The sequence below is a fragment of the Dasypus novemcinctus genome, chromosome 4, assembly GCF_030445035.2.
Source record: "Dasypus novemcinctus isolate mDasNov1 chromosome 4, mDasNov1.1.hap2, whole genome shotgun sequence".
Lineage (NCBI taxonomy): Eukaryota > Metazoa > Chordata > Mammalia > Cingulata > Dasypodidae > Dasypus > Dasypus novemcinctus.
In genome coordinates this window covers 18,457,275-18,529,363 of record NC_080676.1, presented here as the reverse complement: position 1 = coordinate 18,529,363, position 72,089 = coordinate 18,457,275, and the positions used below count along the sequence as shown (strand labels likewise).

General features: G+C 40.8%; 1 long non-coding RNA gene across 1 annotated transcript; it reads left to right on the top strand.

The window, feature by feature from the left end:
- Positions 1-18,126: 18,126 nt before the first annotated feature.
- LOC139438862 (uncharacterized) lies at positions 18,127-67,487 on the top strand. Its single transcript, XR_011648574.1, has 4 exons — positions 18,127-18,334; positions 25,204-25,313; positions 66,753-66,843; positions 67,169-67,487. It is a non-coding gene; the product is annotated as an uncharacterized lncRNA (long non-coding RNA).
- The last annotated feature ends 4,602 nt before the right edge of the window (positions 67,488-72,089 follow it).

Below are 72,089 nucleotides of genomic sequence, written 5' to 3'. Positions count from 1 at the left end.
TCCAAGACTGAAACAAATTTTTACTTTAGCCTCTTGTTGGAAACCTTTATATTTGTGAATGAGAGTTTATATTTTCTCCAGAACAATGCAGCCTTTATAAACCTTGTCTATGTTTTTATTGGCACCCACATGAGATTTCTCTGTGGGCGAAATATTTCTGTTGCCCAGAGTTTGGCAGTGGTATCCTAGATTGAAGAAACTTATCTTCTTACTCTCATTTTTATGTCTCTTCACGTTTACCTAAAGCATCACCTATGGATGCCCACAAAATATATACATTTGTTTTTAGCTTGGTTCTGTCATGTTGATACTATTTTCCTAGAGAGTTTGTTGTTATATACACTCAATACTTAACATAAATATATTAGATATTTCCGATTACTTAGTCACTGAATACAGATGGTTAACAAAATAAGATTTTTGTGACCATCCTTCTCAGCTTACCATCTCTCCTACTGAGGGGAAGATGACCTCGCACTGAATAGCCCCTTTACGCTGCAGAAAAGGAAGTCTTCAAAGATGTAATATGATCATTTATTTCATTTTTCTCACCCAATTCAATACCTGGCAACCCAGAAGTCTTTCTTTGTTAATATTTATTGTCCACACATTATATAAATTATGATATGTACATCGATGGCTATCAGGTGGTACCAAGGATGTATAAGACATGGTTACTCTCCTCAAGGATTTAGTGTAACTGATGAGCTAGAACTGAAGAAGGGAGCAGTGGGCTTCATTCGACTGCCGTGTATTAGGCATGGATTTTGGTATGCATGCCTAAGTGTTCCAGGTGTTCAGGAAAGGAGGCAGTTTGTTTTGAGCTGGGCCAGAGAAGGCGAAGGCGAGTCTTAGGCTGGGCTTTAAGGGATGGGAGTGATGAGGCAGAGTATGACATACTAGGAGGCCCCTGGAGTTGGGAAGGTGGGATTGGAGGGTCATGAGCTTTGGGCCAGATTGAGGTGGGGCAGTGGGGACAGGTACAGCCCAGGAAGCTTCAGCTGAATCCTACAGATAATGCTAGGCTATTTTTGTGCAGGGGAGGGAAAGCTGTGATAAAAGCAGTGCTCTGGGAAGATTAACCTGGAAGCTTAGAATAGGTGATTAGGGCAAGAGAAATGCTAGAGTCCGGAAGCTCTTGAATAATCTAGGCATGAAGTGAATGGAGCCAGAATTAAGGTGGGAGAGGAGGGAGTAGCAGGGAAGGGGTGGTTGTAGAGAATCATCCCTTAGGAAAAGATAACCGAATATGGCTGGATTAAGGAGAGGGTGAAAAGAATAAAAGATAACTGATTCTAAACCTGCAGTTTCCTGCCTGGAGGGAAGAAAGAACTGAGAGCGGTGCCCTGGACCTTATCCCACCGCGCTTACTCTTCTCCTTGCTGCTCCGTGAATGAGGCACGCTTATACAAGGCCACCTGGAGGCCTTTGCAGTGACTGCTTTCTCTGTCTTGAATGTTCTTTCCACAGGTATCTACCTGGTTTGGTTCTCCACTCTAGACTCCACATGGCTCTCGATTTATTTATGGGATTTCTGTAAACATTGGAGTTATCAGCCAATGCGCAACATATTAAAATATTATGACTTATAACACAGCCTTTCCCAAAAGGATTCACAGAGATGGAGAACTTAATCTTTAGAGATGGTTAAAATGTACCCCCATCAGATAGGCCTCCCCTGACTACTCTCTCTTGTTCTTTCTCCTTATCCTGCTTGGTTTTTCTGCACAGCATGCTTTCTCAACTGACAATGTATTATATATTTAGTTATTATAGGATATATTTGGTTATTTTCTGTGTCTTTTTTTTTCCTTACCAGAAGGTAAGGGCATATGGACAGGGACTTTGTCTCCTGTTTTCTGTTATGTCTTCAGTATCAATACTGTGCTTGGCACATAGTAGCTTCTCAATAACTATATGTTAATTAAATGAATTAAATAGGAAATTTCCAAAAGGAGGCTAATTTGGGGAGAGGAGGAGGAAGATTATGCGTTAGCTTTAGTCATGGTTCATTCCAGAAAAAAACAATGTTTTAGATGATGATTGGCAAGAAGTCAAGGCTAGGGATGTAGCTTTGTGTCTTCGTAGGTCTAACTTCTTTATATGCATCAGAACAGCCCATTCTGGGATGGTCCCCTTCTTTGGGCATTATCTCAGTATTCTTTATCTTACTTTAGGAGTCCATTTCTTTCCATGTGTGACTCATCTTTTCCCTGGTAGAGAGGAGGGGAGAACAGCTTTGGTACAACAAACCACTGAGTTTCTGAGAGGACAACTTAGCAATCATACTTTCTCCCTTTAGCCATCCACAAATCTCCTACAGTAAATATCTAGTACTTTCTAGAAAGTCTAAATCTGTTTGTTGATCTAGTTTAAAGAACTCTTCCTCTACTACAAACTTTTTGAAATGTATTTGACTTACCCTGTAATGATCCAGATGAGTCCAAAAGCAAAAACAAGGCACACCTGTAACTCATTTGTTTCCACGGTTTCAATTTCTCTAATTCCCCTTTTGCCAGGAGCATATTAGGATTACCTGCCAAACTGATTGATGATTTAATGAAGTGTCTCATGTACATTTATCTGGTTCTCCAAAATAATCCCTTTAAGAAAACACATTTTTCCTTTTAAAATGCAGGTCAGACTTTCCTTGATATAAGGCAATTTTACCATTACTACTAACTGTATTGAAATGAATGAATACATTATAAAGCACTTTATCTTTATTGCTGCCTGAAGTGGATCGGTAGGGAAGATAATTGTCAGCTGTATATCCTCGGCATATAATTCCATTACCAGTTTCTTATGGAGCTATCAGTCCCGTGGACGGTCCTTTGCTCGACAGGCCAGCCATCGAATTCCAGACCTGACTTAATGGCAGGTGCCATCTCCAGGTCAGGTCACCCCAGGCTGAATCCAGCAGGTGTTACTAGAAGCCTGGAGTACTGGGGCTATTCTTAGAGTCTGCTCACAAAGCCAGTCATGCCTCTGATGAACCAAGGTCACAGTTTCTGGTTAAAGGGTCCTTCTGAAGGAAGTTGACCTACGTTTCCTTGGACAGCTATAAAAATCCTTAACAGGTGGTAAGCCTAATGTTGATTCTCTTGTTTGTGTTCGGGGTGAAGGTCAACAGCCATTCAGAAGTGGGGTGGTAAGGACATTGATACTGTTTTGGGCTTTGTGTGTGGGCTGAGGGGGACTAAGTTTCCCTGGATAGTTTTTACATGTCACAGTCTACCAACTAGAGATTAGTTGGGGGTGATCAAAAAAACTTTTACTCTTCTGCCAGCAGGCAAGTATACTCTGGGTTCACGCTTTGCTGTGAATTTTTGTGGAATCCCAGGATTTTAGAGGTAAGACTTTAGATTTTAGAGATCTTGTTCGGGGCTCTCATTTTACAGATGAGGGGTAAGAACACACATTTCCTGAGGCCTCCGAAGTGCTGAGCGCAGTTAGGAGCTTTCCATTCACTCTCTCCCTTGGATGATGAGGAAACTGAGGGTCATTTGGTCCTAGCACATAAAGAATATCACAGGCCCAAAGGAAAAAGAGTTTTGGTTGAAGAGGAGAGGGTGAGAGTAGGAAGAACTTCGAGGCACGGCAGAAGACAGTACAGGGTTGGGTTTGTTGGAAGGAGGAAGAGGAATTCAGAGACCAGGTGGTGGGTGGGCAAGACGGAGAGGAGCGGGAGGTTGCTGTGGAAACCTCCGTGGAAGACAGTGGAAGTACAATCCCTGAGCCAATTTCTGGGATGCCTTTGCTACAGTTTTCCAGGTTGCTGATGTCTGCTTTCAAGGTTAGTTTGTTTGATTGGAATCTAGAGAGGTGTGTTGAAGAGGCTATAAGGGGTGAAAGTATTACCATTATTTAAATAAAATTTACCACTTGTCAAAAGCTTACTCTGTCCTAAACATTACTATGTGTATTATATATCTTATGTAATTTACTGTTTATGAAAACCTCGGGATGTTGGTATTATTATCCTTATTTTATTTTATTTTTATCCCTGTTTTAGAGATAAATGGCATTCTTGCCTAGGTTCTCCCAACAAATGTCAGAGCTGGGATTTGAACTCAGGATTGCCTGGCTCCAAAGTTTACGAGACAGAATCCTAAATAAGAAATTTAATCTCTATTCATAGAACATGGATTCAATGTCTCTCATCCCCCCATTTTTATGCTATTCAAGCTGGTCCAGAGCATAACAACACTGAAACTAACAGCGCCAGAAGAAAGAATAACAATAAGCTGCGCTTCAGCTCTTTCCAAATTCATAGTCTCAATTAAGTCTTCTTCACATTTGCCAGTCTTCCTAATTCCTGGGATGCTTATTCCTGAGTCCAGATGTCCAGTAACAATTTCTGATCTATAATTAAATGGAATACCCTCTCCCTTGTCATACCCTTTAGATATAATCCTATCACATGAAACAAAATGCTTCTCTTTGATTTAATGCTGATAATCACACTTGTTCTTTTTAATAACTAATCACATTAAAATAAGATACTGAGGCTCTTTAAAAGTCCAACAAAAAGAAAAACATAATTGGGCAATGTAAGGGCAAAGAAATTAATCTTGGAAAATGGTGAAAAGGGGAGGAGAGAGGAGAAGAAGATTGAGTAAATACCAAAAAAATAACTTGGCAGGAACAGATTTTACCTGCAGGAAGAGGAGGTGCTAGGGAATTGTATTAGTCAGAGGTCTCTAGGGGAACAGAAATGACAGGAGATACCTGTAAATAGCATGAGATTTCATAAAATTGTCTCTTGCAACCATGGGCATGCACAAGTCCAAATTCCATAGGGTAGGCTGCAAACCAGGGGCTCTGATGAAGGTCCCCAGGAGACGCTGGTTGTGTGGAGTAGAGATGGGAAGTCTCTCTCTGAAGGTTGAAATCAATTCCTCTTTTATGGCCTTCAATGGATAGGATGAAACGTCACTCATTGCTGGCGGCAATCTTCTCAGTTGATTATAGATGTAACCAGCCATCTATGTGATCAACTGACTGATGATTAAAGTCTTTGAAATGCCCTTGTCTTGCAGTTAGCCCAGTGCTTGCTTGACCAAACAGTTGGGCACCATTACTGGCCAAGTTGACAGGTAAGCTGAACTATCACAGGCACGTTTATCTGAAACCCAGCTGCTTCAGTCCAAACCCTCCAGATTCATTCCCATCAGTTATGTGCCCATGGGTGTTCTTAAAAGGAGGAATAAGGCCGCATTACTTTGGATCATATTCCTAAAAGAGTGAGGAAACAGCACAGGCTGGTTGTTGGGTCTGGTTAGCTGTGCCTGATGTCTCCTTCTCCCTCTGATAAGGAGGGATTGATGTTGGTGGAGGTATCCAGGAATAGGAGGACTTTGGGAGCTGAGAGAGGAGAGAGTGCACAGAGGAAATGTTCAAGGCTTATTTAATGTCACCATTTTGCCTAGGGTTTCCTTGGAGGCAGGTCAAACGTAGCTCCAGGGTGGTGGTGGTGGTGGTGGTGGAGCTTCCAAAGATAAAAGCTCACTCTTGATATTCTTTCAACTTGGAAAATTAGGAAAATGCAAGTCACTAAAGAGGCCCCTGGACAATGGCCAGCCATTCTCTGAGGGCAGCTAACCTCTGACCTGGGAAGACTGTGACTCTGTACTTCCTAAGAAACAGGTTGTTTATCTATCTATCTATCTATCTATCTATCTATCTATCTATCTATCTATCTATCTATCATCTATCTACCTACCTATCTATCTTCTGTCTATCATATAAATCTAGGGGAGCAGATGTAGCTCAGTGGTTGAGTACTTGCTTCCCATGTACGAGGTCCTGGGTTCAATCCCTGGTACCTCCTAAAGAAAAAAAATTAAGTGTAATCATAGATCTACCCATCTTTTCATTTATTATATCTTCCTTACTCCTCATATACTGGAGAAACCCCAGCTTTCTTGGTATCTAACTGCAAAGAGTGTGATGGGGAAAATATGGCTATTTATAGTCCCATATTACCTCAAACGTGTTATAAAAATAATTTGAGTTTTAGTTGCTTTCTATATGAAGAGGCTCTCATAGGTAAATATGGAAATATTACCTTCTTCATTGAGCAACATCACACCAACATCTTTTTATGAAGATACAAGTTTTTCTTTTACTTTATGGTCCATTCTTTTATTAACAACCTTTGGATGTTCTTAGAATCACAGAATGTTATACCCAGGAGGGAGACAATGAATTAAAAAAAGATTTTTTTCCAGTGTAAAAGTCCGTACAAAAGTTCTTACAAATACCTATTTAGGGAAAGAAACATCCAAATCCCCATGCAGCATTCAGAGCCTGTTTTCTGTTTGTTCTGTTCTCAGTAGGGAGAACAGCTCATTACTGTCCTTGCATGAGTTTATGTAAAAAACTTGATATATAAACTTGAAAACCATTGCCAGCTAACCTTCTCTCCTCTAAACAGAATTACCTTGGTTCCTTTAACCTTTCCTGATCTTTACTTTTCAGACCTCTAATCACTCCGGCAGTTTTCTTCTGAACTGACTCTAGTTTCTCTTCTCCATTGATTGCAAAATCCAGAACTGAACCCAGCACCCGGGGAGCATCTTTCCAGGCTTGTGTGTGTGAGTGTGCGTGTGAAGTAGGAATGGGGAGGCAGGCAGTGACTGCAGTAACTTGTTAGTGGAGGAACAAGAGGCAGTCTTTGTATAAAAGATAGAAGTCGAACTTTCCCTCCCACTTCATTGTCATTTCAACATTTCTCAAAAACAGTACATACACCAGTGAACCATTTTGTTACCAAGAATTTAGCAAGGCCCCTTGCCATGTGTCCCCTGCTTCCATTAAAGTTCAGAGACCGAAAACTCTTGTTCCCCAGGATGAATCCTGCCTGCGGGCATGGTTTGATTTGTGAAAAATATTTTTAAATTAAAATTTTAAATTATAATTAAGATTTTAACATTGCGAGATTTCACCAGAGAATCATCCAGAACTTCCACCTTCTTTCGAATTCTGGAGGGTTGGGATTATTAAGTTCATATGTCAAGCCTAGGGCAATGTGCTAAAGCTGAGTGGATCCCCTCGTGGACGGGGAACTGCCCCTTTCCTCCCAAGGCCCTCCAGGCCCCCCTTGCCCATGCACTTCTCTTATTTTCTGTGGTCCTTTGCATTTGAGATCTCTGATCTACGTTCTTGGGAGTTAAACCTTTACTTTGTCTACGGGCTGAGAAAATTGAATAGAGAAATAATTTGTAACACAGGACATTGTAGTAGAGAAGTACAAACTGTTATTGAAGAACATTGGTGTTATCTACTGGGATGAGGGGAACAGAGACATCTTCATGGTAGGGAGAGAGCATGTCAGATGGGTTTTGAGAGATGAGGAGGATTTCAACAAATGGAGATGGAAAGGAAGACAGAAGGCATGGAAGCATGAAAACAGTTGACTGGAGGTTTGCCTGGAGTTCAGGTACATTGCAAGAGACAGAAAATAAGACCAGAAGAGGAGGAGGGGTCAGATCATGGGAGCCCTGAATTCTATGCCATAGAATTTGGTTTGATTTTGGGGTGAATAAAGAGTACCTGAGGGGATAGAGGAGAAGACTGAATTAATGAAAGGTATGTTTTCATTCAATCATTCATCAAATATTTATTAGGAACATCCTATGTGCTGGGTGGACAAGTAGAACTAGGCCTCTGTCCCATGGAACTGATATTCAAATAACAAACTATCAGATCTATAATATAAAGTCAGGGAGAGATGAATACTATGAAGAAATATAAAGCAGTTTAAGGGGATAGATAGTAATATGGAGGGAGTTATTTTAGATGGGCATGACCAGGGAGGTGATGATATTTGGGTAGAACCCTGAGTTAGTGAGAGAGTGAACCACATGGAGATCTGGGAGAAGACAATTTCAGACATGGAAAACAGCAAGTTCAAAGGCCCTGCTGTGGGAACAGCATAGAGACCAGACTGGTTGTAGCAACTGATGGGAAGAGTGGTGGGCAGAGAGGTCAGAGTAGCCAGGGATCAGATCTCTTTTTCAGGAAGAGAATTCCAGTGCAGTATGAAGGATGGACTGGGGCCCAGACTGGAGCAGGGATACCCCTGGGATTCAGTAGGAACGATGGGGACCTGAGCCATCCAGCGGAGTGGGAATTAGAGTCACACACAGCCTAGAAGAATGGCACATTTGGAACCAGTACAAAAATGAAGGCCCCAGGCAGCGCCATGGGGAGAACACTGGGTAGGGCGGGATTCCTACCTCCCAATCTTCAGACCGAGCAGGTGAGAGGGCAGCCCTTGAGGAGGAACAGAAACAGACATTCTCTCTCCTGGAATCCAGACCATCGGTATAACTGTTCCAAGGAAAGGACAAGGCAGGGACAGGGTTTATCTGCTTCCACAGTCCAGGAGTCAAGAGAGTGGCCATGGGGTGTCACGGAGAACTCAAAGAACAGCCCTGTCACCTTGACACTGAGAACTTCAGGCAAATGTCCCTAAACTTCCTTCTGGTTTGGTCTGAGTCTAGAACGACCTGACTTGTTGCAGTAAGTGAAAATATAGGGTGGAAAGGCAAGGCGAGGGGTGGGGGATGAGGGCAGGCCAGATGTGGGTTGGCGTGGATAGAGTTCCTCGTTGGCATTTTGTATTTTTAGCTCTAGTGAGATCGTGAAGAGCTCTTTGAGAGCCACAGAAAGGTCTGCCTCAAGGGCGTGATGGTGGGGGAGCCTGGTGTGGCCCTTTGGCACGTCTTCTCTACTAGTTTTCACCGGTGTTTTTCTTTTTCCTTCTTGCCTGGCTGGGAGAGTTATTAGCAAATCGGGAAAGAATGTGCCACTTTCACTTCTGGCCAAGGGGCAAACCTCAAACTCCCAGCCAAAAAAAAAGTTGACTCTAAATATCTGTGGTAAGACTGCCCTCTTCTGGGAGAGCCCATTTGTCTTCAGCTGCGATTTCCTGGCAATGCTGTGGTTTTTAGGCCTAGCTCTTTTCTTTTTTTTTAATTAACTGGAGAAAGAAGAAGTTGTTGAGGAGAAATTAATGTCACTCAGAGTTTCTTCTACAGCTCTAATCCTCACTTGGCCTTGGTCACCAAATCTTCCCAGCCTTCCTTAGGCGTTTGCGGTTAACCCTTTCTAACCCAGAACAAAAGGTAAAAAAGGCAGCTTGGAAGGGTGCTGCTGCACTCCATCTGGTCTCTTTCCGGCTTCCATTTCTATACCATTTTTTGGGTGCCTACTAGACACCAAGTGTTGTCCTAAGTTCTTCAGAATCCAAAATGAATAAGATAAGGTCCTTGCCGTTGCTGAGCTTGGAGTGCTGTGGGGAAGATGGGTGAGTAAAAAGGAAATTATAATCCCAGGCACAAAAACGCTGTAATCAAGAGCTCAACAGTGAAGAAGGCAGTCAGAGGAGGAAGAGAATGAACTTCTTTGGTTATTCCAATGCAAAAGTTAAAAAAAAAAGGTCCCCCATCCTAATTATCCTCCTGACAGTCACATCTCTCTATGTACTAGACCTAAAGATCCTATGAGCAAAGCATGATGGCATTCTATGTTACTAGTCCCACAGAATGATTTTAGATCTGAAAGGGATACAAAAACATTTATTTCATTTTTTTCGCTTAATGTTTTCTTTCACGTCCAAGGGAAAAATAATTATGGCTTGAAAATTTTGGGAAACTCTATGCTTCAATTCATTAAAAATTGCTTTTAGTTGCAGAATGCCAATGTACAGTTGACATGGTTATGTGTGGGTTTTGCTTGAAATCACAGTGTTGATAGAGATTGTTTTCCTTCTGTCTCAAGGGAGAGTGATATTTAATGAGAATGCCTAAAAAATCGTTCTTCACAAGGAAGAGGCTCTGCCCCAACCTCCATTCCTTGTGACATTTACTCTTGGCTCATGATCTTTACATATGTCACTCCAAATGTTATCCAGTGTTGCAATGATTCTTAACATTTTGTTTTATCTTGGAAAAATTAGTAATGCAGTTTTAGAGTCTTTTCCATGACCTGGATCTTCTGCATTGAAAGAGAGAGAGAGAGATGGTAGATGGAGAAACAAGAAAGTGAGTTGTGAGCTACAATATTTTCCTTGTATCCATCTCTTGGCTATGTATTCAGATAGACCATGTTGCTGATATTTTGGGATATACTTCTTTTCACCAGGCACATGTGGTATTATTATCCTGTTTTATTTTATTATTTTTTAAATATTTATTTTATTTATTTCTCTCCCCTTGCCCCCTGTTGTCTGCTCTCTGTGTCCAAGTGCTGTGTGTTCTTCTGTGTCTGCTTTCACTCTTGACATGCGGCACCAGGAATCTGTGTCTGTTTTTGTTGCGTCATCTTGCTGCATCAGCTCTCCGTGTGTGCAGCACTGCTCCTGGGTGGGCTGCGCTTCTTTCTCAAGGGGCGGCTCTCCTTGCGGGGTGCACTCATAGCATGTGGGGCTCCCGTACATGGCCGGCACCCATGCGTGGCAAGGCACTCCATGTGTGCGGCAGCACTGTGTGTGGGTCAGCTCACCACATGGGTCAGGAGGCCCTGGGTATTGAAGCCTGGACCTCCTATATGGTAGGCAGATGCTCTATCAGTTGAGCCACATCTGCTTCCCTATGATCTTATTTTTAACTGCTTAGGATTGTTTTGGCATCTGGATAAATTTGAGTATTTTTTTCATTTCTTTTTCTGATATTGGTTTTAACTCTCAATTGTACACTAAAGCGGAACCAATCCTTTAAAGCTGAACCAAAAACCTTTCTTATAGGGCAGCTATCTAGGTTCCCAGGTTTAGTTCATTTTACCTCTGTTGCTCACACTACACCTTGTCCAAAAATATCTTCTAAATGCAAGAACTCCTGAGAGGACCTTGGAGAGGAATCAATGAAGTCCTTAGAGTACACCCTAAAAACACGGATTTAGGCATTGTTTTACTGATTCAAGTAAAAACCTCCAGTGGGCTTGGAGGAATGTAGTTTCTCTCTAGCTTTGAACTGGTTCAGTCCTGAGCTCATCTTGGGGACCTGCTATGGTGGAGGCACAGGCTTACACAGGGGGTGGGCAGCTGATCCCTTCGGTTCTGCTTCTCATGGTTTGATCAGCTCAGAGGTCCTCAGTCAGGCATATACGTAAAGCAGAGTTCTTGAAATGGCAGTGAGGAGGAAAACAGAGATGAGGTGGCAGCAAGGCTGAGGGGACAGAGTGAGGGAACCCAAGTTCCATTGGCTCTGTCACTCACGAGCAGTGTGTTCTGGAGTAAGCTTATGTATGTGCTCTGTGCTTGGTTTCCCTAAGTCTTAGTATTGTAGGGCTGTCATAAAAAGTACCACAAACCAGATGATTTAAATCAGCAGAAATGTACTGTCTCACAGTTCTTGAAGATAGAAGTCCAAAATCAAGCTGTGAGCAGGGCTATGCTCCCTGCTGAATCCTTCCTTGACTCTTCTAGCTTCTGGTGTCACAGCATTCCTTGGCTTGGAGATGCATCACTCTACCTTCTCCATCTTCACATGTCCAATTCTCTCCCTCCTAGGAGGACAGCAGCCATAGTGGCTTTGCCTTAACTAATTGCATCTTCAAAGATTCTATTTCCAAATAGGATCGTATTTACGGGACCAGGGATTAGGACTTGGACACAATTCAGCCCCTAACACCATATCTCTAAAGGGGTCAGTAGGGAGTTCCTTGGAGCTTTGGAGTTTCCAGAAGGTGCCTCAGGGAGGATGAGAAAGGGGGAAGGGAAGCAAATTATTTGAAGCCAGGGTGTCCCATTCCTGTTTCAACTTTAAGGGCTCCATTTTAATCTATTTTATGGACTGGATTTTGCTGTAAGATTTTGTTTTAAGAAAGGGTTTCCCAGTGAAACAAAACAACAGCAGCAATAGCTTTTGGAAATTGTTAGACTAGAAGATTTCTAAATTTCCTACTAGTTCTAGAATTCTCTGGGAGACAGAATAGGGATATTGCTCATCTGTCCAGTGTCCATTATGCCTTCCTTCTGATTTTCCTGCAGCCATCTTGTAGAAAATTTGACAAAGCTTACATCTGCCAGAGGCCATCAAGCATTGCTTAGGGATCAAGTCAGTTTAAAGGTAGCTGAGCAGAGGCAGGCTCTGGTGACAGACTTTAATTTCAGAAATGAACCTCACCTGTGGCCATCCCGTCTCACAGGGTTTTCAGTTACATGAGCCAATAAATTTTTTTTCTTTTTTTGCTTGAGCCAATTAGAGGTGAGCTTTTTGTCATTTGCACCCAAAAGATTTCTAATCTAATCAAGTAGTCATAAATGGTGTTTAAGAGATAACCAACACCTGCTTATTAAGATTTTATGGAGTACAAAATAGAATATTAAATGCTTAAGATAAAAATCAAGGAGTTTTTCTGTCAGTAAAGAGCTTACCTTTCATATGTTTTGCATATGGAAATGACTGTCCTGGTTTACTATCAGTAGAACATTCCCTTTGACTTGTTTACTTCACTGGTGATAAAAACTCTTACCTCTTGAAGCTATTAAATTTGCAGTCTTGGTCTCACATCATGTTTGGACCATCTGGACTCACAAGGAGGTAGAAACATCTGCCAAATACAAAATCAATAAATACAGGTAATTGCAAAATTATAAAGAACCCTGAAGGAAATAGGGCTAAAATCACTCTCCTATATTGGAGTGCTTGGTGAGAGTGTACATTGGAACAACACTTTTTAGGGCAATTTGACAGTATGTAACAAAATCTTTATAATTATGAATCCACTTTGACTTAGCAATTTCACCTCTAGAAATTTGTCCTAAGGAAATAACTAAGATACACACAAAATCTTACATACAGAGATATTCATTATAGCATTGATTATAAAAGCATTCTTGGGCATGTGTGTGCACACACAAAGGAAATCATTCCAAATGTCCAACCAGAAGGGTCTAGTTAAACAAGTTATGGTTCATCCACATAGGACAACCCATTCATTCATTTAAAGAGAGGTAGATGAATACTGTCATGGAAGTTTATTGATCATTAGGTAAAAGAGATTATCAAACAGTATGTATAATATAATCATATGTTTGTAAAAATATGTATATGTACACATACGTGATAGGTATTTATTAGCTTAGTTTAAGAGATGATGCATTAAGTTGTTTGGGAAAGTAAAAAACGGCACTTCTGTCAGCCAGATCATGAAGTTTCCAAGTGAACATTAAGTTGTCACAGAATATATAAACAATGTCCAGATGAGTTTACTCTGTAACCAGGTTTGAAACAAGATAAAGAAAAGGCCATTTACACCTACAAAAATGACCAAATATCCTTCTCTTCTGACTCACGCAAGTATACAAGTGACTGTTACTCTCCTTTTTTTAAAAAAAATTGACAATTTTCACCCTGCTTGTATTAGCCAGAGTTCTTCAGAGAAACAGAACTGACATCATATGTATATATTATGAGAAATTTTTGTAGGAATTGGCTCACGTAACCATGGAAATTGGCAAGTCCGAATTCCGTAGGGCAGGTCACAAGTCGGGAACTCTAATGAAGGTTTTGATGAGTTCTCAGAGACGCTGATTGGCTGAAGTAGAGATAGAAATTCTTCCTCTGACTGCTGAAACCATCAGTTCTCCCTTTAAGGCCTTCAATTGATTAGATGTGACTTCTCATTGTTGAAGGCAATCTCTTTTGTTGACTGTAGATGTATTCAGCCAAGAAGCAATCAACTGATTAAGGATTTACATCCACCAAATGTACTCACAGTAACAATCAGCCCAGTGCTTGCTTGATCAAACAATTGGACACCATAACCTAGCCAAGTTGACAATGAACATAAACTTCACTGCTTTATTTCTTTTCCTTGCTAGATAAAAATGATTAAGATACTCCTTACCAAATTGCCCTTCTTCCTGACAGAATTCAATCCAGCTTTGATCCTGACTTACCTAGTTTTTCCTTAAAAACATCCAGAAAAAGCCCAAATCCTTTAAGAAGATCACCCAGCCCCCTTTTATTATTTTTATTTTTAAAGATTTATTTATTTATTTATTTCTCTCCCCTTCCCGCCCCTGCCCCCACCCCCCCCACCCCCCCCACCCCCCCCACCCCAGTTGTCTGTTCTCTGTGTCTATTTGCTGCGTCTTCTTCTTCTTTGTCCGCTTCTGTTGCAGTCAGTGGCATGGGAATCTGTGTTTCTTCTTGTTGTGTCATCTTGCTGCTTCAGCTCTCTGTGTGTGGGGCACCATTCCTGGGCAGGCTGCACTTTCTTTCGCGCTGGGCGGCTCTCCTTACAAGTTGCGCTCCTTGCGCGTGGGGCTCCCCTACGTGCGGGACACCCCCTGATGGCAGGGCACTCCTTGCGCGCATCAGCACTGCGCATGGGCCAGCTCCACACGGGTCAAGGAGGCCCGGGGTTTGAACCGCAGACCTCCCATGTGGTAGGCGGACGCCCTAACCACTGGGCCAAGTCCGCTTTCCCCAACCCCCTTTTAAAGAGATACCCCACAGAAGTTTTTCTGGTGATTTTCAGTGAATGGCCTTTAACCATTCAAAATTAGATAAATTTGGTCACTTCCTACCCACCAAAACTGACTGGAAATTCCATCACAGTCAGGTTTTAGGAGGCTTTTCTTGATTTATAAAGTTGTGAAAAAGTCCAGGGCTTTACATGTGCACAGAAACAGGAGGGGTTATAAGTGTTCACGCCTCTGTGGGTACCACTGAGGTGCTCATTGTCCTTTCTCAGAGCATGGCTTCATTTCCTCTGCCGGCTGAGCTCAAGGATCTTTTGCCAAAGGACAAGACTGGAAATCTTGGTTTCAGTTCTCCTTATCCAGTGGCCAGGTTGCTACTCAATGGATGTCTGGGAGTGGGCCATGGGTCTTCACCATTCCTGGAACCCATTGCCACTAACCTATTCTGAGGGAAGCTTCTGTCCTCTTGGTTCGGGCTCCATTCCCAGCACCAGCCTCCTTCTGGGTGGATGGGATGTTAGCCTCCTAAATTCTGTTTCTGTCTTAATGAAAAGATTAAGTTGCTGCTGAGGCTGGGAAGCTCAGACTTAGAACACAACGTCTGCTTGAGATGAGGGAGAAAAAAAATACCACTCATTCTTCTACAGCAACGAGTTTAGCACACATCTAAATAATATACTGGCACACAATCTAGAAGGAGCCTTAGGCATTCATTCCTTCTTATTGCTGAATAATATTCCATTGACTATATACCCCATTTTGGCAATTGTGATTACTACCACTATGACCGTCAGTGTGCACCTATCAAGTTTTCCCAGCACAATTTGCTGAAGACACTTTTCTCTCTCCATTGAGATATCTCAGCCCCATTATAAAAAATCAATTTGCCATAGATGTGAGGGTTTATTTCTGAACTCTCAAAATGCTTTTATTGGCCTATTTGTCTGTCCTTGTTCCAGGATTACTATGTTTTATTATTGTAGCTTTGTAGTAAACTTTGAATTTGGGAAGGGGTGGGTCTTCCAACTTCATTCTTCTTTTCAAGATAGTTTTGACTACTTGACATTCCTTGCAATTCCATATCAGTTTGTAGGTTATCTTTGTCATTTCTACAAATAAGGCTGTTGGAATTTTGATTGGGATTGCATTGCATCTGTAAATAACTTTGGGTAAAATTAACATCTTAACAATATTTAGTCTTCCAATCCATGAACATGGGATATCTTTATATTTATTTAAATCTTCTTTAATTTCTTTCCTTCCTTCTTGCCTTCCTGCCTTCCACCTATCTATCTAGTTTCTAAATATTTGAGAGTTGGTTGCATATATCATTCTCCTTTAATACTTACTTTCATGTATATTTCCTAAGAACAAGATTAATCACTGCTTTGTTTATTTTTAACTAATAAAAGGGAGAAATGGAGACCAAGGAGAAAGGAATAATGAAAGAAAACAGGCTGTTCCATGGTGGATGTACAGATATATCACTGTAATGTGAATTTAGGACTGTCCTGGAGGCTGGTTTTCCCTAGAATTCTGGAATCAAGGCATCACTTTTTTTTGGGTGTGATCTGTACCTGTGAAAGTGTTAATAAACTGGGATGTTTTTTTTCATCCTTGAGCTCTCAATGAATAAAAGGTGACCCTGTGGAGGTGGTAGGGGCTAATGGAGGTTCCTAATTGGGGAAAAATATCTTCTGAAAGGGAAATGACGTGGTTGGTTTTACCCCTGGCTTCGTATTAGAATTACTGGATGTCCGGGTCCTACTCCCAGTGATTTAATTGATTATTGATCAAAGGAAGGGGTGCTGGATGGAGTAGGTAAAAACTATGAGCCCTCAGTACCAAATTCTACTGCAAAATTTTCCTAAGGGCCATCTTTGGAAGGAAAGTTTGGATCAGGGATTATATTCTTTAGTTAGTGTTTTCTTCAGTATTGTAGCATTGCCACATTGGTGCAAAAACAATATTTCTTGCTAATGGAAGTATATTTAAAAGCAACTTTTAATGGTATATATTTATTGTCTTGTATATTAGAAAAAAATGTAACATATATCAGAGCCATGATTTCATAGTAATATTATAAATTTTTACTTAAAATTTTTTATTGTGGTGATACACATACACACACATATATATATATACACACACACACACATAAAATTTGCCATTTTAACCATTTTTAATTGTATAACTACTGGTGTTCATTATATTTACAATATTGTACTACCATCACCACTATGCATCACCAAAACTTGTACCCTTTAAGCAACAACTCCCCATTTTCCCTCCCCCTAGCCCCTGATAATCTGTAATCTACTTTCTGTCTCCATGAATTTGCCTATTCTAGATATTTCATGTAAGTGGAATCATACAATATTTTTTCTTTTGTGTTTAGCTTAATTTTAGCATAATGTTTTCAAGTTTCATTCATGTTGTAGCATGTATCAGAACTTCATTCCTTTTGTTATGGTGTAATAATATTCCATTGTATGTATATACCACATTTTGTTTATCATTCATTTGTTGATGGACATTTAGGTTATTTCTACCATTGTCTATTGTGGACAATGCTACTATGAACATTGGTATGTGAGTATTGGTGTTTATTGGTACTCAAGCCCCTGTTTTTTAACTCTTTTGGGTATAGCATTTTTTTAAAAGATTTATTTAATTTATTTATTTCTCCCCACCCCCTTGTTGTTTGTACTTGTTGTGTCTGTTGTCTTCTTTGTTTCTTTAGGAGTCACCAGGAATTGAACCCGGGACCTCTGATGTGGGAAGGAGGTGCCTAATTGCTTGAGCCACTTCTGTTCCCTGCTTGTGTGTCTCTCATTATGCTTTCCCTCCTGTGTCTCTTGTTACATCATCTTATTGTGTCAACTTGCCATGCCTGCCCATTGTGCCAGCTCACAGTCTTCTTTAGAAGGCACCAGGAAATGAACCAGGAACCTCCCATGTGGTAGGTAGGAGCTCAATCGCTTGAGCCACATCTGCTTCCCTTGGGTATAATAAATGAAATTTATTTATGCAAAAATGCATCCTAAAATAAAAATATTAGGCAAATTGAAGTACAGGTGTTACTTGGATATGGCAAAATTTGAGATGAGATGCGTGACTTTAGTCTGGGAAGCCTGGCAGAAGGTGCTTTATTAGATCTTTCTGAAAGAGGTGAGGTTTGATCTGCAGTTAAGAGCTGTGCTTCCAAACATCAGACTGAAAATATGTGGAGCTGGCTGGGAGCTTGTGGAAAAAGACAGATTCAAAGGTCCCTGTCTAGAAACTTTAGTTCCGTAGGTCTGGGACCGGGCCCAGGAATGAAACTTCCCTGGGGCTTCTGGCACAGCCAGTTTGGGAACCTTTAGAAGGGAGCAGTACCCTCTCGGGCTTTGAAGACCAGTCATTTTTGGTAATGAAACTGACTTTAAGTATTTGCTGGCTCTGAAGTCTGTTAGCTGTTGCTGACTCTCATCAAAAACACAGCTCTGAAAAGTTTTAAGTTTTAAACCGTTCCTCTAGGTCTCAGCACCGGGCGTGTGTATGTAAATTAAAAGACACACAAGTGAACACACTATATTCTGTGCCAAAAACACATTTTAATCTGATCTAACCAATTAAACAAACAGGAGTCGCTTATGCCATTAGCTCAACAGGGCTGCCAGGGCAAACCAGCAGTGTGTACAGAACAGAGGCGGGAGTGGGAGAGTGTGTGTCTGCCGTGGAATGAAGGCGCTTAAATGGGAGCTGTTTCGTGGCAGACTGAGGTTTGCTCGGTGAGTTTCAGAGGAGCCACTGTGAGCAGCTGGGAGGGAGGGCTGGACTGGAACCCTGTGGGAAGGAAACCCTGGCTGGGCGGTCGAGCGTTCTGTGAGAAGATGATTGAGAGGAGCACCGGTGAGGAGGGGTGAGAAAACAGAAAGCTACAATCATGCCAGGCAGGAAAGAAAGATTAATAGAAAGCTGGAAACACTAGAGAGGAATAGTGATTTTTTTGTGGGGCTGGTAAAATCCTCCAACTGAATAACAGCAACGGTGGGTCTTGGGGAAAACAGGCAAAATGTTATCCCAGAGGAATTTAAGAAGCAAAATGAATTCTTTATGAAAATCAAAGCAGGCAAATGCACCTCTATGTAGTTAAGAGGTGAATATCCTGAATATCCTGGGGGCAGTCCTTATTTCAGTGACGGTTTTTTGGCCTCGCTAGGTGTTAGGTCATTTGACCTGATATGGGGGGCGGTCAAAAAATATGGAGTGAGAAGCTGAGAGAGTCACCCAGAAGGTTCTGCTAGGTGTAAGCTGGGGCATTTGCCTTGTGAAACTTCCCGGAGGTACGGCAAGATTGGATTCCTGGACTGCACAGGGCAAAGGGGCAAAGTGCACCCAGCAGTTTCCAGGCATCAACAGTCAGAGTTCCCCACCAGCTTCCAATCTGAAAATCCAATTTACAGATAGAAAAATTCTGTTTTTCTTCTCTTCTTCTGATGGAAAAAAATTCCCACCATGCTAAAGAACCACTGGGCAAAGCAATGTCTTATTTTCTTTCTTTTTTTAAGATTTATTTATTTATTTATTTCTCTCCCCTCCACCGCACCACCACCCCAGGCGTCTGTTCTCTGTGTCTATTTGCTTCCTCGTCTTTGTCTGCTTCTGTTGTCAGCAGCCTGGGAATCTGTGTTTCTTTTTGTTGCATCATCTTGTGTCAGCTCTCCATGTGGGCGGCACCATTCCTGCCCAGGTTGCACTTTCTTTGGCGCTGGGTGGCTCTCCTTACCCGCGCACTCCTTGTGCCTGGGGCTCCCCTACGCAGGGGACACACTGTGCGCATGGGCCAGCTGCACATGCGTCAAGGAGGCCGGGGGTTTGAACCGCGGACCTCCCATGTGGTAGACAGACGCCTTAACCACTGGGCCAAGTCCGCTGCCCCTGTCTTATTTTCTTAACTGCCTTTCCTGATTACGAGTTTCTTCATACACATTCATGTCTTCTGACTTGCTTTTAAACCAGTTCCTGTTTGTCACCTCCTTTTGCTGTTGCTCTTATGGAGATCGACGTTACAGAATTTGGGTACTGTTTTTAAAGATCTTGGCTGTATGACACCTTGGTTGTGCTATGGGATGATTTTATAAACTAAATTAATTTGATATTCTCTACTTTTTGGAGGGGGGACAAAAACAGAGTTTAGCAAAGGTTGCCCACTGGGTGTCACTCTTGATCCAGTTAAGGTACCTGGCTGGCGGGGTTTATAAATAGAAGCATTTCTCTTGGTTACGTAATCGTGAATAACAAGATGTCCCCACCCGTGCGCTCTTAAGCCCTTTCTGGCGATCGTTGTCATAAAAGGAGACCACACTTCAGCTCCCTGGAGCACCAATTCCTCTCGCAGAGCCCCGTGTGCTGCGAGGCGTCCTCCGCGGCGCAGGCAGCCGGGCCTGAAGGCCACTTCCGCTCGCCTTTTGCTTTTATGGCACAGGACTCGGCCCCTTCGGAGATCACATCTGACTCTCCCGTGATTGGAGTTAATGTTTCCAAAGTGCCGCATTTCCGCTCCCTGCGTCCTGAGCGCTGGCTCGGGGTCTTTCCAGGCAGCGCGTTTCCCCGCCCCCACCTGCCCATCATCCTCGCTCCCCGGTCCCGCCGCCGCTGGCGGGGGAGCCACTTGCTCCTCAGGAGTGGGGGACCGCGACAAGGGACTGTCAGGACACCCCAGCCCAGGGGCTGGCCGCCTCTTCACTGACAGTGTGGCACGGAGCACCGCAGTCGCTCTGGGGACAGTGCAAGCAAAATCGCTGCTAGCAATTTCAAATTTCAGAATATGGAATTATTTAGATTGAGAACACCTATTGGCCAAATTCTCTTTGTTCCCCCTTTGCACTGTCTTTAGTGGAAAAAAAAAAACACGGGGCTACAATTTAGAATTTACAAGAAAGAAACAATCCGATTCAGAAAGATTGTCTGCCCTTCTAATTAAAAATAGATTTTATTAATATATATTTTTTAGTTACTTTTTTCCCTCCAAAAAGTAAAGAGTTTACTTTCGGAGAAGAAATAGGGCACTGATAGCTGAACTAGCTGCGCTGGATTGAGCAACACAATCTCCAGGGGAGCTTTTCTTTTCTTTTTTTTTTTTTAATTTTTGAATTTTTAAAAAGATACTTAGATTACATAAGTGTTACATAAAAATGTAGGGATTCCCATATACTCCGCTTCCTACCACTCCCACACTTTCCCACATTAACAACATCCTTCGTTAGTGTGGTACATTTGTTACAACTGATGAACACACATTGGAGCATTGCCAGTAAGTATGGATTATAGTTTACATTATAGTTTTTTTTTTGAAGATTTATTTATTTATTGTTTTCACTCCCCTTCCCCTCTCTGCCCCTGTCTGCTCTCTGTGTCCATTTGCTGTGTGTTTTCTTCTGTGTCTGCTTGCATTCTTGTCAGCGGCACCGGGAATCTGTGTCTCTTTTTGTTGTGTCATCTTGCTGGGTCAGCTCTCCATGTGTGCAGTGCCACTCCTGGGCAGGCTGTACTTTTTTCACGTGGGGCAGCTCTCCTTGCACTTGGGGCTCCCCTACATGGGGGACACCCCTGAGTGGCATGGCACTCCTTGCACACATCAGCACTGAGCATGGGCCAGCTCACCACATGCGTCAGGAGGCCCTGGGTTTGAACCCTGGACTTCCTTTGTGGTAGGTGGACGCCCTATCAGTTGAGCCAAATCTGCTTCCCACATTATAGTGTAAATTCTCTCCTGCACAATTTTGTAAGTCATGACAACACATATAATGGCCTGTATCTGTCATTGCAACATCATTCAGGACAATTCCAATATCCTGAAAATGCCCCCATATTTTATCTATTTTTCCCTCTCCCTCCCTGCAGAACCTCTGATGGCCACTGCCTCTACATCAATGATAAAACTTCTTCCATTGCTAGAATGACAATAAGTCTATAGTAGAATAACGCTAAGTCTGCTCTAGTCCATTATTTGTTCCCCAGTCCTGAGGCTTCTGGGATGGTGATTCCCACTCCACCTCTAACTGAGAGGGGATTTAGATCCCATGGGGGCAGATGGATGGGACTCTTTTGTTTGCAGGTGCAGACTCTCTCTGTTCCTTGGGATAGTTGTTGTCCATTATTTCCTTGTTAGTTTTCCTAGGCGAGTCCAATGAACTGGAGATTAGGTATAGCAACTCTTTGTGCCCAGCTGGCACGTGGACAGCCCCAAGATTTAAGTCTCTCGGACGTGAACCATCTGGGGAGCTTTTGAACATATGTACACCTAGATGTACCCTGGGGCCAGAATCTTCCAGGTTACATTGTGTTCATTCAATGAAGAAGCACACAGTAGGTATATAATGTCATGTCAGGTTGTGATAAATATTTTGTGCAGAAAAAAGACAGGGTAAAGTTTAGAGAGAGAGAGATAGGGGGTGCTACTTTAGAAACGGTCAGTTGAGGTAGCATCTCAACCCAGACCTCGATGAAGCGGGGTGGTACGCTTTGGGGACGTGGGTGGGAAGGGCTTTCCAGCGGAGGTGGCAGTGGGTGTGACAGCCCGAGCGGGAGTGTGTTTGGGGTGTGCAGCAGCAGTAAGGAGACCAGCGTGGCCGGAGTGGGGGAGAAGGGGTGCCAGAGAGGACAGTGCATGCCAGGAGGGCAGCCTGGAGCCTGGTAGCAGGCCTTCCACTGGTGTTCAAAACCTCTGAAACAGGTGCGGGCTCCAGTTGTCACTCCCTTAGTGCTGTTTTTTTTTTTTCCCTTTTGCCCTGCCAAGCAATGCTAGAGAAGAACAGGGACGATAAGAGCACAGCTAAAATACAGCCCCCAGGAGCTGCCACCACTGCAATCACCACGAAGCCAGGTTCAGGGCCGTTAGGTAGCCCGAGAAGACGGAAAATGCTTAGTGGTGAACGAGTAGCTGCTAATTTGATAATCACCATGAATCCGAGTGAAACAGATTTGTTCGCCTCGCTGTCTACAATTTACTTTTATTTGTGATTGAATTGTAGTTTCCATTTAAAATCATTATAAGGAAACAATACGTTCCCATCATGCTCGCTTAAGTACCATCCTGGAGTTTTTAGTTTCGCTTTAACTTTAAATCCGGTCATGCTGTCTTTCATTCCTACCGTCGAGGCTTTCCCTTAAGTAGATGTCGTTCTTTTCCTTGTGTTTGTAATGTAGGGAAAGGCTACACATGTGGGGAGAAATGATGATGGTGTTTCATTTCTAAGATAACTGCAGATTGGTTACAATAAAAATTTTCTCTCAAGAGAGTGAAATATCTTCTGTGATTTATGAAAAAATTCCCATATGGATGTAAATTTAAAAAAATGTGTTCAGATGAGATCGGGCTTGTTCAGGGTGGCATGGCCGTAGACCAGCATACAAACGTAGGAGATTGTCAGGTGTTTGGTTGAGAGTATAATGCTGAGAAAACTTTTTTAAAAAATATAAAAAGGAAGGTTACCTGTTTAAGATGCTTAAAGGGAGTAATCCAACACAGGACAGGCTCCTAGGGAATATGTGAATGCTCATTTTGCCATAGTGGGTTATACCATTGGATAGAGACCCATATAATGAGAGTGAAGGTATCCCCACATCCTGGGGAGGACTGATGTTCTCAAATAGAGGGAATTGTATCTCTCGAGAGAAATGATGGCTCCCAGGGCATTAGGGCAGTTGAGCATGTCAAGCCCTCAACACTGTTGCAAGTATCTCTGAACATGGCCCTTCAAGCAATGAAGACTGACTGTCACTGTGGGCCCTAAGGGGAGGGGGAATGAGGTATTGAATAGATGGAACCAATGAAACCGTGTGGGCAATAGAAGTGTTCCACAAGATTATGCAAGGATGGATAGAAGACATGTAAAATTACACCAAAAATATATAGGGGCTGATAGGCTAAAATGTAAATCGTAATGTAAAACATAAGATAACTAAAAATTTAGAAAATTGTATAGTCTAAAATATAAACCACAATGTAAACCAAATGTTACCTTGTTTGAAAGCTATTGTCTCAATATCTGTACATCAGTTTCAGTAAATATAGTATGAATATGTAAAAAAAGATGTATTAATGCAAGAATGGAGTGCCATATGTATAAAGTTTAAATCCAATACTATAGTGGATCTTTAACAGTTGAACAACTGACTGGGATGCATACAGTTGCATAGATAGTGTTAATTTTAATTAATTTCCTATATGCTCAGGTTTAGTCTTTCAGCTATCATATAGAAAATAAATCGATAAGCTATTATTGGTCACTTGGTTATCCAGCTGGAAAAGCCAGGTGGGAGAGGGCCCCAGATGAGAGACGCAGGCCACTGGCTGCCATTGGGGCTCGTGGAGCCCCCAGTCTGCGTGGCCGAAACACAGCTGAAGAATGACTTAGGAAACAGGCGCCTTCTTATGACCTCAAATACTGCAGTACTCAGGAAGCAAGCTGTCAAACACCATGCAAAAGGTGATCCTTTATTTGTTAAAACAGAATAATGTATTTACATATGCATTACATAAACCCTCACAATATAGCCCTTGGTATTCCTTTAATGGAAGGCCGTTGCTGGGTAATTTAATTTTTATCTTGTGCTTTACAGGTACTTCCTAAGATGAATGGGTATTTGTGTAATAAAGAAAAGCATGTACAATAAAGTTTATATACTCTTATAATGTGGAAAAGCTCCAATAAAAGTCGTTTTAAGAAACTGGTATTTTGTGGCACAGTGTAACGATTGCACCCTCCCTTCCTCCCAGCCGCAGTGGGTGCTTTCCCTCCCATCCATGAATAACTGCCTCCTACTTAGCTTACTTCAACACAAACGTTGCCTTCCGTGATAAAAAGAAACAAACCTGTAGCTTGTTTCCTCTGCAATGTGTCACACCCTCATTATATCACACCAGCACTCGAGCCCAGCGGCAGGCACGGTTTTCCGTGGGCCTCAGGGAGCTCTGGCGCCTCACTGTCAGCTGTATCTCTTCCTACCAGTAGAGGGCAGCAGATGACAGAAGGATTCCAGCGGTTCAAGTTCACTTCCTGCGCGGACAGCTTTCTAGGAGCTAAGTGAGAAACCCTGCAGGCGTAGCTGGCAGGATGTCACCGTGACTCTGTCATTCAGAAAGTTGTCTTAGTGCACATTAACAACAGAATATTTCCCTCTCCTCCCAACTTTGGGGATGTAGAAAATTAACTTCTGCCCCATTGTTAGGCGTTTCCGAGGATGGAAATGACACGAATCAACACACTTCGGAATACTACTTGCATGAAATAAGCATTCTTTTATAAGACTTGTACACTGATTACTATGTATATTTGGAGATTTTGACTGGCTGAATTTGAGGTAGGGGCTCAAAAGTTGAGATATAAAAGGTATAAACCATTCTTGTACTTAAGGTATATAAAATATAAAAGCCGGATAACATGATAAAAATTGTATATACAATTAAGAGAATGTAAAGAAGTGGTGATCACACTAGTAAAGAATACACTAGGGAAATAAAATAGAGGGTGAATTAGGATTTGAAAAAAGTCATGCCTGCAGATTACAGTGGAGTCCTCTCGGGCTGAAAAATTGCACCCACTGAATGCAGCCTGTGGAAGTACTTTGCTTAGTCAGCAGAATGCTCTAATTTTTTTTTAGCAATTTGAATTTCTTTGGGTGGGGCATGAGTGCTCTAGTTGGCTCCACTCCTCACCTTTCCCTGTTGTAACCGAGCACTTCAGAAGTTTCTCTTCCCTTCCTGGCCCCTGCAGACATTTGAGACAGCAATCCCTGGCTTAGAAGAACTTGGAGGATGGGAGGGCAAGGGAGAGGGGCAAATATCCAAGAGCAGTGACATGACTGTGACCAGAGCTGGGAGCAGGTAAGTGTGGAGGGCGTGTGTGGGTAGGGTGGACATAGGTAGACCAGGTTGGCTCAGGCTAAGGAACCATGTCGGAAAACAGGTTGCAAGGAAGTGAAGGCAGGGGCTGCGGTGATTTGAGGAGTAGTTTATATTTGGAACTACCATAGAGAGTGTTATAAGAGCTTGAGGAGGAGAGAACTAGGATGTCCTTGAAGAAGACATAGGAATTGACATGGGAAAAAGTGCTAGACTGAAGAATCTTTTTCCTGTCCCCTCATATCTATTTTTCCTCTGTGGGTTTTGATAACTAGAATTGTTTTGCTAAAAAACAGTAACCCTGGAGTTAAGATATAATTGACATGTGCCAGCGCTGTCCTTCACTGTCACTCCAGATCTCCCCCCTTACCTGTGTGTCCTTTGAAATGTAGAAACCGTGAGACCCTCAGCTCCCCGTCTTTAGGATACAGGTCTCTCTCTGCACCATTTTGGTAGCACAATGAGGTGCCAACACACTGCCCTGGCATCAGAGTTGGTCCTCATGCTGGCACTGACTCAATGGCTCACCAGGGGCAAAATAATTTCATCTCCTTCGGGAAACGGACTTTGGCCCAGTGGTTAGGGCGTCCGTCTACCATATGGGAGGTCCGCGGTTCAAACCCCGGGCCTCCTTGACCCATGTGGAGCTGGCCATGCGCAGTGTTGATGCGCGCAAGGAGTGCCGTGCCACGCAAGGGTGTCCCCCGCGTGGGGGAGCCCCACGTGCAAGGAGTGCGCCCGTGAGGAAAGCCGCCCAGCGTGAAAAGAAAGAGCAGCCTGCCCAGGAATGGCGCCGCCCACACTTCCTGTGCCGCTGAAGACAACAGAAGCGGACAAAGAAACAAGACGCAGCAAATAGACACCAAGAATAGACAACCGGGGGGGAGGATTAAATAAATAAATAAATCTTTAAAAAAAAAAAAATTTCATCTCCTTCTCGTTGGGTTTATCATCATAATTTAAAGGGATTGCACATGGCAGCCTCAGAAGACCCCTTTAGCTTTAGCTTACTATTATTTCAATTCAGAAAAGACCGGCCAGGACCCAGCTCTCACAAATCCACCAAGCTCCTCACCAACACGTGTGCTATTGAAAAGAGTGTTGCTCCCATGGCACTACGGGAGGAAACTGTTGGGATGGGCGGGCAAAGAGTGTGGACTAGACAAGGGTCCCAGGTCTAATGGAGTCTCTTCCTGTGTGACCTCAGGCAGAATCATTTAACTTCAGTGAGCCTCAATTTCATTTGTGAAATGGTGACACTGGGATAAAAATTAAAGGAAACTTTTGAAATATCTGTTGCATCATCATTGCTCTCTTCACCCTCAACTTCATCACATATGGAAGTCACCCCCCTGGATCCTGGAATCCTGCCTGGGAGAGGAGCGAAGCCTCAGTGACGCGGCGTCAAGAGTTCATCAGTCTCAGAGAACCGTGGCGAGCATACAGCCCGTGGCTCCCTGATTAACTCCATGAAATCTCTTGATGGTTAATATGCTGTTTTCAGGCCCTTTCCAGGGCCACAGCGATTTTGCTGTTGCTATGTCATCGGAAGAATCAAATGGAGAATCGCGTTCAGGATCCAGAGGCTGCTTGGAGAGGAAGCGGGCAAAGTGATGGTTTTGCTGGTGGGAACGACCGCTCTGCCCACCTGTCCCGAAGCCCGCACGTCCTCGCTAGAGCCTTGCTGCTTTCAGACAAGGCATCTTGATGTCTTTGCAGTTATTTTGCAATCTGCAGCAAAATCTGTGCTTTTCAGCATATCTAGGGGTGGGACACACCCCTCCATACATGAGGCCAAATATTGTGCAATTGGCTGTAGGGGAGGGAGGCGGTGGAGAGAAGGCAGGGAGCTGGGCGAGTTAAGAAGCCCTCAGCAGCTGCCTCCGTGACATCACAATTTCCTCTAGAAAACCTCCGTCAGGAATCGAAGCTCATAATAAAGTAATCTAATTAACTAGAAAGGCCCATCTTGTTAGACTTTCTCTCATCCTTAGAGAGAAATCTGTTTTAGATAGAAATTTGGATGGTTTGTAAGGCATGCTGTCACTAATGTGCCTTCATCATTAGTGGCATAATGAAGAACTAATTTTTTTTTTCTTGAAATGAGGCCTAGGAACGATTTACTAATCTCTAGATTTCTTGTTAGATTTCTAAAGACAGAAGGGACTCTCTCTCTTTTTTTTAAAGATTTATTTTTTATTTATTTCTCAGCCCTTCCTCCATCCCCATTTCGCTGTGTGTTCTTCAGTGTTCGCTTATATTCTTGTCAGTGGCACTGGGAAAATGCGTCTCTTTTCTGTTGCGTCATCTTGTCGTGTCAGCTCTTGGTATGTATGGCGCCACCCCGGGGCAGGCTGCACTTTCTTTGCACAGGGCAGCTCTCCTTATGGGGCATACTCCTTGCATGTGGGGCTCCCCTATGTGGGGGACACCCCTGCGTGGCACAGTACTCCTTGCGCGCATCAGCACTGTGCATGGGCCAGCTCACCATGTGGGTCAGGAGGCCCTGGGTTTGAACCCTGGACCTCCCATGTGGTAGGCGGATGCTCTATCCATTGAGCCACATCCACTTCCCAGAAGGAGGTAAGAACAGGGCTTGGGACAGGGTGGGAGAGAGTCTAGGTATACCAGTGGAGACTCAGAGGGGAAAAGAGTTATGGCAATTGATTTTTAGGTGGAAGTAAGAGAAGGAGCCTGAGAATTACCACCCGGGCAGAGGATCACTTTCTGTGGGGCCTGGTGGCAGGGTCTGGCTGAGGGTGAGGCAAGTGCAGCATGTAGGGTGCTAAATTTAAGGAGGCACTCACTATGAAATTTGTGTGAGTGGAGGGTTTGCACCTGAGAGTGAATGCCTCCTTAAATTTTGTATCCTAGGTGCTTGGCCTTGGGCATAGGGTAATGTGGTAAAACCTTCTGGACAGTTTCAAATTTGCTTCCTATTTCCAGAGGTTCTGATAAAAATTGAAAAAGCAAAGAATGTTTCAGGTAGATATAGGGCTTATAATACAGTGAAAATAGAGATCACAGCTTAACAAGATGTAAAAATTTGTTGCTTAAGGTAAAAAGTAAAACCAAAAACCAAAAACTTCCTTTAAATAATTATAGTCTTTTTATGTTCCAGGTACATGGATGGAGAACTGAGATTTTTTCCCTCCTCCCTTTCATTTTTTTCCTACCTCCTTTTTACTCTTTCAACTTTTCCCTTCTCTTTCTCGCCTTCTCCTTCCTGCTCTGTTTGACACTATGGAAGGTAACTACCCTTCTTTTTTCCCTTTCCCTCTTCCTTGGCTTCTATTCCTTATAACAGAATTGGAAGGGGAAAAAAAAATCAAATATCTGTTTCAAAGCTATTTCATAAACAATGCTGGCTCCTTTCTTTTGGTACCACTAGGCAATGAAAAGCTCTGTAGGAGGACATTTGTGACAGTATAGTGATGAATTCATGATGATTCGCCAATGTAGACTTGAAACAGGTCTACTGTGTTTCTCTGCATTTAGCTGAGACCAAACCAGAATGAATGCCTATGGGTGCTCAGTTGGATACATGAAACAAAGAGGTTTTCTATTTTGTGATGAAAGGCAAATAATTTGGAAGGAAAAATCCCTCCCCAAATCACAAGTTTAGTGTGTGTTTGTTTCAGCCAAACTGCTTCAAGCCCTGTCATATGCTCGTGTGGACCTCCATTGTTGCAGAAATGTTTTCAAAGTCTTTCAGTTTCTGTTAAACCTCTCCAGAAGTTTATTTCTAAACGAAACGTATTCAGCATTCTTTACTTCCAAACAACTTGACTTGTTGAACTAAGTTCCTTCTTTTAAACTTGAGTTTTGAGGCAGTCACAGCTCATGTGAAATGGATTTTCAGAAATCTATTTTAAAATCTAAGGTTTAAAGTTTTCCAGCCCACCACCCCGGAGGGAAGTATAACAGGGTTTATACCATTGTTCTTTTTCTTGTTTAAAACATTTCATGATAAAGAATACGCAGACTTTCAGCTGGAGCTGGAAGCTGATGTGTTTGTATAGAATGTACACTGCCCAACTCAGGGGCTCCCTTCACACCAGAGTCATGTACATTTCGTATTTTTATTATAATAACTTCGTGGTCAATGGTGTGGAAATGTCCTGGGGAAGAGGCACTTTTCTTTTTCTCTCAATTTGCAAAAAGGTGCCATAAGGGAAAGCAGTGGCCCTGAGGCTGAGTTACCATTTAAAAGCTTCATTTGAAATGATTAGCCTGGATTGGTTGTGTCTTATTGTACTTCGATTTAGGACAGAGTCTCCTACCTTGCTGCTAATTCCAAAACGAACAAACAAATAAATGAATCAAAAAGCACTATGGGGCTACTGTGCTTTTGTATTGCTGAATTCCCCTGAATTTCATTTATTTGTCCTGAGCCTAAGCTACTGCGGGGTGCCTCTCTCCATAGTTATTGCTTTATGCAGACTGTGTTCTAAGTTCTTGATGAATATTAACTCATGAATTCTATGTTGTTACCCCTATTTAGGCATGAGGAAACTGAGCCCAGAGAGGATAAGTAACTTGCCCAAGAATGCATAGCCTGTCAGTGGTGGAAACAGGATTTAAATTTAGACAATATGGTGCCAAAGTTGCTACGCTTAATCACTTCATTCTTCTGCCTTCCTAAGAGCTGGTCATGGGAAGCAGACTTGGCCCAGTGGTTAGGGCCTCCGCCTACCACATGGGAGGTCCACGGTTCAAACCCCGGGCCTCCTTGACCTGTGTGGAGCTGGCCCACGTGCAGCGCTGATGCATGCAAGGAGTGCCCTGCCACGCAGGGGTGCCCCTGCGTAGGGGAGCCCCATGTGCAAGGAGTGAGCCCCATAAGGAGAGCCGCCCAGCGCGAAAGAAAATGCAGCCTGCCCAGGAGTGGTGCCTCATATACAGAGAGCTGACACAGCAAGATGACACAACAAAAAGAAACACAGATTCCCATGCTGCTGACAACAACAGAAGTGGAAAAAGAACACGCAGCAAATAGACACAGAGAGCAGACAACTGGGGCGGGGAAGGGGAGAGAAATTAAAAAAAAAAAAAAAGAGCTGGTAATTTCCGCTGAAGTCTATGCCACTCGCGAAACTCTATTTTAAACTGCTCTGGCTGTTCACCACCTGTCAGTGGCTATCCCCTTTCTTCCAGTGACCTACTCAATCACATCCCTCTAGATGCTGTCATTTGGTCCATGGACAGACGTTGAAGACCAGCCCAAATTTTGATCAATTCTTGTAGCTCTGCTCCCCTGCAATCCCAATTTTCTCCCATTCTCTACTGACCAATAGCCGAGGTCTCAGCATGCCTTCTGGAGGACCCAATCACATTATGACAGATGAGGGTGAGAGGGGGTAATTGCTTTAGTGCATACATGATTCCTGGGTCCTGGTATATGCTGCTGAAGCCAGGAATCCTTACTTTCCTTCCCCATTCACTGTCTCCTCCAACCTCCAGCCTCACTCAGCAAGCTCCTCCCCTTTCAAGGGACCTATCTTTATATTCTCAGCACTATACATCCCGGCCCAATATGCTTGGCACATAGATGGAATTTATTTCTTTGTATTTGTTTATTCCCTACCTTGTTCCAGAAAGGTTGTAAGGGGTGGGGGGTGGGGGGCGGTGTCTCAAATATATGCATGTATAAATTCAACATAATGAGGTAAATAAGCAATTTAGCAGATGAAGAGAGCAGGAAAAAGTGAACATGAGAGAGTAAAAGGTGAGATTTGGACACTCAGAATTAACAAAGTAAATGTGTTTCTTTACTGAAAGATTTTTTTCTTAATATGATCAAGTGCTCTGTAAGTATCTAGGAAGGGGATAGTGTTAAAGTTATTTCTAGATTTTCATGACCACAGAGATCTTTCTTTTAGGATCTTAGAGGACCATTATGCTCTGAATAGACTTGGGGAGAGGGTATCAATGGACGGGACAAATGCTTTCTTAAGAAGTTATTTTAAAGGAAAAAATCACCAGGTTTAAGTATATAAAAATATTAAAAGTTTCTACAAGGGAAAATGCTATAGAAAAAGTTAAGGGAAGATGACAAACTGGGAAAGGATGAAATACAAAACAAAAAACGAATTTCTTTATTGTATAGAGTTCTTATGAATTGATTTATAAAAGCATCAACCCACTGAAAAACGGCTGTCAATTAAAAAAAATCTGAACTTGTGAGAATTATTGTAAAGGGTGCTACTGCAGTAGAGGGAGGGGACTATCACAACAGGGAGAATGCTCTGACCCTAAGGTGTGCAAGTCTCTCAAAAAGAGTTTTTTTTCCCCCTTTATTAGAGTATACCACTCATACATAAACAACATAGACAGTAAGTATATTGTAATAGCTGCAAACTTACAGAATTAACATCCATAACATCATACAGGACTCTCATGCCTCACCCAACCAACAATACCTTGCATTGTTGTGAAACATTTTTCACTAATGATTGAAGAGCATCCTCAAAATATTACTACTAACCAAAGTATTTTACATTTGGAGTATTTTTCCCCCAACCCACCCTATTATTATTATTTTTATATAATTTATACATGAACACACATAAACAATAAGTGTATAGTAAAGGTTGTGAACTTATAAAGCAAGCATGCATAACATCGTACTGTGGTCCCATACATCAGCCCACCACCAACACCTTGCATTATTGTGAGACATTTGTTACAAATTATGAAAGAATATTGTCAATATCTTGCTATTAACATAGACCTACATTTGGTGTATTTTTCCCCCAACCTACTCTATTATTATTTTTAAAATATATTTTTATGACAGAAGTTGTAAACTTACAAAACAATCATGACAAGTGCAGAATTCCCGTACAACACCCCTCCATCAACAGACCACACAATGGTGGAACATTTGTTACAGATTATGAGATAATATCATCATATTATTACCGGATCCATAATGTACATTTGGCACATGTTTTCTGTACTTTCCCATTATCAACACAGTACATCTTGGTGTAGATGCACAAATATTACATTATTACTGTTAACCACAGTTCATAGGTCACTCCAGTTGTGTTTTTCCCATGCTTCTCCACATTCCCACTACCCTGCAGTAGTGATGTACATCTACTCTAGTTCACAAAGGACACATTTGCATCTATATTACGGGCTTGTAAAAAATCACTTGACCCTAGATATGAGGGTCTGTTTCTGAACCATCAGTTCGATTCCATTGGTGTATGTGTCTGTCTTTATGCCAGTACCATGCTGGTTTGTTTTTTTTTTTTTTTTTTTTTACCTCTGTAGCTAGGTAATATGATTTAAAGTCTGGAAGTGAGAGTCCTCCAACTTTGCTTTTCCTTTTTAAGATGTTTCTGGCTATTCAGGATCCCTTAACTTTCCAAATAAGTTTGATAATCGTGTTTTCCATTTATTTAAAAAATGTTGGTGGGATTTTTAAAATCAGCATTGCATTGAATCTGTATATAAATTTGAGTAGCATTGACAGCTTAATGATATTTAGTCTTCCAATCTGTGAACATGGAATGTTCTTTGAAGTATTTAGGCCTTTTTTGATTTCTTTTAACAATGAATTGTAGTTTTCTGAATACAAGTGCTCTATATCATTGGTTAAGTTTATTCCTAAATATTTGGGTTTTTAGCTGTCATATTTTATTTTCACCACTCTTTTGACACTTTTAGTAACTTTTGCTGATATAACCTTCATTTCTAGACTCTCTTCTAAGCCTCTCTCTCCTGTCTCTCCTTTTTAGGCTGTAGCATACCCTTTAGTATTTCATGCAAAGCTGGTCTCTTGGTTACAAACTCTCAGTTTCTGTTTATCTGTGATTATTCTAAACTCACCCTCATTTTTGAAAGACAGTCTTGCTGGATACAAGATTCTTGGCTGAAAGTTTTTCTCTTGCAATATCTTAAATATATCATACCATTGTCTTCTTGCTTCCATGGTTTCTGATGAGAAATTGGCACTTAATCTTATTGGGTATCCCATATATATGTTTATATAGCAAATTAAATTGTCTTTTTAAAAAAAGATACATAGGTCACAGAAAATGTTACATTGAAAATATAGGAGGTTCCCATATACCCCACCCCCCATCCCCTACTCCTCTCACATCAACAATCTCTTTCATCATTGTGGCACATTCATTGCACTTCATATATTTTGGAGTGCTGCTCCACCACAGGGATTATAGTTTATATTATAGTTTGCACTCTCCCTGAGTCCATTCAGTGGGTTATGGCAGGATAGGTAATATCTTGAATCTGTCCCTGCAATATCATTCAGGACAACTTCAAGTCCTGTAAATGCCCCTGCACACACCTCTTCTTCCTTCTTCCTGCCTTTAGCAACTACCATGGCCATTGTCTCCACATCAATGATACAATTTCTCCCGTTGCTAGAGGCACAATACTTCTATAGTGGAATACCAGTAAGTCCACTCTAATCCATATTATATTCGTCCATCCTGTGGACCCTATGATGATGATGTCCACTCCACCTTTAAATTGAGAGGGACTTAGGTCCCACATGGTTGATGGATATGATTTTCCTGCTTGCAGTTTTAGGCACTCTTGGTTCCCTGGTGTGGTGGTTGACCATCCTCACCTCCCTGTTAGCTGACCTGGGTAAGTGCAACAAACCTGAGAGTAGGTGTTACAAGTCTGCTGAGGCTCAGGGCCTATCTGGCACATGGCCAGTCCAGGGATTCATGTCTCCTGAGTATATACCAACCCCAGCACCAACCACAGGTTCAGTAAAAGTGACAGAAAGGCATGTATAGAAAGGTCACATAGGAGTCCAACTCCATCCAAAGTAGGGCCCACTGGCAAGGCCCTGAACTCCAGAGCCATCTGCCATGACCATAGAACCTGTGTGTCTTTGTAGCTCTCAGGAGCACCAGTACCTGGGGTTGTATCTACTTTGGCTGTCTTTGGGATCCTGCTGAGACTTGTGTAAGCACGACCCCTCTGAAGTCTCTTAGCCATATAAACTCATTCATCTTTACTATTTCCCCTTTTATGCAAGGTCTTTTTCTAGTTGCATCACCAGCTGGTGACTGGTAGTAATCTCTTGGCACCAGGGAGGCTCATCCCGGGGAGTCATGTCCCATGCTGGGGGGAAGGTAATGCATTTATATGCTGAGTTTGGCTTAGAGAGTGGCCACATTAGAGCAATATGGAGGCTCCCAGGAGGTAACTCTTAGGCACCCTATGGCTCTAGGCTTAGTTGAAATTTCAAGCACACAGGCTCATAAACATAGTCATCAGTATGAAGAGCCGATCATTGGGCCATCCTTCTTCTCTGGTCTTTGCCCTTGCACTTGGGGGATTTTTGCTGTTCCATTGTGGGATGTGACAGAGCTCCCCCAGCTAGGAACTCAGCACTCCCTCATTTGTCATGTGTAACTCTACCTACTATGACAATACCCAACAAATATCCGAACATTTTTATATACCCTATATACATGCCCTGGAGAACTCCCTCCCAACTATATGTCCCCCATCTATGACACCCCACACCAGTGCCCCTTCCCTGCCATAGTTGAACCTCTCTGTGGTCCAAAACTTCTTCAAAAATGAAGCCTAATATATTGCCAAATTCAATTAATAGGAAAATGAAATAGTAATGATAGGTTTAAAGATTAGAAATAGAATACATACTAATTTAGAAAAACTAAAATAAAATAAAAAATAAATTGGGGTACTAAAAAGTGAAAAATATCATAAAACTTTTTTTTGATGTTCTGCCTTTCATCACTGTAATAGGTATTGTCCTGTGTAGCAGTTTGATGTGGTTATGAATTCCAAAAATAGATATTGGATTATGTTTGTAATCTGATCTGTACCTGGGCATGACTGAATTATGATTAGGTCTGATAAGGGGTGGGGAATCACAGATAAAAGGCATGGCAAAGAACAGAGTTGAGGGTTTCTGATGTTGGAGTTTTGATGTTGGAGTTTGATGCTGAAGTCTTAACCTGGAACCCTGGGGAAAGAGACAGAGCCATTCACCTGATAGTCTACAGCTGAACTTGTGGAGAGAGGCAAAGCCTAGAAAGCCTCATAGTCTATTGCTGACCTTGTGGAGGAAATAGAGGAACTGAGCCCAGAGGAACCCAGAAAGCCCGAACCCTTACAGACGTCAGTAGCCATCTTGCTCCAACATGAGGAAATAGGCTATGGTGAGGGAAGTAACTTATGTTTTATGGCCTGGTAACTGTAAGCTCCTACCCCAAATAAATACCCTTTATAACACCCAGCAGATTTCTGGTATTTTGCATCTGCACCACTTTGGCTGATTAATACACCCCGCATGTACAGTGGCAAAGAAAGCTCTTCCATTCTTTCCTCAGTGTCTACATCCTTTTTTAAAAACATTTTAAATTTTGTCTTCAAAAAAGTTTTAGATGAAAATAAAGGCACACGTACAATTTAGGGGACTCCCATATACCCAATATCCAACCCTTTTCCCCCTTCCCCAGCAATGATCTTTTTATATGTAGATGTTGTATTTGCTACAGCTGGGGACAGATATTGAAACATAGCTACTAACCATGGTTCCATTATGGTTTACATTATGGTTTATATTTTAGACTGTACACTTTTCTAAATTTTTAGTTACATTATGGTTTGCCTTATGGTTTACATTTTAGACTATACAGTTTTATACATTTTGGTGAAATTTAACATGGCCTATATCCATCATTGCACGATCTTGTGGAACATTTCCATTGCCCCCCAGTTATCCCCTCTTCCATCTATTCTATTCCTCTCTCCCCCTCCCTTCAGGCCCCACAGTGAGAGCCAAGCTTGACTGCTTAAAGGACCAGATCCATAGATACTTGCAACAATGCTGAGGGCTTGACACACTAGTCCATCTTCCCAAATTGGGAGCCACCCATGCTCTCAAGAGACACCCTTCACTCCATTTGAGAACATCAGGCCTCCCCAGGATGGGGATACAACACCTTCCCACTCATTGTATGGGTCTCCACCCAATAATATAACACACTAGACAAGATAAGCACTCACACACTCCCTAGAAGCCTGCCCCAGGTGTACCCTGTGCCAGATGCCCCCCATCAAACACCTTCAACAAGTAACCCTTACTTATTGTATTTTCTAAAGAGTTTTCTCAACATTATCATTTCAACCACATACCTGACAATCTCCCATGTTCACCTGTTCCCCCCAAACACTCCCCCCAATTCCATGGACCATCTGAGTCATCATCCCAACCCTAGACCCCCTTAAGACTATAAAGCCACACCCGATAGTATCCCTATGCCCTTATCTTATCCGTTCATTGCACAACTACTTACCTCCACATTATCATAGATTTTGCCCATGTAGGTATCAACTCACAACCTTCCTCTCCCTCCAAATTTCCTTTAAGCCTATCTTCCAGTCTCTAGCTTTCTGAGACAGCTTGATTTGCTTATTTCATAGCAGTGAAGTCATGTAGTATTTGTCCTTCAATGCCTGGTTGCTTCACTCAACATAAGGTCCTCAAGATTCATCCATGTTATACCATGTGTTAGTATTGTATTCCTTCTTACAGCTGAACAGTATTCCAATGTAGGCATAAATACAGCTCCTTGTGAACAATAAAGTTGTCTGATGATGGGCATATATTGATGGGCATTGGGTTGATTCCAACTTTTGGCAATAGTTAATAATGCTGCTATGAACATTGGTGTGCATATATCAGCTCATGTTCTTGTTTTCAGTTCTCAGGTATATACCCAGAAGTGGAATTGCTTATATTACCCATATTTTCTTTGGATTTGTGTATGTCATATGTTGTTTTTATTTGTCTTTTTAATTGTTCTTACACTCTCCTCCAACTCTGTCTCTCCTGTTTTTTTCTTTCAACCTGCAGAACTCCCTTTAGTATTTTATGAAAGGCAGATTTCTTATTGGCATACTCTTAGTTTCTGTTTATCTGTGAATATTTTGAATTCTCCATCATTTCTGAATGCCAGCTTTGCTGGATGGAGTATTCTTGGCTGGAAATTTTTTCTTTTAGTAACTTGACTATGTCATACCACTGTTTTCTTGACTCCATGGTTTCAGATGAGAATCAGCACTTAGTCTTATTGAACTTGCCTTGTATGTGATGGTACTCTTTTCTCTTGCTGCCTTCAGTATTTTCTCTTTGTCTTGAACATTGGGTAATTTTACATCTATATGTCTTAGAGTAGGCCTGTTAGGATTTATGCTGTTAGGGGTGTGTTGCATTTCCTGGATAGGTACCTCCATCTCCCTCAAAAGATTTGGGAATTTTCAGCCAATATTTCCTCCAAACACCCCTTCTATCCCCTTTCCCTTCTCTTCTCCTTCTGGGATGCCTATAATGCGTATGTTTGTGCATCTTGTGTTGTCATTCAGATCCCTAAATCCCTGCTGGATTTTTTCTATATTTTATTTCTCAGTTCTACTATCTGTTTGATTTCAGATGTACTGTTTTCCACATCACTAATTCTTTCCTCTGCCTATTCAAATCTACTGTTATTTGCTGAGAGTGTATTTTTGATTTCTTGGATTGTGCCATTCATTCCCCTCATATCTCTTATCTTTTTGCATATGTTTGCAATTTCTTCAGTATACCCTCCATATTAAGATGTTTTCTTAATATCCTTAATTTCTTTCTTAACTTTATTAAGTTGGCCCATGATATTTGTTTGGAGAGCTTTGATTAGTTGTTCAATATTCTGCTCCTCTTCCTGGTTTTTAGTTTGTTTGTTGGACTGGGCTATGTCTTCCTGATTATTGGTATGGTTTTTAATTTTTTGTTGCTGTCTGGTCATCATTTTATCTTGATTGGTTTGTTCAGTTGATTAACTTCTCCATCTAATCTCAGGTTTTATTTAGGTGCTGTTTTTGCGTGTGTGTTAAGTCTTCTCTTTGGCACTTTGTTCTTCTTATTCTATTTCCTTATTGTTGTCTAAGTCCCCTTGAAGGAAAAAGATTAGGGGCAGGGAAAGCAAAAGAGGTAGGAAAAGAAAAAGAGAAAGTATAATAGTAGTATTGGTAGTAAATGTTAGCAGAAGAACCATATAAGACCTAGGAGAATGAATATTAAACTCATGTGTCCTATGTAGAGTTATAACAATAAAAAAGTGGAGTTCCTACTATAAGATGGGAAACTGAATATGGAGAAGAATATAGTATGAATTAAAAGGCCAGTGTGATCAGGAGAGAGGAAAGAGAAAAGAAAGGACAATAACATAAAGAGTGAATAAAAGGTAGAAAACAGAATAGAGGTGTTAGAAATAAAAACTCAAAAAATTGGGGGCTTAAAAAATAGAGGTGGGATGTAAGAGCAACAACATGAGATGGAAGATAGAAAGATGTAAAGGAAGGGGGATATCATTGGTAGCCAAAATGAGTATACACAGAAAAGAGGAAATCTAGGATGAAGAAGCACAGCAAACAAGAAAAACTGTCAGTAGCACCTAATTGAAAAAAAAGAAAAAAAAGGAAGGTTGTGGGGGGATAAAGAGGAATGACAGATAAGAAAACAAACAAACAAAAAACCAGACAAATCCTCAAGCAAGGAGTCCTCTTGGCAATTGAATGAACTGATTAGGAATCTGTCCTTCCCTCTTTCTCCCTTCCTCACTTCTCTCTCTCCCAGGGCAGCAGGAAGCCTGTGTGACAGCTTCTTTCTACATTTTAAGTTGGACCTTGGTGAACCCACTCACCATAGAAAATAATGACTCTCAGTCTCTTTGAAAGCGAGCATCCACACCTTGCTATTGGAACCTACCAAGCACTTCCTCCTGTCTCCCTCCTTAGGTGTTTTGCACAGGACTAGTTAATTGCCTGACTTCACCTTCTCCCAGACCAATTTTCCCTATGCCAATGCATTTATGTAAATTGGGCTGCCTCTGCAGATTCACCTCTCCTCTCTTCCTAGCCTCTCTGCAAGCCAGCTGGCATGCTCCTCCAAGCTCAAAAAGGGGGGACCAGACAATTGAACCCACACTCCTTGGGCCCCTCTGTGCCCCTTACCAGAACCCTCCTACTCTCAGAGTTTTTCTGAGGCTGGTGGGCTCAGGGAATGCTGGGTTCAGGGAACTTAGGCTCGGGGAACTTGGGGTCGGGGATTGCAGTTTTGGGGAACAAGGGGCTCGGGAACACTGCCATGTGACCAGCATTGTTCAGGGAATGCTGTGGCTACCAGCTCTAGGGGAAGGGTTAGCCTTCCCATAGCTTCAGGTACAAGCACCAGAAACCCCTGGTTTTACCTCGAGCAATCACTCCTTTTGTCGCACTCTCTCCAGATCGATATCCAGAAACCTCCTGCTTTGTGGGTTCCCAGAACAGCTCACTCAGGCAGGATTCTGTCCCCACTCAGCCAGTTTTTTTGCAGGAGAGATAACGAGGGTGCACTCACGTGGATGCCATCTTGCCCCGCCTCTCTCCCCTATATGTTATGCATTGCTTTTCTCTTGCTGCTCTCAGAATTCTCTCTTTGTCTTTGGCACTTGACATTTTGACTAGTATGTGTCTCAGAGTTGGTCTGTTTAGATTTATTCAGATGGGAGTATGTTGTGCTTCTTGGACAATGATATCAACGTCCTTCAATAGGATTGGGAAAATTTCTACCATTATTTCTTCAAGTATTCCTTCTGCCCTTTCTCCCTTCTCCTCTCTTTCTGGACACCCATGACACATAGGTTTACATGTCTGTAACTGTAGTTTAGTTCTCTGAGACTTTGTTCAATTTTTCCATTTTTCTTCATCTTTTCTTTTGTATGTTTGCTTTCAGATGCTATTTCTTCAAGCTCACCAATCCTTTTCTCTGCCCCTTCAAATCTGCTATTATATGATTCCAGTGTATTTTTAATTTCATTCATTACACTTTCATTCCCGTAAGATCTGCTATTTTTACGCATGCTTTCAAATTCTTCTTTGTACTCATCCAGTGTCTCCTTGATATCCTTAATCTCTTTAGCCATCTCACTGAATTTATTAAGGAGATTTGTTTGAACAACAATGATTATTTGTCTCAACTCCTTTATGTCATCTGGAGGCTTATCTTTCTCCTTTAACTGGGCCATATCTTCCTGTTTCTTGGTGTGGATTGTAATTTTTTATTGGTGTCTTCTCATCTGGCTTACTAGATGTATTTATTCTGGGTGCAGTTTCTCTCTTTAGTTTAGGACTTTCTTGCCCTTTCTCCCTGCTGGCTGTGTAGTAAGAACCAAGGATGTAGTTAGTGCTATAAGCTGTGGAGGCTAAAGCTGCCTGTGTTACCCCAGGGACTGATGACACTTCTCCCAACTTTCTCCTTTGCAAGGGGTAGGGACAGAGTCATAGTTGTGTGGAATAATCCAAGTCATGTGGGCCTAGAGTATAGTTGCTCAAAGAGACTGGTGAAGCTTCAAACCCCTTTTTCCCCTGCCTAGGGTGGGGATGGGCTATGGGTGTGGGCAGCAATCAATGCTGTGTGGGTTCAGAATGACTGAAGTTGCCCCAATAGACTTTTGACTATTCAGTCTGTGCCTTCCGAGTGTACCTGCAGTTACCCAGAGAGGCTGGCGCAGGACCCACCAGCTTCCTTCCTGCTAGAGGTGGGGCTGAAGCCTAAGCTGGGACTGCAGGCCAATGTGGGTGAAAGAAACCAGTTCCTACCATCACTGTGATTTTCAGTCAGCCCAGCTGCCTCTCATACCAGGGGTGGAGTCTAAATGGCGACTACTGACCTCTTTCTGACTTGGACAGGTTCAAACTTTAGCTGTTGTTAGGATTATAGTTTAGTCAGCTGAATTTACTAATCAGTAGCTGAAGTCAGTAGCCAACTGTCTCTTCCTCCCCTGTTTTTGGGAAATGGAGCTTCAAATTCCAGCCACAAAATAGCTCCTGAGGCACCTTGTGCTGACAGAGTTGGATGAACACTGACCTCTGTGGTGTGGCCTGTATTTTCCCAGAGAGGCTGGCACAGGTTCCCTCAGCTTCTTCCCTGCTGGAGGTAGGGACTGGGCTTATGCTAGAGCTGCAGTCTGATCTGGATGGAAAGAAGGCTTTCCTTGCTATCACTGTGATTTTCAGTTTGCCTGGCTTCCCCTCATGCTAGGTGTAGAGTCAAAATGGCAACTACTGTCCTCTTTCTAACTTAGATGTGTTTAACTTTAGCTCTTCTTAGGATTATGCTTTAGCCTGCCAAATTTACTAATCAGTAGCTGAAGTTGGTGCCCAACTGTCTCTCCCTCTCCCATTTTTGGAAAGTGGTACTTCCAATTGGGAAATAGAATAGCTTCCAAGGTGGCTTGTGTTGCAGTGGAGGATGGACACTGGCCTCTGTGCGGTGCTCTACTTACAAATTTTTTCTGCAGATGGGCAGTCTCCTCTTTCCATTCTTTCAAAGATGTTGCAGGGTACTCTTCTAGTCTCCTGGAGCCCCCAAACAGGCGCTTTAGGTAGCTCTGGGTGATTACTAACTGCCCTGTACCATGAGTTGACTCTAGCAGCTCCTTACTCTACCACCATCTTGCTGGTTGTCAAGAATTTTTCTTCTATAGAGAAGAAAGAACTGGGTGTAGGGAAGGGGGATGGAGGTTTGATGTGATCTGATAATAAGCCTGAGAATATTTTATTCTGAAGCAGACTATTTTCTGGTATGTACCCTTAAAGATTACAGGTCTGGAGGAAGGAAAAAGGTCTAACAAATGTTTGGGTAAACAAAGATTTTGTTTCAATTGATCAGTGGGGACAAGCAGTTCAGTTAATCATTTATGAGGTAAAGAATGAGAATGTGGAGGGTCTGTGTCCTAAACAAGGAGGCATCCATGAGTCTTATCTGAGTCATCCAAGGAAGGCTATTCTTTGCAGATAGCCATTTTCAGGTGTACAAATGGTGAGAAATTTTTAAATTGTCACTGTTTTCTAGGAACACAGAGCTCAGGTAAGTTCAACATCATCATGGGCAATGGACATAAGCAGGTAAAAATAGTTTATAGACGTGAAAAATATTTGTGGATATGTCTACAGGAAATAGATTAAAAAATGAAGTTCTAGGGAGGCAGACTTGGCCCAATGGATAGGGCATCCGTCTACCACATGGCAGGTCCACGATTCAAACCCTGGGCCTCCTTGACCCATGTGGTGAGCTGGCCCATGCGCAGTGCTGATGCGCGCAAGGAGTGCCCTGCCACGCAGGGGTATCCCCCGTGTAGGGGAGCCCCACATTCAAGGAATGTGCCCCGTAAAGAAAGCTGCCCAGCGCTTAAGGAGAGCTGCCCAAGAGTGGCGCCGCACACACAAAGAGCTGACACAACAAGATGATGCAACAAAAAGAAACACAGATTCCCGGTGCCACTGATAAGGATAGAAGCGGTCACAGAGGAACACCCAGTGAATGGACACAGAGAGCATACAACTGTGGGGGAGGGGAAGGAGAGAGAAATAAAAATAAATAAATAAATAAATCTTAAAAAAAAATGAAGTTCTACTTTTTCATCTATCAGTGTGGCAAAACCTCAGGAGTTTGAAACTGTTCTACATTGGCCAGGATGTGAGGAAACAGGAACTCTACTTTGCTGATGGGAAGATAAATTGGTACAACCGTCTCGGAGGGCAATTGGCCATCTCTGTCACGTACATTCAAAATATAGCTAGAATCTGACCACATTTTAAACACTTGTACTACTTCCACCCATGTTTGTACCAACTCTCACCTGGATTTCTATAGTAGTCTCCTTTTTATCTCCTAGCGTTTGCTCTTGCCCCCAAAGTCTTTTTCAATCCAGAGTGATTCTTTTAAACAAAAACCACATAATCTCACGTCTTGGTAATCCTTCCATTGGATTTCTTTTTTTTTTTTTTTTAAAGATTTATGTATTTCTTTCTTTCTCTCCCCTCCCCTGCCCTGATTGTCTGTTCTCTGTGTCTATTTGCTGCGTCGTCTTCTTTGTCTGCTTCTGTTGTTGTTAGCGGCATGGGAATCTGTGTTTCTTTTTGTTGCGTCATCTTGTTGTGTCAACTCTCCGTGTGTGTGGCGCTGTTCCTGGGCAGCCTGCACTTTCTTTCACGCTGGGTGGCTCTCCTTACGGAGTGCACTCCTTGCGTGTGGGGTTCCCCTATGTGGGGGGCAACCCTGCATGGCAGGGCACTCCTTGTGTGCATCAGCACTGCGCATGGGCCAGCTCCACACTGGTCAAGGACGCCCGGGGTTTGAACTGCGGACCTCCCATGTGGTAGTCGGACACCCTAACCACTGGGCCAAGTCCTCTTCCCTCCATTGGCTTTCAATTTCACCAAGCGCAAAAGTCAAATCTCCAAAATGGCCCTAGGTAATGTGCCCCAGCACTGCTCTTCTCTCTTAATCTGTTCCTCTTTTCCATCTACTTCAGCCACGCTGGTATCCCTGCTTTCCCTTGAATATCCAGTGATCCTTTTATTTTGGAGCCTTTGCATTGGATGTTCTCTCTTTGTGGAATAATCTCCTAGACACTGGTGGGGCTAAATTCCTCAATTCTTTCAGGTCTTTGCTGAACTGTCTCCTCAATGAGGCCTTCCATGACCACTGAATTTAAAATTGTGACTTCCTGAATCCCCTTTCCTCTTACTCTTCTCTATTTCTGTAGCAGTTACCCCTCTCCACATACCATATGACTGATCTATTTATTATGTTTTTTGTTTCTCTCCATGAGAATGTAAGCTCTTTAAGGGCATGAATTAATTTCTCTGTTTTTAAAAAATTAATGTTTCACTGAATGTTCCTAGCAAGCTCTCAAATTAATATCTATTGAGCGACATTTGATCCATCAATTTCACTTCTAAGAAATATATTCTATGACACACTTATACATGTGCACAAAACAATAAGTGCACTAATAGTCATTGTAGTGGATGCTGGATACTGCATCTCCATGTAAATGAGCATGAGGGAGAGAGTTGAGAGTATAGGCCAAGCAGCGTATGGTCCAAGCAGGTATATTAAGGGGACTGGGGACCTAGTCATTTAGTGAGGCTAAAGAGAGACACAGCTGCCCCTTTCTGAAGTGGCTTTCAACAATAGAGGAAGGCATGGTGAAGCTGAGCACCATTCCAAGAAAGTCTTCCCAGCCAAGGGGAGACCTCCATACCTGTGGGGGCCACGGTAGCAGATAGAACTAGTTTGAGCCAAAGCAAGACCATGGAAGCCCCCCAAACATGCATAGGTTGCTAACAATATAAGAGGGTCTCTACCTCTCCAATTCCTTCTCCCCCACCCCACCCCAAATCCCAGAGATGATCCAGGAAAGGAACCAGACCCTCTCCTTCTTTCTCTACATGATGAAAGAGACAAGCCTCTTCCCAACTCAAGTCTGTTGAGGCAATACCAGGTCTTCCTTGGAGAGACAAGATGTGAATTAGACATGAGATAGGAGGTTTAGATGGAATTAATGTTAACATTAATTGAAAGTGGCGGTGGCGGACTTGGCCCAGTGGTTAGGGCATCCGCCTACCACATGGGAGGTTCGCGGTTCAAACCCCGAGCCTCCTTGACCTGTGTGGAACTGGCCCATGCGCAGTGCTGATGCACGCAAAGAGTGCCGTGCCACGCAGGTGTCCCCCACATAGGGGAGCCCCACGCTCAAGCAGTGCGCCCCATAAGGAGAGCCGCCCAGTGCGAAAGGAAGTGCAGCCTGCCCAGGAATGGCTCCGCACACACGGAGAGCTGACACAACAAGATGATGCAACAAAAAGAAACACAGATTCCTGTGCCGCTGACAACAACAGAAGCAGACAAAGAAGACGCAGCAAACAGACACAGAGAACAGACAACCAGGGTGGGGGAGGTGAAGGGGAGAGAAATAAATAAATCTTAAAAAAAAAAAAAAAGAAAGTGGTAAAAAAGTTCTAGGATGTGCCCAAGAGGTATTTAGGAGGAGGACAGGGATTTTTCAGAGCCCAGATAAATGTAGTGATTGGAAAACAAAACGATCTCAATTTAAATTCCACGCAGTGGATACTTCTCAATAAACTGGTATCTCTATCTAACTCCAACCTCCTTTCCTCCCTCCCACCCTTCCTCCCTACCTATCATTTGTCTAACATCCTATCTCTCTATCTCTTTCTGTCTATCTACCTATCATCTATATAAATAGGGTGTCATGTCTTGGAGAACACAGAAAACTATTTTTGTAGTTGTTTTGGGGGAAGATGTGTCAGAAGTTGGGGGTTGGGTGAAAAGGAAATGTACTTTTCACTCTATACCCTTTTGAACTTAAAAAAATTTTCTTTTTTTTTACTATACCATGTGTAAATATTAAAAAAAAAACTCATACAATTCAAAACTAAAATAATTAAGACAGTATGCTGCTAGCAGATCAGAAAATCTAGTTAAGAAATAGCCCAGAAAAAAAATATAAACTTTATATATGTTACAGGAGTTTCTTACTAGTAGGAAAAATAAATGTTGTAGGGTATACTAGGGAAACCGTAATGGAAAGAGGGTGGGTTATGGGTTTGGTGGGCTTGAGGAGGGAAATCGTTCCTTGTTTTTGGAGGAAGACCTGTAGAAGATGGAGTGGGAGAAACAGACCAGAGTTCAGATATAAGAAATTGTGAACTTCTGATGCTGTTGCTTGAAGGAAGATAAATGTTGTGACAGATGCCTGCAAAACTCTTGGCAAGGAATTGGGTTCCATTTGGTATGATACATTTCAAGGTTAAGTTCTTTAGTGTCATGTAGATATGGCATGTTTTTGGCTCAGTGTTGAACCATGGGGCTTGAGATTTATGTAACTATGAAGGCATTAGGTCAAGAGGCTAGTGAAATTTGATATAATTCCTTACACATATATTTAAGCAGTAGAAGTGATCCCCCAAATACCAAAATACCAGGAAAAAAGGAAGAAGAGAGAGAGACCATTTAAATTTATGCATGTTATTCATTTCTCCACACATGATTAATTCTATTCTTGGGCTTGTTGGGTAAATGAAAGTTGTGAAATCATCAAAAAAGTATTCTGTGTATATGGATAGTAGCTTGATAGGTGAACTATAAGCCTACCACCTTCCTGGAACTGAATTAGGCCTGAATGAAAGGAGTTCTGATAAAATGACTGCAAAGCTGGCCAGCAGACTGGATGAGATAAAGCTGGGCACCTCACACTAATGTCTGCCAATATTCTTTTCCCTGATGTTCAGAAAAATGAAAGAGGAAAAACCATAAAATGGTAAGATAAATAATAAAAAAAGCCAGCTCTCTACCTTGTTCTAAGAGGAAGTTCTTGGAGTGTGGGGAGACTCCAAGGAGTCTCCTGGCTTTTAAAAAATTCAACTGTTGACTTTATCTTGATGCTGGTAACTAGACCACTGGATCTGGTGGGTCAGGTTTGCGTAGGAGGCATCTCCCTAAGGCAGCAGTCATCATCAACCCCTCTTGGCTCATACACGCTCTGCTGACACACTTTGTCCCATATCCATTGCTTTAAGCATAGAAACCTTGTTTGTTGCTTATTTAAAGCCTGAGTTGTATGAGATATTAGGAAGTACACTGCTACACTAAACTTAATATTTCAGTTTTTTGGTGAAACTTATTGTCCTGAGAAGTGTGATTGGAGAACAGCCTGCAGAAAAGTCGATGCTCCTGCATGGTGAGTTGGAGAAGAGGCTGCTGGGAAGGCCCGAAGAAACAAGGCCTCCAAATGAGTGATGGAGGCTCATTTGGCCATTCTGAGGTCAAGCATCATGCTGAGCGTTTTAAAAGCAATATAAAACGATGGAGGGATGATGTAATGGATATAGGTGATCTTTGGCTACCCACCACCCTTTTCTCATTTATTCTGATGAGCTCCCTCCATCAGGTGCTTTGTTTGCTGCTGACCCCACTGTCAAGTCCAGGAGTGGGCACTTGATCTAGGTCTAAGTGGTTCATTATCCCCCTGGGTATAGTGATTGGTTCAGGCTTCAGGAAGAGGAATGGGCTCAGAGTCAGTCAGAGAGAATCCTTGGTTCAGGGTAGGACAGACTGAGGAAGAGAGTCCCTCTCTTTCTTCTGAGGTGCCTAAGGAGGAAGGACTTTGCAGGCTGAAACTGTTGGCTAGCCCCTTGCCATCCTGGGTAGAGGTGGGGACATCTATCCAGAATGGAGCAATGCAGAGGAGGCTTCATGTGAACTGTGTCCTGATGATGTTTTGAAACTTTTCATCTGACTATGCCTGAAACCAAGCCTGCAGGTGATATTTTCAGTAATGTGAGCTAATATATCACCCCCACCCCTTTATTTTGCTTCAGCCATTTTGAGCGTGGGTCTCTGTTACATGCAACAGAAGGACTCTTACCTTGTTATTACAGAAAATTACGAGGAGATTACAAGAAAAATTCGAGAGATAGGAAGAAATTAAAAGGGAAAATGTAATTTAAATATAATATTTAAATCTCAATAAAGAGGTTGAGAGGTAAAATGATAAATAGATGATTTAAAATAAAGATATAAAGTCAAAGATTAAAAATATAAAAGTAAGAGATAAAAGATTAACATAAAAAGCTAGAACCCATGATATGGATGTTTAAAATATAAAAGTAGCAGAGATTAAAGATTAAGAAAAGGAATTGAGAACAAACTGAGTATTAAATTTTAGATGTAATAAAAATGATAATGGGGGAATACTTTACAACAATCTTAAGGATTAGGAAGATAGGAAAAAGAAAACAGTTCAAAGCAATTCAGTGAGAAAATCCACAAAGTTCATGGCACTGAAAATGTTCTGTTGCTGGGATGCCATTCATTGAGGGCAAAGAGCCTAAATATAGTACCTGTAGTTTATTTCTAGGTCTGCTAGAACCTGAATGAAAAACAACAAAAAGTGTCCTGACACGAATGAAGGCCTATGAGGTTTAAATTATTGCCCTATTCATTCTACCCCCATTACAAAAATTATTTCACAACTGCCTGGGCAAGCTACTACAGCATTGTAATTTAGTAGACAAGGTCACTTCCCCACAACCTCTGTAAGGATATGACATTACTTCTTAGGCAGAGAGCCTTTAAATTGAGCAGTTACCTTTAGATAGGCAGGGTATGTCTACTTAGTACTGACATACTAGAAAACCTCTGGGAAGGAAAAGTATCCATCTCCCATTCTTGGGAAATTTAAAAAGCGAGCGTCCCTCCACACCCGTCTCTCCCCACCATCACCACCACACACACAAGAAGTACTCGTCCAATTCTTTATTGACTGGTCTGAAAACTTGGCACACTGTGCAGAGAGGCCACAGAGCATAATTAAAGTCAATTAGACAATTGGCAGGAAGGCAGGAAGTGACTGGATAAATTCTTTCAAGCTATTTCCCTTTAAAGAAGAAATAACTGGAGAAAATATGTAAGTAATAAAATAGCCCGGCCATAACTGCCAAACATTCATAAAACTATTTTTGATTCCACTTGGTTTGTGAGTATAGGATGGCTGATTTTCACTTTGTTTTCAACAGTCATTCAGTTCTTGAAATGCTAAAAAAGAGCGAGACTCCATATGCAATAGAAATGCAAAAAAATTTACACAGTTTTTACGCAGTCAATATTTTTAGTTAAGATTCAGATAGAAAAATAATTTAGTTCAAACTGAGAACAGAAATCAATAGGAAAAGTATTGGTAAGATCTTTCTAATCTCTTAGCAAGGTAAGAAACGGTAAAAAGTAAAATCTCATATCCCTGAAAACTAGGGAGACAAAAGCACAACTTCATGTTGTGATGCCAGAACAATGTGAAATACAAAATTGCATCATTTTATTCCTTTTGAAAAATTTAATTTAGAATATTCAGGAAAATGTTAATTTACAAAAACAATTTTTTTTCCTGTACTAGAATTTATCGTGCATACAGTGTCAGTTTGTTTCCTGGAGGAAGTGTTATTTGAAATAATTTACTGACAGTTCATATGTTTTATGAAATTTATTCAAAAGAAATATCTGAGTCTTTTCAAAGGCAGAGAATTAAGGAAATTTATTTTTGTTTTACAGGAAATGCACTTGGCTCAGAAAAATAAAGATCAATTCTGATCATTAGCGTGTAGTATCAAAGTGCTATTTATAGCACCTCCAAAGAACATAAGTAGCTTACCTCTTTTCCTCCATTTAAAAACTCTTAAATGAAACACTTGGATTAACAGCTTGAATTATTATGACTTTTCAGTAGGTTACTAATCCCTGGGATTCAAATAGTGAAACCACATCTCCTCTTCCCACCCCAGCAGTCCCTTATGTTTTCATCAAGAATTTCAAGTTGAAGGAATTCCACCTAATATTTTCCTAATACCTGCAGCCATTTGTTTAACAACATAAACCATTATTTAGAAATTTTATACATTAATTTTTAGCATTCTTTTTGTTATTGATTTTAAGAACATAATTGTAAAATTTTGTTTTTCCTCTAAGTATTAAAAAAGTGCCTTGATGTTATATTTAAGATCTTCTCATCCAGTCTTTCATCCTAAAAGAAAAAGAATTCAAAACAATACTTTTCAGATTAAGTAAGGATTAAATGGGCTTTGTTCCTCACTATCTGGGTAAATTTGAGGCTGAATTTAACCTTAGGTTTCTTACTGATTAATATGTACCACCAGCAAGTTTGGTCACTTAATGATCAATTTCAAAAATAAACCAATGATTTTTAACACTTTTATCACTACTGAGCTATCAGAAGACAGAATTACACAGATGGCATAGCACAAAACTCATATGTATAGTTTAATTTTGGAATTTAAAGAATGTCTTAGGATGGAAAATAAAATAAACAATTAGATACAATTGTTTAAAAAACTAGTAGTGTTTTCAGAAATTGTATGTTGTGGATATAAAACTTCTGGATATTTGAGTTTTTTTTTCATTTTTAATCTGTGTGACTGCAATGGAAAATGCAACTATAATGAAAAATCCTTGATAAGGCCATTTCTAGTACCAGTTTGATGACTCTTCTAATGAAAACATTTACAAAATAGCTTTCTAATATACAGGAATTAAGACAAATTGAACATAATATAATTATTCTTTGTAAATTTATTTATTTTTCTTTATTGTTAGTTTTTCTAATTGTGACCTAATCTTTATATTATTTCAGTAACATGTTGAAATAAAAAAAAATAAAAAATAAAAGGAGGGGCAATTCGTATCATCTATTATTTATACCTTATCCATATATCACCTTGTAAATGATTATCTTTTATGATTTTATGAATGAGTTTTGACACAATAAGCACAGGAGAGTGTGGAAGGAGATGAGCGTGTGATGGTGTGGCATTCATGTCTTTGGGAGAATTGGTTGAATCAACTGGAGTTACTTAAGCTCAAGAAAGAAAAATATTTTGGGGTATGGGTAGAGATACAATAGCTAACCCACAGTGTTTGAAGAGTTTTCATTTGGAACTCATTATTTGTAGCTCTAGAGGACAAGACTAGGACTAATGACTGGATTTTACAGGGTGACAAAATTCAGTTTAATTATAAGAAACTTTGGAAGGTATTGTCTTTCAAGACATCAAGAAGGAACAGATATTCTTTATCTTATACAAATTATTTCAGAGAATAGAAAAAAAGGGAAGGCTATCCAAAACATAATAAGAGGCTATTACAGTCTTGATACCACAACCGAACAAAGACAATTACAATAAAAAAATTATAGAACAATTTTATTTATGAACAGAGGTCTAAAAATCTTAAAAAATAGCTAATCAAACCTAACAGTGTATGTAAACAGATAACATATCAGGAACAAGTAAGGTTTAGCGTTTATCCTAGGAAAGCAATGATTGTTTGACATCAGAAAAATTTAGTAAACTAACCTAATAAATTAATAGATTAAAGGAGAAAAATTGTATGTTTACTTCAGTTGGAAAAAAAGCACTTGATAGTAACTGGATAAAATGTATTACCCAAACACACAATAAATATTATTCTTAATTAATGAAAGTAGAAATATAATAATTAAAATTGGGAACATTATAAAGATAGCTTATATCTCCGTTTCTGTTCAAATTATACTGAGGCTGTTGTCAGTAAAAGAAAATAAGCAAAAATTTTAATTATTAACAAACAAAATGAATGTCTACAAAAGGAAAAAAACCTGAAAGAATTAATTGATAAAATATTAGGCTTGGAAGAGGATGTGAAATGGTTGAGTGCCTTCTTCCCACATGGGAGGTTCTGGGTTCTGTTCCTGGTGCCTCCTAAAAGACAACAACAGCAACAAAAAACAACAAGCAAACAAATGAAAAAACCGCTCAGGGAGCCCATGTGGCTCAGTAGTTGAGCACCAACTTCCCACAGATGAGATCCTAGATTCAATCCCCTGCCCTGGTACCTCAAAAAAAAAAAAAAAATTAGGCTTAATAGAGTTGGTCAAGGGTTCCAGATACAAGATTAGTAAACTAGAAGCACTAGCTTTCTTTTAAAATAGCAATAGCCAGCCTAGATAATGAATGGAAAATACCTGTTTTGGTTATTTATTGCTGCATAACAATCACCTCAAAAGTCAGTTGCTTCAAACAAAAACCATTCTACCATCACTCTCCATGCTGGATTTTGATGAGTATTCATTTTTTCCATATGCTGTCAGGTGGTACTTTGGTCATCTGGAGGCTCAACTGGATTGGAATGTCCAAGATGGCTCATTAGCATGGGCAGTACTTGATGCAGGATGGTGGTTGGTAGTTCAACTGAGACTCCTTTATGAAATACCTATATATGTCTTCTTTCTATGTCTTGGGCTTCTCACATCATGGCATTGTTTCCTGAGAGAGAGTGTTCTAAGAGCAAGTGTTCCAACAGAGCAAGCAGACAGTGAAAGATTTCTTATGACCCAGCTTCAGAAGTCACACAGTATCATGACATAGACATATCATAGCATATACATAACAAAGGATCAGTATATAGACAGTTCCTATAAATCAATAAGGAAAAACACAACCCAGTAGGAAAATGAGCAGGAGATATGAACAGGCAATTAAACTAGCCTAGGCAAGATACAACAACACAGTAGTTCTGTATCCCAAACTACTCGAGTGGTCAATAAAGATATGAAAAAATGATCAACTTTCCTAACAGTCAGAGAATTGAAATTGAAAGCATAGAATTGACAATTGAAAAATGAGAACATTTCTGTTGGGGATTTCTTAATCTGTGTTCCTGTGGTTATGAACCCATTTGTAAATAGGACTTTTGAAGATGGTATTATTTGTTATGGTGTGTACTCATTTGTGAATAGATCTTATTTAAGTGATGCCAGATTGAATCAGGGTGGACCTTCCACATGACTGAAATTCTTATAAGGGGAAGAAATCTGGACAGAGAAATAGATGGTTGAGCAGGAGATGTGGAAGCTAGATGGAGAAGCATGTTACAGAGGCAAAGATGCAAGCCAAAGAACTCAAAGTATTGTGGCAAGCCAGAACCAGAATGCTACAAACTCCAGAAGAAAGCATAGTCTGTTGAGATCTTGATTTTGGATTTCCAGGCTCCCAAACCATGAAACACTAAATTCTTATTGTTCAAGCCCACCCATTGTGTGGTATTTATTATGGCAGCCCTAGGAAACTAAGAATTTCATACTTGTTGTCAACAAGTCTAAAAATATTGCCTGCCCCTATCAATACAGTGGAGTGAGATGCTTCAGGGCCCCATTCCCCTACAGAAGCTTTGTATAACTAACAAGAACTGTGTATTAGTCAGCCAAAGTGTGGATGTAAAATACCAGAGATCTGTTGGCTTTTATAAAGGGTGTTTATTTGGGGCAGAAGCTTACAGTTACCAAGTCATAAGGCATAAGTTACTTCCCTTACCAGAGTCTGTTGCCAAGTATTGGAGCAAGATGGCTGCCACGTCTGCAAGGGTTCAGACTTCCTGGGTTCCTCTCTTCCCAGTGCTTGCTGCTCTCTGGGCTCAGCTGTTCTGCTCTCTCTACAAGGCCAGTTGTAAACTATAAGGTGAATGATTCTTCTCTCTTCCCAGGGCCTCTGCCGTGTGTCTAAGGATGCCTTCTCTCCTTCCTCATTGATCTGCGACTCTGTGTGTTTACTTCTCAAGGCTCCAATATCAAAACTCTAATTCCTCTGCTCTGCTGTGTAGTTTTCTTTGTGAGTCCCAGGGACAACTTACTGACATGGCCCAATCAAAGCCTTAATCATGATTTCATCAAGTAAAAGTTAAACCTCTGAATCCAATCCAATCCAATATGCCCAGAGGAACAGACCCATTTACAAACATAACCCAATGTCTATTTTTGGCATTCATAATTTCAAACTGCCACAAACTGGCAGAAGCATCTTTCTAAAAGCTCCAGAAAATATTTAAAGAATTTCAGTAACAGGGTGAAAACTGAATCAAGAAAAAAGCCACATACAAGTGGTAGGGGAAAATGGCAGAAGAGGAAGCTCCAGGAATTAGCCCCTCCACCAAAATAACTATCAAATAGGCAGGGACTATCTGAGTCAACTATTTAGAAACTCCAAAGTCCAATAGAACACTGTACAGCAACCACAGAAGAGTGGAAGGAAGAGTCTGGCAAATTGTGGTAAATACTAGTGAACTACCCTCCCAACACAGTGGCAACCATCCACTCATCCTGCAGATGTAAGGAACCGTTTTGCTTGCAGTTGTAGATATTCTGTTTTTTGGGATGGGATTTGTCCATCACCATCATTTTGTTAGTTGTCCTGGGTGAGTCTGAAGAACTGGAGAGTAGGTGTTGGCTGCAACTCTTGAGATTTAGGGCTCAACTGGCATATGAACAGATTGAAGATTTAAGTCTCTGAGGCAGATATTATATGGGTATAATGATAATTATAGGTTCAAATAAAAGGGGTAGAAGAATCACGAGTAGGGAAATTATAAATGAGTCTAACTCTGTTATAATATATTCCAAAATAAGGCTGACTGACAGGGTGCTGAGTTCATGGGGCTGTGTGCTTCACCTATAGGGTGTGGATATCGCTAGAGCCCCCTGGAGCACTTTTGTTTGAGGCTTTGTTTATTGCGGCAGCTTGTGAGATCTGCCTAAAACTTGCATAAAGGGACTTCCTCTTCGATGCTGGGATTATTTAAAAGTGGTGATAAATTCCCTCAGCTTTTGTTTATCTGGGAATGTCTTACTCGCTCCCTCAGTTTTGAAAGACTGTTTTGCTGAATGCAGAATTCTTGGGTGGCGAATATTTTTCTTTCCATTCTTTAAGTATATTATCCCACCATCTTCTGGTCTTCATGGTTTCTGATGAGAAATTGGCACTTGATCTTATTGAATCTCCCTCGACATGTAATTGTGTTCTCACCAAAAAGTACACCACTTCCAGGCCTGCCCATAAAACATCCTTCACGATCTACCTCTCTCTTCCTTCTCCTTTCTTATGGCTAGAAGGTGGTAAAGCTATATGATATAAGAAGTCCAGACAATTGAGTTCTCTGCTTGAAGGAAAACCACCCAGGAGACCTCCTGATCAAGGATATCTCCTTTAGATTTTTCAAGAACTAGAGAGAAACCTTCACTGGGTTAAGCCATTGAGATATGGGTGTTTATTTATTACTATAGCCTAGCCTAACTTGACTAATGTGTATGCCTTAAAAGACAAAGAAAATGATGGAAAGTCATTAGTGAAGACTAGTAAATTATAATTATTCAATTGCTGGAATCTGGGAGAAATGTCCACTATTTGCAAAACCTTTAGCATTGGATTGAGAAATATGATTGGTGTCCCAAGAATATGTTGGCACTGGGTTTCAGAAAACCTGCTGACTTAAAAGATGGTAGAAAGATGATCTACCCCTCCCCACTGTCTGTCCTGGCTCAGGAATGCAAAGACACTGCCAACCAAAACCAGAACAACTATTCTGCTACTCCTACAGCGCAGCTTTCAAAGCAGTTTTTGAAGGCTGATCCTTCCTCCTCCATCTCCATCCTATCATTCTCATTTTTTTTTTTTTTTTTTTAGGAAAAGCACATTAAGATATACTTGAAATCTTTTTTGTGACTGTGGAGCAAGTTGCTACACCATATGTCACGGGAACACAGGCTCAGGCACAATAGAAACTTTCAGAAAATGACCATTTTATTACTTGCACAGCACAAAGCGTCCAAATGAGTAGGGAAAGAGTTCCCATTGTGGCCTCTCTCCCTGGGAATCCAAACTGCTTGGGTCACTGTAGGTGAACGGCAGCTCCACATGTCGCACTTTGTGTCAGATGGGAGAGGCAAATCTGTGCAGCCAAAGATGGGGTATTTATATGACCCAGGGGCAGGGGCTTCCAATGAGAGTTCCTGCCCTGATAAGCAGGTGGGGTTGCTTGTTCCTGGATTCCAGGTTCATGTCATGGAGAGGCCCTTTTAGATGTAATGTCTCCTGGGCTGTATAATGGAAACATACTGAAACAATAGGAAAGGAGATAGGTGGGGGCAGGCAAGGGCTAGGAGATGGCCACTGAGTTTGTGTCTGTGACTTCCCCAGCAAAATTAGCTTCCTGAATCCTTTCACCCTTCCCTATTTCTGTGCTCTGAAGATTGTCTATTTATTCTGTCCACACTGCTATATTTTTACATGTGCCTTTGTCCCAAAGCAATATATAATAATATAGGGTGTTTTAAAAATATTTACATAAATGCTACTAGACTGGCCCTATGAGAGATACTAAAGAGAGTTCTGCAGGAAAGAAAAAACAATAGACAATAGATCAAAACCACATGAGGAAATAAAGATGTCTGAGAGGGTAATGACATAGTATATAAATATCAGTACTAATGTATTTTTGGTTTGTAATTCCAGTTTTTACTTCCTACAGGCTCTAAAAGGAAAATGCTAAAATATAATGATATAATAAAGCAGTGGTTTTTGACTCATAATGTATAAATGTGCAATTTGTGACAAGAACTGCATTAAGGTGAGGGGACAAAGGGGTATAAGGATATAGTTTGCATAACTCCTCACTTACATTTGGTATTCACTATTTTTTATTTTACTTATTCTGATAGGTATGTAGTGATATTTCATTTTGGTTTTAAGTTGCATTTCCCTAATGGCTAATGATATTGCTCATTGTGAAATTTTATCTTTACTTTTGATGTTTGTGTATATTCATTGCTAGTATATAGAAATACAATTGAATACTGTATTATCAGGTCACATTGCTGAATTCACTTGTTAGTTCTAGGATGTGTTCTTGAAACTCTTTGGGGTTTTCTACATAGGAAAACATGCTATCCTGTCATAGTGGTGCCTTTATTTCTTCCTTTCTGATCTGTGTGCTTTTTATTTCCTTTCCTTGTCTCATGGCACTGGCTAGACCTTTCATCACTATGTTGAATAAGAGAGGTGAGAGCAGATATCCTTACCTTGTTCCCAATCCTAAAGGGAAAGCATATATTACATTTTGCTATTGTTGTGTGGGATGATCTATAAATGTTGACTAGATCCTGTTGGTTGATGGTGTTGTTGAGTTTTATATCATTGCTGTCTAGTTATTCTATCAACTTCTGAGAGAAGGGTATTGAAGTCTCCTACTATAATTGTGGATTTTTCTATATTTCCTTTTAGTGCTACCAATTTTTTGCTTCACATACCTTGCAGCTTTGTTGTTTTGTACATACACACTGAGAATTATGGCATCCTTTTGGTTTGATTGACCCTTTTTATCAATATATAATATCCTATTCTATCTCTGGTAATTTTCCTTGCTCTGAAGTATATTTTGCCTGATATTACTATAGCCACTCCTGATCTATTTTAATTAATGATTTCATGATATAAGCTTTTGCATTATTTTATTTTAAACCTGCTGATATCCTTATATTTGAAGCGAATTTCTTTTTTTTTTTCAAATTCTACTCAATTTATTCATTTTTTTAAAAGATATTACATTAAAAAAAATATGAGGTCCCCATTCACCCCCACCGCCCCCACCCCATCACTCCCCACCCAATAACACTCTCCCCCATCATCATGTCACATCCATTGTGTCTGGTGAGTACATCTCCAGGCATCGCTGCACCCCATGTCCCGTGTTCCACACCATAGCCCACACTTTTCCATGTTCCATCCAGTGGGCCATGGGAGGACATACAACATCCGGCAATTGTCCCTGGGGCACCACCCAGGACAACTCCAAGTCCCGAAAATGCCTCCACATCTCTTCTCTTCCTCCCTTTCCCTGCACCCAGCAGTCACCATGGCCACTTTTTCCACATCAATGCCACATTTTCTCGATTATTAACCACAATAGTTCATGAATAGAATATCATTAAATCCACTCTGATCCTTACTGTATTCCTCCTTCCTGTGGACCTTGGCTTGGTTGTGTCCATTACACATCTATGTCAAGAGGGGGTTTAGATTCCACATGGATATTGGATGCAATCCTCCTGCTTTCAGTTGTAGGCACTCTAGGCTCCATGGTGTGGTGGTTGACATTCTTCAACTCCATGTTAGCTGAGTGGAGTAAGTCCAATAAATCAGAGTGTAGGAGATGTAGTCTGTTGAGGTCAGGGCCTGGCTATCATATTGTCAGTCCAGAGATTCAAATCCCCTAGATATATCTTAAGCCCCAGCACCAACTACAATTCCAGTAAAGTAGCATGAAAGGCTTGTGAAAAGAGATCCCATCTGAGTCCAGCTCCATCACACAGAAACACCAGCTCCAAAGAAGGGCCAACTGACATGGCAGTGAACCCCATCTGCCATGACCATAGAACCTGTGGGTCTCTTTAGCCCTCAAAAGGACCAATACCTGGGGTTGTATCTACTTTATCTGTCTCTGAGACTCTGCTCAGGTGTGCATAAGGGCAATCCTTCTGACAACCTCCAGACTCTTTTTTAGAGACTCATAGCCATATAAACTCATTTGTCCTTTCCATTTCCCCCTTAATTTAGGTCAAACAGCATTTTTAACTCCTGTTATTATATGTAGACAGGGATATTCTGCTGGTCTGGGTTGAACCTTTAATTCAAGGTCATTTTCTAGTTGCATCATCAGCTGGTACTTGGTAGTGATCCCTTGGTGCCAGGGAGGCTCATCCCCGGTGTCATGTCCCACGCTAGGGGGAAGGCATTGCATTTACATGCTGAGTTTGGCTTCGAGACTGGCCACATTTGAGTAACACAGAGGCTGTCAGGAGGGAACTCCTAGGCACAGTGCTACTCTAGGCCTTGTTCTTATTTCAGGCGTATAGGCTCACAAGCATAGTCATTAGTATCAGGGGCTCACTGTTGGACCCTCATTCCTTCCTGATCCTTACCGTTGCACCTGGGGGACTGCCGCTGGTCCCCTAGGGACCACAACAGAGGCCCCCCCCCCGCCAGTAATCCAGTACACCCCCAGCTGTTGTTTTTAATTGTTTCCACTATGAGTATATCCAAACATTTCCATGCCCCCTGGACATATGCCCTGTATAACTCCCTGTCAACCATATATCGCCTGTCCATAACATCCCATACCAGTATTCCTCCACTGCCATTGTTGAACCACTCTGTGATCATAAGCTTCCTGAAAAGTGAAGCCCAATATAATACCAGGTTCCCTTACCAGTAAAATGGAATATAGCGATGAGTTTAAAGGTTAGATATAGAATACATATTGATTTGGAAAAATTCTACATCCTATCTTTTTCTTTTCTTTTTTCCTAATTATTGAGCTTCTCTTCACAGGAGCCCTAGATCATAGTAGTTCATATAAACAATATACAGTACTCCCACACATCCACCATAAAACCTTTTCCCTTCCACAGTGATAATCTTTTAACTTATTCATATATTTACTGAAACTGATGTACAGACTCCGAGACAATAGCTTTCGAACAAGGTGACATCTGTGCTTACATTGTGGTCCATACTTTAGGATATACAGTTTTCTAAATTTTTTAGTTATCCTATGTTTTACATTATGGTTTACATTATTAGTCTGTCGTCCCCTATATGTTTTTGGTGTAATACTACATGTTTATATTCATCCTTGTGTACTCTCACGAAACTCCTCTCTTGCCCCCACATTTACCTTGGTTCCATCCATTCAACATCCATTTTCCCCTCCCCTTGGGGCCCACAGTGACAGCCAATCTCCATTTCCCGAGAAGCCACATCCAGAGATACTTGCAACAGTGTTCAGGGCCTGACTTGCTCAACTGCCCTAATGCCCTGGGAGCCAACCTTTCTCTCGAGAGATACAGTTCCCTCTATTTGATGGCATTAGTCCTCCCCAGGATGTGGGTTCACCCCCACTCTCACTACTTGGGTCTCTACCCAATGGTACAACCCACCCTGGCAAAATGAGCATTCAGACATTCCCCAGGAGTCTGTCCTGCGTCAGACCATCCCCTCCGAGCATCCTAAGCAGGTAACCCTCCTAATTATATTTTGATACAATTTTCTCAGCATTTTACTCTCCACCAACACCTGACACTCTCCTATGTTCATATATTGCCCCTCCCTCCCCCCAATTTTTTGGGCAATATTACCCCTTCGCCCATCCCCAGCCCCCCTCAAACCCGCAAAGCCCCACCCAAAGGCAACCTCTTGCCCCCATTTTATCTCTTCTTTGTGCTCATACTTACCGCCAGCTCATCATAGATTTCACCCCTGCAGACGTCAGCTCACATCCTTCCTCCACCCCCCGATTTCCTGTAAGCCTATCTTCCAGTCTCTAGCTCTCTGAGGCAGCTTGCTTATTTCATATCATTGAGGTCATGTAGTATTTGTCCTTCAATGCCTGGGTTGCTTCACTCAACATAAGGTTCTCAAGATTCATCCATGTTATCACGTGTGTTTGTAGTGTATTTGTTCTTAAAGCTGAGTAGTATTCCATTGTATGTATATACCACATTTTATTGATCCACTCATCTGTTGATGGGCATTTGGGTTGATTCCAACTTTTGGCGATAGTGAACAATGCTGCTATGAACATTGGTGTACATATATCAGTTTGTGTCCTTGTTTTCAGTTCTGCTGGGTATATACCCAGCAGAGGTATTGCTGGGTCATATGGCAAATCTATGGTTAGTTTTTTGAGAAACCGCCAAACTGTCCTCCAGAATGGTTGGATCCTTCTGCATTCCCACCAGCAGTGGATGAGTGTTCCCATTTCTCCACATCCTCTCCAGCATTTGTATTCTTCTGTTTTTTTTTTACAGCTGCCAAACTTATGGGAATAAGATGGTATCTCATTGTAGTTTTGATTTGCATTTCCCTGATAGCTAGAGATTTGGAGCATTTTTTCATGTGCTTTTTAGCCATTTGTATTTCTTCTTTGGAGAAGTGTCTGTTTAAATCTTTTTCCCATTTTTTAAATGGGTTGTTTATCTTTTTATTTTCAAGATATATGAGTTCTTTATATATGCAAGTTATAAGTCTCTTATCAGATATATGGTTGCCAAATATTTTTTCCCATTGTGTGGGTTCCCTTTTTACTTTCTTGACAAACTCCTTTGAGGTGCAGAAGGCTTTAATTTTGAGGAAGTCCCATTTATCTATTTGTTCTTTTGCTGCTTGTGCTTTTGGTGTGATATTCGTGAAGCCATTTCCTATTACAAGGTCCTGTAGATGTTTCCCTACACTGCTTTCCAAGGTCTTTATGGTCTTGGCTCTTATATTTAGGTCTTTGATCCATCTTGAGTTGATCTTTGTATAAGGTGTGAGACGGTAATCCTCTTTCATTCTTCTACATATGGATATCAAGTTCTCCAGGCACCATTTGTTGAATAGGCCATTCTCTCCCAGTTGAGAGGGTTTGGTGGCTTTATCGAATATTATATAGCTATATATATGAGGTTCTATATCAGAACTTTCAATTCGATTCCATTGGTCTGTGCGTCTCTCCTTATGCCAATAACATGCTGTTTTCACTACTGTAGCTTTGTAGTATGTTTTGAAGTCAGGAAGTGTGATTCCTCCAATTTCATTTTTCTTTTTCAATATGTCTTTGTCTATTCAGGGCCTCTTTCCTTTCCAAATAAATTTCATAGTTAGTTTTTCTAGTTCCTTAAAGAAGGCTGTGTTGATTTTTATTTGGATTGCATTGAATGTATAGATCAGTTTTGGTAGGATAGACATCTTAATAATATTTAGTCTTCCTATCCATGAACAGGGACTATTTAGACCTTTATTTAGGTCTTCTTTGATTTCCTTGAACAGTCTTGTATAGTTCTCAGTGTATAAGTTTTTTACATCTTTAGTTAAATTTATTCCTAAATATTTGATTTTTTAATTTACTATTGTAAATGGTATTTGTTTCTTGATTTCCTCCTGATCTTGCTCATTATTGGTGTACAGAAATGCTACTGATTTTTGCACATTGATCTTATAACCTGCGACTTTACTAAACTCATTTATGAGTTCTAGAAGCTTTGTTGTAGATCTCTCAGGGGTTTCTATGTATAGGATCATGTCATCTGCAAATAATGAAATTTTGACTTCTTCCTTTCCAATCTGAATGACTTTTATATCTGGTTCTTGCCTCAGTGCTCGAGCAAGTACTTCTACGACAATGTTAAATAGAAGGGGAGACAGTGGGCATCCTTGTCTTGTTCCTGATTTTAGAGGGAAGGATTTTAGGATTTCTCCATTGTAAACAATGTTGGCTGTAGGTTTTTCATATATACTCTTTATCATGTTCAAAAAATTTCCTTGTATTCCGATCTTTTGGAGTGTTTTTATCAAGGAAGGGTGCTGTATTTTGTCAAATGCTTTTTCTGCATCTATAGATATAATCGTGATTTTTTTCCTTCAATCTGTTTATATGGTGTATTACATTGATTGATTTTCTTATGTTGAACCATCCTTGCATACCTGGAATGAATCCCACTTGGTCGTGAATGTATAATTTGTTTAATGTGTTGTTGAATACGATTAGCAAGTATTTTGTTAAGTATTTTTGTGTCTAGGTTCATTAGAGAAATTGGTCTGTAATTTTCCTTTCTTGTGGTGTCTTTGTTTGGCTTTGGTACTAGGGTAATGTTGGCATCATAGAAGGAGTTAGACAATGTTCCTTCGGTTTTGATTTTTTGGAATAGTTTCAGCAGGATTGGTGTTAGTTCTTTCTGGAATGTTTTGTAGAATTCACCTGTGAAGCCGTCTGGCCCTGTGCTCTTCTTAGTTGGGAGGTTTTTAATGACTGATTCTATCTCTTTACTTGTGATTGGTTTGTTGAGATCATCAATTTCTTCTTTCGTCAATATGGGCTGCTTATGTGTTTCTAGGACTTTGTCCATTTCCTCTGAATTGTCATTTTTGTTGGAATATAGTTTTTCAAAGTATCCTCTTATGATAGTCTTTATTTCTGTGGGGTCAGTGGTGATATCTCCTTTCTCATTTCTTATTTTGTGTATTTGCATCTTCTCTCTTTTTTCTTTGTTAGTCTCACTAAAGGTTTGTCAATTTTGTTGAGCTTCTCAAAAAACCAGCTCTTGGTCTTGTTTATCTTTTCAAGTGCTTTATTATTTTCTATTTCATTTAGTTCTGCTCTTATCTTTGTTGTTTCCTTCCTTCTTCTTCCTGTTGGATTACTTTGTTGTTTTTTTTCTAATTCCTCCAAATGTGTAGTTAGTTCTTCAATTTTTGCTCTTTCTTCTTTTTTGATATATGAATTTATGGCTATAAATTTCCCTCTCAGTACTGCTTTTGCTGCATCCCATAAATTTTGGTATGTTGTGTTATCATTATCATTTGTTTCAAGGTAGTCATTGATTTCTTTTGAGATTTCCTCTTTGACCCACTGTTTTTCTAAGAGTGTGCTGTTTAATTTCCTAATCATGGTGTGAAATCTGGGCCTCTGGCCCTTGCAAATTTCCAGCTTCACTCCACTGTGGTCAGAGATATTATTTTGTATGATTTCGATTTTTCTGAATTCATTAAGCCTTTCTTTGTGGCCTAGCATATGGTCTATCTTGGAGAATGATCCATGTGCACTTGAGAAAAATGTATATCCTGCTGTGTTTGGGTGTAATGATCTATATATGTCTATTAGATCCAGCTCCTCTAATATACTGTTCAAATATTTTGTTTCTTTAGTGATTCTCTTTTGAGATGTTCTGTCCAGAGTTGATAGTCGTGTATTAAAATCCCCCACTATAATTGTAGTTGCATCTATTCTTTCACTTAGTTTTTCCAGCGTTTGCCTCACATATTTAGAGGCGCCCTTGTTAGGAGCATAAATATTTATGATTGTTCGATCTTCTTGACAGATTGTCCCTTTCACTAATATGTAGTATCCTTCTTTGTCTCTCACAATTGTTTCACATTTAAAGTCTATTTTGTCTGATATTAATATAGCTACTCCTGCCTTTTTTTGGTTATTGTTTGCTTGTATGATTGTTTTCCAACCATTCACTTTCAGCCTCCATGAGTCTCTGGGTCTAAGATGTGTCTCTTGTAGACAGCATATAGATGGGTCATATTTCCTTATCCAATGTCCCAGTCTGAATCTTTTGATAGGTGAGTTTAATCCATTGACATTCAGTGTTATTACTTTCAAGGAATTATTTGTGTTATCCATATTTTGATTGGACTTGTGTTTGTCATATTTTGTTTTTTGTTTTTCCCTTCTCTTTTTGTCTTTTTTGTTGCTCTTACACTCTCCTCCAGTTCTGCCTGTCCTGCTTTTTCCTTTCTTCCTGCAGAACTCCCTTTAGAATTTCTTGAAGGGGAGGTTTCTTGTTGGCATACTCTTTCAGTTTCTGTTTATCTGTGAATATTTTGAACTCTCCATCATTTTTGAATGCTAGTTTAGCTGGATAGAGTATTCTTGGTTGCAAATTTTCTTCTTTTAGTACCTTGACTGTATCATACCACTGCTTTCTTGCTTCCATGGTTTCAGATGAGAAATCAGCACTTAATCTTATGGAGCTTCCCTTGTATGTGATGGTTTTCTTTTCTCTTGCTACTTTTAGAATTTTCTCTTTGTCTTGAGCATTGGATAATTTGACAAGTATATGTCTTGGGGTGGGCCTGTTGGGGTTTATGACAATTGGGGTGTGCTGTGCTTCTTGGATATGTACATCTGTCTCTTTCAGTAGATTTGGGAATTTTTCAGCCATTATTCCTGCAACACTCCTTCTGACCCCTTTCCCTTCTCTTCTCCTTCTGGGATGCCTCTAATATGTATGTTTGAGCGTTTTGCATGGTCATTCAGGTCCCTACATCCTAGCTGGATTTTTTCTATCTTTTTATCGACCAATTCTACTATCTATTTGATTTCCGATGTACTGTCTTCCACATCACTAATTCTCTGCTCTGCCTCTTCTAGTCTGCTGATATTTGCTGCAAGTGTATTTTTGATTTCTTGAACTGTGGTGTTCATTCCCATCATATCTGTTATCTTTTTGTGTATGTCTGCAATTTCCCCTCCAAGTGTTGTCTTCATGTTGCTAACCTCTTCCTTTACTTCATTAAATTTGTCGGTGATACATGTTCTGAAATCTTTAATTACTTGTGCAAAGTTCTACTCCCCTTCTTGGTTTTTAGTTTGTTCATTGGATTCAGCCATGTTTTCCTGATTACTGGTTTGGTTTGTAGATTTTTGTTGCTGTCTGGTCATCATTTTATCTTGACGGGTTTAATCAGTTCCCTTAGCTTCTTTGTCTAGTCTTGGGGATTAATTAGCTGTGGTTTTTGTGTAAGTGTTATATCTTCTCTTTGTCACTTTGTTCTTCTTATTCTAATTTCTTATTGCTGGTTGAGTTCACTTTAAAGGAAAGTATTAGGGCCAGGGAAAGGGAATTGTGTAAGCAAGGAAAAAGTGTAAAGTAGTATTGGTGATAAATGTTATCAGAGCAACAATATGAGATCTGGGAGGATGGATATTAGATTCATGTAAGTTGTGTAGAGTTATAGCAGTAGGTAGAGTACCTATAATGAGGTAGTTGACTGAATATGGGAGCAATATGGTATGAATTAAAAAGCTATTGTTTTTGTGTGAGAGAGAAAGAGAAAAGAAAGGCAATAGTTTCAAGAGTGGATAAAAGACCAAAAACAAAACAAAGGTATTAGAAATTAAGAGTTAGACACTTTGGGGATCAAAGAAAGGGAGGTGGGATATAGGAGAGATAGTAGATGATGGGGGATATCAAGATGTAGGGGAAAGGGGATAGTGTAGGTAGCCAAAATCAATTCACACAGAAATGAGGCAGCAGAGGATGAGGAAACCCAGCTGTCCCTGCAGCGCCGATTGTATAATTAAGATAAAATAAAATAAGAAGAAAATGAGGGACAAGAGAGAGAAGAAAAAAAAAAAAAAAAAGAGAAGAAAGGAAGAAAGAAAACAGGAGTGGGTAAAGGGAGGGGAACAAGTAGGGAAAAGGAAAAAAAGATATAGAACAACCACAACAACAACAACAACAACAACAACAACAACAAACCCTAAATAACTGAAAAAAAAAATAGCAACAAAAAATACAAAAAAAGACTTTGGGGGATACTCTGGGAGAAAAGTCTATGAGGTAATGCAATGTTAGCAATCAGGACATTAAAAAAAATAAAAAATAAAATAAAAAGAAAAATAAAACAAAAGAAAAAAGAAAAAACGCAAACATTGAGGGCTAGGACATTCAAGGACCTCAGATGGACCTCAGGGTGTGATGGATTCAGGGATGGAAAGTCTGATATATTGAAGACTCAAGAGGTGTGAGTCTCTGGGGTGTGTGCCACCAGGGTTTAGGGGACTCAGGCCTGGCAACCTCAAATCTGGTTAACAGGGAGCCTGGGAGTAATGCAGTGCAACACAGCCTTCAGGGATTCCCACAGCTGGTTGCCAGCCCTATGGGTGAGGTCACATCCACAAACTCTATCTTATATGTCTGAACCCCATAATTCACTCACTTACTGGAGTCTATTCTGTGGATGTATCACCAATTCGGCTTCAGGTCACCTCCCACCCTGTAAGCCCCCGGAACGGTCACCTGGGGGTGCCTCTACACTGCAGTCAATTTAATGACGCAGATCAGTAGCCAGGCCCGGGGGTGGGGCTCCAGCCGGAAACGCCAATAACAGAGTCCAAAACCAAAATTCCCACGCTTCACAAAATATTCCCCTAATTGGCTTCCAGACGTCTCCCACCCTGCCAGACCCTGTAAGAGCCTCCTGATGATGTCTCTTTATTGCTAGCAATTTAAGTCCACTGCAGATCGGCAGCTGGGCATGGGGGGGCGGGGCTCTAGGCGGAAGCACTATTATTTGTGTCCGCAATCAAAAATTCCCTGCTTTGCCATAAAACTCCCATTTGTCTCCCCAAATTGGTCTGCAAAGGCCTCCTGTCCTGTTAACCCCCCAATAGCCCCCTCAGGGCTTATGAATTCCCCAGTACCGCAGAGCCTCCAGAAATCGCCACCACAGCACCGGTGCTGCGGCTCCACCCACCCCAGGAGGGAGTGTCCCATGCGCAGCTCCCACCTCCGTGTAATAGAGTCTCAATTATATCTTATCGATGAATTTTCTCTGTTACCTTCCCACCAAATCGATGTCCAGACACCTCCTGCCCTGCAAAAATCCCGAAACAGCCTGGTCCCGAAGAACCTCCAACGCTGCCCAGCTGCTTCTTTGCAGGAGAGATTATCAGGTAAGCTCACTCAGCCACCATCTTGCCCCGCGCCAGATCTGAAGTGAACTTCTTGTAGACAGTATATAGTTGGGCCATTAAAAAAAATCCATTTTTTCAATCCCTGTCTTTTAATTGTTGTATTTAGACCATTTACATTTAATGTAATTATTGCTATGTGAGGGTGTAAGTCTGCCATTTTATTTTTTGTGTTCTCTTTGTTCTGTTTTTTTATCTCCCTGTTTTCTTTCTTATCTCATGTTGGTTATTTGGACAGTTTTCAGAATTCTTTTAAAAAATTTAGCTGTCGTGTTTTTGAGAATCTCTCTCTCTCTCTCTCTTTTAGGTCTCAAGGCCAGGGATTGAACCTGGGACGTGGTACCTCATATGCAGGAACCAGAGCTCAACCACGGAGTCACATTGGCTCCCATGAGTTGTTATTTTCAATTGTTTGCTTGTTCTTTGTTTTTGTTATACATTTTTAGGAGGCACCAGGGACCAAACCTGGGACCTCCCATGTGGGAAGCAGGTGCTCAGCCACTTGAGCTATATCCACTCCTGAAGAATATCTCTTTATATAGCTTTTAAAGTGGTTGATCTATTATATTACATTTAGTAACTTACCATTGTCTACTGATGTTGCTGATTCAAATGTAGAAAGCTTACCTCCCTTTATATACTTTTATTTATCCTCATTTATAATACAATTGTCTTTAATATTTCCTGTATATATATTTAGTACCACTTATAATTTTTGCTTCAATTTAGAAAGTTCAAGAGAAGGAATGCTTATCATATTTACAGTTGTTTCCATTATTATGCTCTTTTTTCATTTTTTTTTTTAAGATTTATTTTATTTCTCTCCCTTTCCCCCTCATTGTCTGCTCTCTTATGTCCATTAGCTCTGTTATCCTGTGTCTGTTTGCACCCTTGGCAGCACTGGGAAACTGTGCGTCTTTTTTTGTTGCGTCATCTTGCTGCATCAGCTCTCTGTGTGTGCGGTGCCACTCCTGGGTGGGCTGTGGTTTTTTTCCCCTTGGGGTGGCTTTCCTTGCAGGGTGCACTCCTTGTGCTTGGGGCACCCCTACGTGGGGGACACCCCTGCATGCCTTGGCACTCCTTGTGCACAGCAGCTCTGCATGTGGGCCAGCTCACCACATGGGTCAGGAGGTCCTGGGTATCAAAACCTGGACCCTCCCATATGGTATGTGGATGCTCAATCAGTTGAGCCATGTCCACTTCCCTCTTCCTTCATTCTTGATTTTCCAAGGTTCTTTCTTTTATTTTATTTTTTTCCCCATTTGGAGAACTTCATTTCATCATTCTTCTAAGGTAGGTCTGTTGATGACAAATATTCTTAGTTTCCTTCATCTGAGAATATCTTGATTTTCCTTTTATTTCTGAAGGATGTTTTTGCTAGATATAGGATTCTTGGTTGACAGTTCTTTCTTTAAGTGCTTGAACAATGTTTGCCACTTCCCCCTCTCTCCATGCTTTCTGATAAGAAATTTGCTCATTCAAATCTTTTTCCCCCTATTGGTAAGATGTCATTTAATTCTGGCTGCTTTCAAGTTATTTTCCTTTTCACTTTTCTTTAATTTTTAGAAAATTCTTTGGGGTTATTCTGCTTGAGATTTGCTCAGCATTTTTTTTTTAAGTCAGTATACGATGATTGAACCTGGCACCTCATGTATGAGAAGCAGGCACTCAACCACTGAGCTATATCTATTCCCTATTGCTCAGCTTCTTGATTCTGTAGGTTTATGTCTTTAGCTAACTTTGGGAAATTTTCAGCCACTATTTATTCAAATACTTTTTCAGCCATTCTCTCTTTTTCTTCTTCATTAGGGACTCTAATGACACAAATGTTAGATATTTTGTTATAGAACCACTTGTCTCTGAGATTTAGGTTCATCTGTTTGCAGTCTATTTCTCTGTTTTTCAGTTTGGGCATTTTCTATTTTTAAAAGTTTATTTTTCATTCTGTGCCTTCCATTCTGCTGTTGAGCCCATCTATTAAATTTTTAACTTTTTTTTGTTTTTCATTTGTAAAGTTTTCCTTGGGCGCTTTACACGTTCTATTGCTTTGCTGAGACTGTATTTTTTCATTTGTTTCAAGTGAGTTCCTTATTGCTTAGTGAAACACTGTTGTCATGGCTACTTTAAAATCTTTGTCAGATAATTCTAACATCTTTGTCATTCAGACTGCAATTATTGGTTGTCTTTTCCATCCAATTTGAGATCTTCTTGGTTCTTGCTATAATAAGTTATTTTTGAACACCAGAACATTTTTGGTGTTATGGTTTGAGATTCTGGATCTTATTATTTATTTATTGATTGATTTATCTTTCTAGGAGGTACAGGGGATTGAGCGTGGGACCTTGTACATGGGAAGCAGGTGCTCAGCCACTGCTTCACTGGATCTTATTTAAACCTCCTGTTTCAGTTGGTTCTTCCACCAATTCTCAGGCAGGAGAAGGTGGGGATAGAAGTCAAGGTTATCTATTCCACCTCTGTCAAGGGCGGAGCTCTTCATAACTACTGGGCAGAGGGGGGCAGGAGCACCGTGTTACTGCTTACATGGCCTGTACTGACACCACTGTGGCAAGTGGCCTCCTTACCAGTGGGTGATCGCAGAATTCCTGGTCCTCTCCTAGGCCTCTTCTTACACCAGCCCAATGGAGAGGGGAAGGGGCAGCTTGTTACTGCTGGGTAGGAGTGGAAGTGTTTTCCTACATTGTTTCCCCTGACAGTTCTGGGAAGGCCTCATTATTGCACCATGTGGATGAAAGTCCTAGTTCTCTACTTGGCCTTCTCTGACACACTGTGGTGGGTTCATCATCACAGCCTGGCAGGGTGGAAGTGTAGACTCTGCATTTAGCCTTTGCTGGCAAGGACTGGAGCACAGTTTTTCCGTGGTATTACATAGGAATAGAGTAGTTATTGTCTAAAGGTTTTCTGTTTTGCTAGGATGCCCCTTTCCTGTCCTTTAACGAGGGAGAGCAGGCTTTTGTTGGGGCTTTTTAAAAATCTGTACCCATTGGTGCTTCCAGGTGGCTGGCTTCTTCAGCTTCATGTCTGGAATATAGGCCAAAAGAGAATCTGTCCCTATGCTGTTCCTTGGGTTCCCAGTCCCTAGCTCTTTTGCTTTCTTCTCGCCATCTTTCAGAGTCTTGTTATATTTGTTTTATGTATAACACCTGAGGTTTTTAGTTGTGTAGTGGGAGGAATAGAAAAAGTAAGTCTACTCCATCTTCCTGGAAGTGGAAGCTGCTTTTTTCTTTTTATATAGATTAATCGCACCTCTATTTATTCCTATATAGCTTTTGTTTTACTTTACTAATTTTTAACTTCACTCTGGACATTATCTGAAAGCATTGTTCAGGGAATTTCTTTTTTTCACATGAATATCATATTGCTAGGAGTCATCCGTACAGCTGTATGTCTCTGTAGTTCATTAGTTCTCACTGCGGAGTCTATACCCAATGATCTATTCATCTGCTTTCCTGTGGGTGGGCATTTGTGATGTTTCCAGGTTTTTTGCTATTGTGAACAATGTTAGCAGAACGACCTTGTACATATTTTCTGTTATAGATGTGCAAGAGTTTCTCTTGATATATATCTGCAGGTGGAATTGCTGGGCTACAGGCTATGTGAATCTTAAGCTCCAGGAGATAATGTCAGATTCTTTTCTGAAGTGGTTGCACTACATAAACCCCCTCCAGCTATGTGGAAGAGTTCCTGCAGATCCTTCCTGAGCCTGAAAATCCTCTCCAGACAGTAAGCTGGGGTAACTGTGGGACTGTCCTAACTCATTTACCCAATCTCAGAGATCACTTTTGAGTATTGCCTGATATCAAATATCTGAAAACTACTGTTTCATATATGTTGGCTGTTCTTTTAGTTGTTTCTGGCAGGAAGGTAACACTGATCCTTGATTTTCCATCTTGGTTGAAAGCAGAAGTCTTTTTATTGGTTTAGCCCTGACTTTTTCTCTAGTTATTGTCTCTGCTTTCATTTATAAAGTCACTTGTATTCTCTCTCTTCTAATCTCGATTGATTTTGCCAAAGATTTTTTGTTTTACCAAATAGACAATTTTGGGTTCTGTTAATCTTTGTCCTCACCCCACCCCAAGAATCCTTTGTATTTTCTTTGTTTTTTTCCTATTTTCTTTTTCTAACTTAAGATGGGAAATTAATTCATTACTGTGAAACTTCTATTCTCTTTTTAAAATATTCTTGCTTAAGCCTATACCCTTCCCTTTTATCTCTGCTTTTGCTTTATCACATAAAGTTTTATATGTATCATTCAGTTTTAGGCATTAAAAAATTTCCATTATGGCCTCATTTTATCAGGGTGTTTTTAAAAAATCAAATAAGTGGGAATTAAAAGTTATTTTTGTATTATGAATATCTAACAATTGCATGCCTATTTTTATAAAATTTTTGAGGTTTTCTTTACTGTTTAATGATATATATTTTTAGAAATAGTCGTATGTATAGAGAAAATTAGTTATTATTCTAATTGTTGGATGTAGAATTCAGTATATGGTAATTAGATAAGGATTTAAAATTGTGTCATTCATATCTTCTCTATCCTTCTGTTTTTAATCCATAATTGAGAGAGTTGTATTGAAATCTTTCGCTACAATGGTTGATTTAATATAGTCTACCTGTAGCTCCAATAAAATTTGCTTCATATACTTTAAAGCAATTTTATAAGATACATGAATATTTAAAATTAATTTTTAGAGAATTGAATTATGCAGTGAATTGAATTATATATCCATAACAATACATTTTACTTTAACATTTATTTCATCTGTTATTACTATAGCTAAACTTTCTTCTGGCTGTATTTGCTTGGTCTGTCATTTTGTCATTTTCTTTCCTTTTATTGTTAACCTTTATGCTTTAGGTATGTCTTTTATATAAGCAATATATTTTGGATATTTATAAAATCCAATCTGAATTTTATCTTTTCATATTTAGTCAATATTCATTTATGCTAATTTATAATATATTTGGACCAGTTTCAAATATCACAGCTTATTATTTCTGCTTTTCAATCTATTTCTTTTTACTCCTCCTTCCTTTAAATGGACAGGTATATCTACTGAAAATGCTAATCAATTATTTGTGCTGATCCACAATGAGGTAAGGATCTTATGCCAGAATGTAAATTAAAGTGCAGATCTTTTCATTTAAAAAGTCTTTATATGTTAGCTCATCTAAGCAGTGTGCTTGGTGATGTAGTTGATATACAT